At 34.7% G+C, this 72089-nt stretch overlaps 3 protein-coding genes across 5 annotated transcripts; 2 read left to right on the top strand and 1 right to left on the bottom strand.

The window, feature by feature from the left end:
* The first annotated feature begins 19955 nt into the window (after window positions 1-19955).
* LOC109193886 (uncharacterized mitochondrial protein AtMg00810-like) lies at window positions 19956-20696 on the top strand. The gene has a single exon (XM_019344713.1). The coding sequence runs from the start codon at window positions 19956-19958 to the stop codon at window positions 20694-20696; it is 741 nt and encodes a 246-aa protein (XP_019200258.1).
* A 22884-nt stretch (window positions 20697-43580) lies between these two features.
* On the top strand, window positions 43581-47478 carry LOC109193971 (cytokinin hydroxylase). The gene is made up of 3 exons (XM_019344807.1): window positions 43581-44015; window positions 44620-45464; window positions 46667-47478. Exons 1-3 carry the CDS (start codon window positions 43679-43681, stop codon window positions 47096-47098), a joined length of 1614 nt encoding a protein of 537 aa, XP_019200352.1. The 5' UTR covers window positions 43581-43678; the 3' UTR covers window positions 47099-47478.
* A 14131-nt stretch (window positions 47479-61609) lies between these two features.
* LOC109146488 (tripeptidyl-peptidase 2) lies at window positions 61610-71498 on the bottom strand. Of its 3 annotated transcripts, XM_019294134.1 has the most exons (33): window positions 71356-71497; window positions 71020-71271; window positions 70766-70844; window positions 70579-70652; window positions 70372-70481; window positions 70203-70283; window positions 69623-69709; window positions 69247-69540; window positions 69022-69144; window positions 68769-68852; window positions 68485-68672; window positions 68126-68300; window positions 67925-68046; window positions 67750-67838; window positions 67426-67484; window positions 67138-67292; window positions 66774-66952; window positions 66173-66285; window positions 65907-66077; window positions 65176-65304; window positions 64990-65090; window positions 64773-64890; window positions 64399-64478; window positions 64227-64299; window positions 63885-63970; window positions 63741-63792; window positions 63524-63643; window positions 63339-63407; window positions 63039-63131; window positions 62853-62948; window positions 62592-62690; window positions 62199-62450; window positions 61610-62010 (listed from the first exon to the last, which is right to left on the bottom strand). In XM_019294134.1, the coding sequence occupies exons 2-33, from the start codon at window positions 71192-71194 to the stop codon at window positions 61852-61854; spliced, it is 3885 nt and encodes a 1294-aa protein (XP_019149679.1). In that variant the 5' UTR covers window positions 71195-71271; window positions 71356-71497; the 3' UTR covers window positions 61610-61851. The 3 variants fall into 3 exon arrangements, with proteins under 3 accessions (XP_019149679.1, XP_019149677.1, XP_019149678.1); XM_019294132.1 differs by having other exon boundaries at window positions 71020-71498; XM_019294133.1 differs by having other exon boundaries at window positions 67759-67838; window positions 71020-71496.
* Between the last annotated feature and the right edge of the window lie 591 nt (window positions 71499-72089).

Below are 72089 nucleotides of genomic sequence, written 5' to 3'. Positions count from 1 at the left end.
GTTAGAGTGACGTACCTTAAGAGTTAAAATGGTGAACCTTTAAGTCTTAACATCGCGCACCTTCAGCTTTTAAAAATGGTGCACCTTAAGTGTTACAAAAACGCACATTAAGTAGTAAAATTACGCACCAAATTGCTCCCTCATATGGGAGGTTGAGGGTTCGAGTCTCAGTGGAGGCGATATTGACTCTTTGTACTTCAATAGGTTGAGAAAGTAGTTATGAACAAATACCACATTGTAATAGAGTCAGTAGTATTAAAAAAAAGTAATAAAATCACGCACCTTAAATGTATAACTGACGCACCTTAAGTGTTAAAAAGACACACCTTAAGATTTAGAATAACGCACCTTAAGATCTCAACTGAAGAACTAACGCAGCTTAAGCACAAAAACTAGACACCTTAAGAAGGAAAACGATACACCTTAAGCACAAAAACTACGCACCTTAAGTTTGATCAATACGCAAAAAGACCAAATTGCCACCGCATTTTTTTTTTTAAAAATCCGTGTTCATCATGGACGTTGACTTTGACAATATCAATATCTCTCATCCCACCGCATGTTTCACCTGCACACAACCTCCGCATTTGATCTCAAACGTATATATATATATATATATATATATATATATATATATATATATATATATATATATATATATATATATATATATATATATATATATATATATATATATATATATATATATATAGAATCGCACTCAGGTGCGAATGCTTCGCCCAGGCGCGAAATAGGAATGGATTCTGTCCGTCCACGTGTCCAGATCTAATGGATGAGAAACACTGATTTTTTAAAAAAGTGCGGTGGCATTTTCGTAAATAATTGAACGTCGAAGTGCAAGTAAAATGTATTACAACTGCATGTAAAATGTATTGTAGGTGCAAGTAAAAATTTACTCTGAGCATCAATACTAAGTGCACCTATAGTTATAAGTAGTTGCACCTATAGTTCTAAGTAGTTGCACACATAGTTATAAGTAGTTGCACCTAGGTGCATGAATGTTCGCGGGTGGTTTTCAAGGGTATTACTACCCGCTGAACTCAGATCAATGAATGTTAACAAGGCAAAATTACATGCACTTATAGGTGAAAGTAGGTGCACCTATAGTTATAAGTAGTTGCACCTATAGTTATAAATAGTTGCAGCTATAGTTATAAGCACACCCAGGTGCATGAATGTTTGCGGGAAGTGAATGCTAACAAGACAAAATTATATGCACTTATAGGTGAAAGTAGGTGCACTTGTAAGTGATTTTACTTGCACTTCCATGTTCAATTATTTACGAAAATGTCACCGCATTTTTTTAAGTTATTAAATCTGGACACGTGTCGCGCGCTGATTCGTTCGCATATTCCTTCCTGGGCACTTATTCGCACCTGAGTACATCCCTATATATATATATATATATATATATATATATATATATATATATATATGTTGAAATAACGATTCAAAAGATTATATATTATATATACAAAATTTGCACCCACATATCATGTTTTGATTTGTATTCAAATTTGTAATATCTTGCATTAAAAATGTGTTTGTGTATATATATATTTTTATATATAACGAAATTGCAAATAGGCTTACGTCCACATGCAATAGTCAAGAAAGGGAAAAAATGGGATATAAAATTATAAAAATGACGGGAGGCCAAAATATAAATATTTAAATAGGCACATAAAGATCTATTTGTGATATATTGTACATTGTACATCCCTAATTTTTACATGTAGGTAAGGAACCATTACTACTGCTGCCGCAAAAGTGGAATCAAAGGGGTTGCTATATATATAAATTATAGATGCATAAAAAAACAAAAATCACTTATTAGCAGATCGATCGATTATTAGTTAATTGATTTTTCTTTTAAAAGAAAACTTTTATATGGTTAAACATTATATAAAATGAGAATGTATCACACTAATTATTATATCAATAAGTAGCGAGTATTGTATGGCTCTAGACGAATTAAAAAAAAAGAATGTGTCTAACTAATAAGGAGGCTATCCGATTTTACCTTTAGAAAAATAAAGAGACTATCCAGTCAACGCAATTATTAACTTATCTAAAAATACTATTCATCATACATATTCAATCGTAGCCCTTGAACTCCCGAATAGCCTCTAACAAATGAAAATGTGTTAAGAATGTTTTCTTTCAAAAAAAAAATGTTTTTCTCAATGTAATGATAGATTTATGAATTGATTGCATGTCATTTTCAAATCATGAGGCTCAAGCCCAATAGAGATTGCCAAATATAGAAACTTATTCTAATTTTATTAGTGAAAGAAAAAGAAATATATACAAATTGAAATTCACTTTTTTTTTCTCTAAATAAAAAAAAAAAGTCACCTTAATAAAATTAAGTAATGAGAATACAATATATATATATATATATATATATATATATATATATATATATATATATATATATATATATATATATATATAGGAAAAAGTTCAAATTGGGCGAGGTCCTCCCGTGCGGTCGTGCGGCGATTTTCAAAATACACCAATAGTGTTAACAATATGCACCAATAGTGTAAGAGAAACACACAACAATGAAATGCAAAAATACACTAAAAAATACACAACACACACAAAAAAAACACCATATACCTCCCTACCACTAATGGTGTATTTCTGAACACTGTGTGGTACGTTTAGCTATACCTAATTGTGTGTTGTTGGTGTTGCGTACCTAATTTGTGTGTGTTTTTGTGGTACATTTCCTAACGTTGATGGTGTATATCTTGCTTAACTATTGGTGTATTCTGAAAATCGCCGCACGAGAAGGGGTCGGCCCACCTTATATATATATATATATATATATATATATATATATATATATATATATATATATATATATATATATATATATATATATATATATATATAGGGGTAGAATCAATTGAGAACAGAGTCCTCTATTAAAAAGTGAGGATTGGAGGATTGATTCATCAATAGTTGAGAGTTTTAGTAAAAAAAAAAACACATGGTAAAATTTATAATTATTAAAAAATTTTAAGAGTGGAGCTCATTTTATAATTAATACAAGGGAAAATCGCACTTTTGGTCCCTCAATTGTTGCCCGACCTGCAATGTGGTCCCCCACTGTCAATTTCATTCAATTAGGTCCCTCAAACCTTTAAATCGTAGTCGATTTAGTCCTTTGGTCAGATTTCTCTCAAACTATAGTTAATACCATGGATATTTTGGTAATTTTGCATTATCCTTAGTTGCCCATCAAACTACACTCTCCGCTCCATTCCATGAGCTCAACGAATCTCCCTCTGATGGCGGCGGCGGTTAACTGTCATAGCGGCGGTGGCGCACCCCTGGTTATGGTGGTGGAGTACTTGGAGGCCACCATGTCGAGAGATCTACTCTGCAAGTTTCCAGATAACTCCGCCTTCGACTTGGACTACTCTTAGAGCAAAATCTGGTCTCCCATGGTGGCCCGCCCCCTGATCCCCATCGCTGGTCGTGGCGATCGCGGCTCCGGTCTTCGGAGAAAGCTAACATACGCGAAAACCATGACCAATTTCAAGGAAGTGACAGCTAAATTGAAGAAGAAGAAGAAGAGGGATTTTGATTTCTCTCTGATCCCTTCTTCTTCTAAGCTCACAAATACTCCACCAAAGGTAACTACTGCGTGGTACTCTTAATTATTTTCTATTTTTTTAATTAAAGAGTTAATTATGTTTGAAGACATTGTCGTGGAATTGGCTCGTCGTCCTCTTCGCAGCAGTAGGATGAATGGGTACTGTAATGGCAGCTTAGGTTCAGAAATTGGGGTGAAATGTTGGGGAAATAATGCTATTGTGAAATTAGGTTTTGAATTTGGGGGTAAATGGCGTGGGAGGGGAATGGGGGCACCCTAATTTCAGAATGGCCGACTCCACCCAGCTCCTCCACCGATTTGGAATAGTCGAATGGAGGTGCCGTACGGAGGTACTGTAATGGCAGCTAAACCTAATTTCTGAACCTAAGCTGCCGAGTCGGAGGTACTATAATGGCAGATGAACCTAATTTCTGAACCTAAGCTGCCGAACGGAGGTACTGTAATGGCAGCTTAGGTTCAGAATTTGGGGCACCCGTTTTTAATCTCCTTATCAAACACCTCCCCCGTCAACTCGTCGCCGATGGCCGACTCCACCCAGGTCGTTGTCGCTCGCCTTGCCTTGTTGCGCAAACTTTTCCGAGAACTTTCCCGTAACGATTTCTAGAATCAGTATCCACAGTGCCCACACGTCCGTTTTCTTCGTGATTCTCCCGCCCTGCCGGAATTCCGGCGACTTATACGCGATCATGTGCTCTTGGGCTTGTTCCAGGTTCACCACCGACAGTAATCCGTAGTAGTTGAGCAGCGGCGCGTGCGATGATGTGAGGAGGACATTGGTGGACTTGAGGTGGCCGTGTGAAATTACCAATATATTCATGGTATTAACTATAGTTTGTGAGAAATTTGACCGGAGGACTATATCGACTACGGTTTAAAGGTTTGAGGGACCCAATTGAATGAAATTGACAATGGGGGACCACATTGCAGATCGAGCAACAATCAAGGGACCAAAAGTGCGATTTTCCCTTAATACAAACTTGGATGTTTAGTAATATAATGGTAATATCTTAGCCTTTGATTTCTTAAGATGGAAGGTGTGGATGTGTCCACTCTTACAGGGGAGGTGTTCTCACATGAATTATATATATATATATATATATATATATATATATATATATATATATATATATATATATATATAGGGTAGGGTTCTAGTGAGAACATGTGCTTAGGTTGGATTAATGTGCCTGAGTATTGTGTTTAATGTGCGTGAGATTTATGCTTAATGTGTGTGAGTATTTCAGAATTACGAGCTCAGAAGGAAGCAGAACAGAAACTCACGCACATTAACGCCCAAGCTTCTTGTTACTTCTTCCTTCAATTTGGCCATGAATTCTGGATTATCAGTTACCTTCAGTGCAGTTGAATGTTTATATAAATGACGCACGCACAGTAAAATTTGCACAGCAGCTAAGTGTGGATTTCTGTTGTATTATTCCCATAATTCTTAACCACCATAGCCCACCTCCGCATCATCATCATCAGGGAGGGGCAAACGGCTACTGGGGATGGGGAAGAAGCTTAAATCAATATTTTCTGCTGCATTTTACACATTCACGCACATTAAGTACAAATCTCAGGCACATTAATCCACCGCACATCCGCATGGGAAGCATTCAGCCCGGGAACCTTTCACTATATATATATATATATATATATATATATATATATATATATATATATATCAAATTATCCCTACAATCTTAAGTGATAACTTACGAACTACTACATGAATGCACACAATCTACTCTATAGATGCACAAAATTTAATACTCCAAGTGTACAATGCAAACAATCTACCCCTGGAGCATATTGTGTGTATTCGTGTAGTAAATTTTGTACATTCATGGAGGGCTTTGGAAGCTGATTAGTGGTAATTCCCTTACTTCGGTGGACCTAAAGTGTTTGCTTAATGGATAATAAAAATTGTTACAAACCAGCTCCCACACATGGGAGGTAAATCACACTAAAAAAATTCTATGTAATGAGCTCGATTAAGAACATTAGAATTGACCCTGTTATAAACACTAGAGAGTGTACATGGTGTTCACCAGCAGAATTGAGGATCAATTGTTAACATTAGAGTATACGTATGAGGTTCACTTATAAATTTAGTTTTATTGTGACCACTAAAATGTGGGACCTTATTATGAGTGATAGAGTGGGTAGGGTAGTTCACCGGAAGATTGAATGTACGTAAACAATTAAAATATCATACACTCCATGTGATGAATCCATGGATGAAAATCACCAAAATTATGAAGCATGTTAAGAAGCTACTTTGAAGTAAATCCAAAAGGTGTTTTTGATTTGGCTGCTACGTTTCAGGCTAAGCTCTCTTTAAGGCCAAACACATACAGTGTACCATCTATAATAATGGCCATTTCATACTACACTGCCAAAATTATGAACTGGATTCTATGTATACTATTATTAGAAACTGTTGAAAGCCACGTTTTAGTGCATGCACATACAACACACTATTGTATATATCATACTCAACTTCAACTCTTCATGTGATGGTGACATCCACTTCTACTCTATCTTTAGCCACGATTTGGACGACAAAATCCCCCACTCAATCTTCTCTTGCCCCATTTTGGGAACTCGTCTTTAGTTTTCTTGAAAACCAATTCAATTTTCATTGTTGTTCCGTAAAGTTTGAATCCCCAATGACACGGGCCCCACAACCTACGGGTCCGATAGAAAATCTGTGAGGATGTAAATCATGGTAACTGATCAGCTGAACACAGAGGCTATACCATTGGTTACTGCGCACCTCTCAAAGTGAGGGGGGTTCCTTATTGAGATATGGATGAAATTAAGAGATAAATGTAACATCACTAGTTTATTTATTATAAGTCTCTCCTTTTTTTTTTTCTTTTTTTTTTTAAAAATAATTTATTTAGGGTAGTGATTTAAATGAGGCTTGAAATAGATTGTGGCATTTATCATGTGAAGAACTATTGTTCTATGCTTTTTCTACCTATGATCTAAAGTAGCTTTAAGTTGGTTTAGTTTGGTATTGTATTGTGCTTTTTCTATTATGTACGCTTCCAACAATAATTAACATCAAGAAGTTGAGCATCCTAAAAAAAAGTTTGCTATTGATAAGGATAGTAGCACATGGTATGCTTGTTTATAAGTCAGTCAATCAATGAGAGATCACTATATACATGATCAATAGAAGATAAATATATATATGATAAACAAAGAATCAAATGAGTAGACTAATCTAAATCTTACTAACAACCTTTCATTCTCCATCCGTTCTCTTTTCTCTTCTCTCATCCACCTCACCTAGAAATTTAAAAAATAAAATAAAATTTGTCCCCACGGAATTATTAACTTGTTGATTTAGTATGCAGTATTAGAAGAAAAAAACTAAGTTCGGATCAAACATCGATAGCTACAGTGTAGGGATTATGCCTAAAATGGTGTCTGCTGAGCTATTGAATCACATTGATTTACATTCTTCAAATACTTTGTCAGATCAAGATTCAACCTTTCCCCGTCCAAAAAATTTAAAAAAAAAAAAAAAAAAACGATGTCAAGCTGTCAAAATCAGATAAGCACGTTTTATTTATGTGCATGCAGATACATTATACTCCGTAGAACACTGTACATCACACTTCAACTTCAGGTGAAGATACTAGGACTATGTGGTCTAATGGTATCCGGGTTGGACTTTCATTTGGAAGGTTGTGAGTTCGTGCCTCAGTGGAAGTGTTATTGGTTTTTGGGAAAATGACACTTTTTCCCCCTGAGTTACATACTTATAGCACTTTTGACCCCTCAATTATTTAGGTAAGCACATTAGTCCCCTCAATTATTCTAAAAGTGGTGGTTTTTCCCCCTGATATATTAAATTGACATTTCTACCCTTAAAGTAAATATTTTATTTATTTTACTTCTCCAACAAATTATTGCATATACGTAGGGATGACCACGGTTTGGTTCGAACTGAACCGGACACTAAAGCAATCGAATTAAAAATTTTCGGTTATGATTCAGATCTATAACCCAACATTTGGATTTCAATTTATTAAAATTATGAATCAAACAAATTGGATCCTGAACGGCTGAACCGTGAACCGGGGGTTCTAGATCCGGTTTGCGATTTTGAACCGTCTTTATTTTAAATTTTTATTTTTTATTTTAAAATAGCCTAAATTCAACAATAAATGTATTTTATTTTTTAGTTCGGAACATGAACCGTCCGTTCTGGTTCGCGATTTTAATAAACTTTAAATATCGGGTTTCGATTCTAAATTGTAATTGGAATATTTCGGTTTGGTTGCTATAGTGTTTGTTTGGTTTGAATCAAATTATGGTCATAATTTGTTGGAGAAGAAAAATAAATAAAATATTTATTTTAAGAGTAAATATGTCCATTTAACATTTCAGGGGGAAAAACAGCCACTTCAATAATTGAGGGGGGAAAAGTGCTATAGGTATATAATTCAGGGGGAAAAAGTGCCATTTTCCCTTGGTTCTTTGTGTTTCAGTAGGTTGAGAAAGTATATGAACAGATACTACAATGTAATAGAGCCAGTAACATTCAAAAAAAGAAAAAACTTCAGGTGAAGATGAGGCCACGGTTTGTACGATAAAACAACCTCCCCCCACTCACTCTTCTTCCAATCATTAAAATCATATATTCACTACACAAATAATACACTTTTAATATATTAAAAATGTCTATTATATTTAAGTAAAATATATTATTTAAGTATTGAAAGTATATTATTTTATATAATGTATATTCAACACAGAAATAATATACTTTTTACTTTTTGTTATGATCCACACAATAAATTGTCCCCGTTTTCCCATTTGGAAACACGTCTTTTAGTTATCTATTTTCTTTCTTCGGAAAAAAACAATTCACTTTTCGTCTGGTATTACCAATTAAAATTAGTTATATATTTCACAAGATCGATTTTTATCCTCTGATATTGGATGTGTTTACTAATGATTTGAAGAAAAAGACAAAGGATTTGAAATTTTGGAGATAAGAAACGCATTTTTTTTTTAAATTAGAAAACAAGAAAAATAGAATGAAAATGGAGAAGTGGAAACTATATATAAAAAGGAAAATAGAGAATTGAACTGATTGCAAATAGTTCATGTGGAAGGGGTTAACGTAATGTAAATAGTTTAAATTTTAAATTTGATTATTCGTAGGAACTACTTATTAACTTTTTTGATTTTAGTTAGTCGGCTATGACCTTTGAGTCACATAGGTTAGTTAACCTTTTTGTAGTAATTTTTCAGTTAAAGTTATATCAGGCTAACTTCACTTAGAATGTACATTCAAATAATAATTGTAATTTTTTTTTTTTTTTGTTGTAAATCAAAGAGTTTAAATTTGTATGTACACAACCATAATTTGTTGGTCAAAATTAGAATGTGAATGGTAAAAGAAATGGCGTCAGGGTTTGGTAAAAATAGACGCAAAGTCAGAAAAAGTAGTTTTACCACAAGAAAAACAAATTACGGAGTATTAGTAAAAGGTACTTTTAGTTGTGCTTCTTGGACTTGGTTTACAGGCCGGTTTGAATATTGGGGTAAATAGGTTTTTTTTTTTTTTTTTTTTTTTTTTTTTTTTTTTTTAATTATTTTTTTAATTTTTATTTTAAATAACAATTTGTCATAAAGTTAGTCACTAATTTAGGTTTGTCATTACTAGACACGTTAGTAGGCCGGTTTGAATATATTGGGGTAATAGCTCATGCCTCGTTAAAATCTTTGGTTCTTAGAAAATACTACTCTTGCGTATGTTTGAAAAGCATGAAAATAATTTTAAAAAAAATTTTTTGGAAATGAATCAATTTTTCAAAAAATATTTTCTTTTCTGAGTTTGGTTGCATTCTGGAAAACTGTCTTGGTATATTTGGTTCATTTTCTGAAAAAATGAGTAGAATTGTGTAATTAAACATTTTAATTATTTTATTTAGAATATAAAAATATTTATAATAATATTAAATTTATTTTATTTATTAAAAATTATATATAAAAAAATATCACTGGTTTACGACGGGAAATGACTTACGGCAAATTTTGGGGGAAGTCATTTTCCACCAAAATGACCTTATTTTCTTCCGTCAACGGAAAATGTTTTCCGTTGACTGGAATTTCCATGTACATCCAAACACTGAAAACCCGAAAAATGATGAACTTTTACTCTCTCCCACCAAATTTTTATGTAGACATTTTCATTGGAACTACAAGATGAAAATAACTAATCATCAATTGTCACATTATGGAGTAAAAATGAGGGAGTAGAAATAGAGAGTACATGCATGTAGTAAAACTCTTACGGGGCGTTTGGTTGGAGCGAATTATATTTCCATTCCACCTAATTTCGAAGGCAAGCAAATTCCTTCGTTTAGTTTGATGGAATTAGAATCCCACGTCCCCCTCTCCCCCTCCCTTGGTATTTCAATTTCATGGATTTTAGGAAGAAAAATGATAACTTTGAGACAAAATTACCCACCTTTTAAAAAAAAAAAAAAACTTAAAATTGATGTTTGACCTCTCCCTTTCGGTTATAGTGTGTCTTCTTCTCCTATTCTCTACACAGAACATCAATCAGTTGGCTAGCCTCAATCAAATATGTTTTCTCAAAACTCCCTTATCTATTTTATTGCTTTCGTTATGTAATTTTAGAGTTAATTTACAGTGTGTTACATCAATTTTCAAAAGCAAATTAAAATATGAATTTAGTCATTGAGAATTAATAATAATAATAATAATAATAATAATAATAATAATAATAAGTATGAGTATTTTAGACTTTATACTAATTTCATTTCAATTTTCATGTATACCAAATATTAGAATTGAAATTCGCAGTAATTCTATTCCTGCAAACCAAACACTGAAATTTAAATTACCACTTTATTCTACATTATTCATCTCCTATGAAATTACAATTCCTTTCTCACGTAATTCCCTCCATCAAACCAAACGCTCCGTAAATTCTTAGTATGGTTAGGAGTTTGGGAAAACGTAACTTTCCTTCTTCATGTATTATATATTTGATTCTTTTATTGTAATATTGCCCTTTTTTCCTTTTAAAAAAAGTTAATCATTTAATAAGTAGCTTAGTATCTTATATCTACTTTTAATTATAGTCGTGTTAATTTCATTCCTAGATTGCAGAATTATTTAGCACATAGTTTGGCTTTTACAGTTTTTCAGTATGATACAACTATGTATCGGGATACTATCCCACCTGATGCTATTGCAATTTATCTATAAATACAATCCATTGGTTGACCTTCAAAAAAAAAGAAAAAAAGTTTAGTAAATAAGTTATATTTATCATTTTATTCCGTGTTCCGCGAATCAATTGTCCCATATTATTGTTAGGGACTCTGGCTCTAAACCTGTCCACACATTTGGGGGCATTATCCCCCCTCTTCATAATCAACCAATAATTGATCGATAATCGAATAATGAATAGCTATTTTTTAATCTTCATAACCAACCAATAATATAGATATAACTAATCAAAAATTAAAATGTTCGCTTTCGTTATGTCAATTACCAAAAAATTGAATGTTATAACCAATCTAAAGTATTTTACTTTTTTTTTTTTTGAAAACATGTAAAGTATTTTACTTGATTGGGCAAGACATTGGGCTTTTATATATATATATATATATATATATATATATATATATATATATATATAAATCCAGTTATTTGGTGACCGCAATTTTCCAATGTCCATAACCGACTAATACCCAAATAAGCGAATATTTAAAAAAAAAAAAAACTAGTAATCGATAATCGACCGAAAACTAAAATTTTCGATTAGTTCGGCTATCGATTATCGGTTTCATCAATTTTTCAATAATTATGCTCACTCGTAGCCTCGTAGGTGGGCGTAAATTTATAACGTAAGGCCAGTGTGTAAGTTTATAACTGTAGGTGTCTAAGTTTAAAGCTTAAAATGCTTAAGTCTAAAACTTAATGTGCGTAGTTTTATAGTTTAAAGTGTGTATATTTAAAGCTTAAGGTGCGTCATTTTCTAGTTTAAGGTATATCAGTTTAAAACTTAAGTGTGTATGTTTAAAGTTTAAGGTGCATTATTTTCCAACTTAAGGTGCATAAGTTTATAGCTTTAGGTGCCAAGTTTAAAGTTTAAGGTGCTTAAGTTTTAAGGTTAATGTACGTAGTTTTATAGCCTAAAGTGCGTAGTTTTATAGTTTAAGGTGCGTATGTTTAAAGTTTAAGGTGCGTCACTTTTCTAGTTTAAGGTGCATCAGTTTAAAATTGATGAGTAGTTTTATAGTTTAAGGTGCGTAGTTTTATAACTTAAGGTGCGTAGTTTAATATCTTAAGGTGCATCAGTTTGGGACAGTTGATCATTTGCATGAATGTTGGCAGGAAGCGCATTTAAAAAAAAAAAAAAAATTCTTCAGTTTGAGCCATTGATATAGATTAGATCAACGACTCAAATCTTATTCCATTTTTCACCTAGGAGAGTCTTTACACGTGAACTAGTATAACCCCTTGGGGTAGGGAGCCCTTGGCCCTCCCACCCCACCCCCCATTTTTAGTAAATATATATGTATATATTATTATAATATGGATAAATTACACTTTTGGCCTCCCTCCTAATTTTTTTTTTTAAAAAATAATCTATTATGTATATATTAATTGAACTCGAAAATTACACTTTTCGTCCCTAAGTTTGGAATAATTGTAGAATTCGTCCATAATTGTTGGTCGTGTTCACTTTTCATCCCTAAGGTATAATTGACGTTGTAAATTTCGTTCTTTTAATAAAAGGTTGTGGTCACTCTTCCTTTCTAAGCCATCCTTCGTTCCTAATGTTTGTTAGTAAAGGGACCAAATTTGCAACATCAATTACGGAGTATATTTTAGGGACGAAAAGTAAGCACGACTAATAATTATGAATTCTTCAATTACCCTATAACTTAGTGATTAAAAGTGTAATTTTTCCTATTTTTTACTATTGTATAATTTTCGTGTTATGTAAAAAATTCAAAAGTAATGTTTGACAATCTTAATGATCGTACTCATATAATTATATATTTCATATATTATTGCACATAGTATAACTAAAAATAATTATCAATAATAATTGGCACAATCATATATGATATATATATATAATAATATAATATTGTGTAGTTGGTACTAATATCGACTAAAATAATAAATTTGGCCGGTTGGCCCCCCAATCCCGACTTTCTGGCTCCGCATCTGGGTATATATATATATATATATAAAAGATTGTGTTCAAATGAGAACCTCCTTTAGTGAGAACCTGCAGACTATTGCATAAATATACACAATCTAATACTCCGGTGCACAATGCACACAATTTACTCTTGAAGGAGGTTGTGTGCACTCATCCCGGTTCTCACCTAAGGCATGGTTCTCATTTGATCTCTCCCTCCCCCTCCCTCCCCTCTCTCTCTCTCTCTCTCTCTCTCTATATATATATATATATATATATATATATATATATATATATATATATATATATATATATATATATATATATATATATATATATATAGACTTGCTCCATGAATTATTACCATACATAAATTCCCCGACTTGCTCCATGAATTATTACCATACATAAATTCCCCATTTATTTTTTGAAAATCAAAACACACGACTTCATTAAAACAAATCCGAAATACAAGGAGGAGGGACAGTGTCCCAAGCACCGATGACAGACAAAGAACCAGTCACCCTTGCTAACACATGGGTTACATGATTCGCTTAACTTAAGATATGACGGATATTAACATTCGTGATATCCCTGGCAATTTCCAATCATTGCCTAATAACCACCCCAACACAGGACCAATCTTGATGCAACGAATTGAAATTATTACAGAAATTCAAACAGTCTGATTTAACGATAATTCTAGAGATTCCACGAGTCTTGATCTAAGTTAAAGCCTCCTTACCAGGACTATGTGGTCTAATGGTACCCGGGTTGGACTTCCATTTGGAAGGTTGTGAGTTTGAGCCTCAGTGGAGGCGTTATTAGCTCTTTGTGTTTCAATAGGTGATACTACAATGTAATAGAGCTAGTAGCATTCAAAAAAAAGTTAAGCCTCCTTGATAGCTAACGACTCAGGCATGTAAGGATCACACCCGCAAGATAAACGAGTTGCAAAAGCATCCACAAAATTACCTTGATGATTTCGAATAACCATACCAATACCTCTGAAGTCTTCATTAACAGCAGCATCCCCATTTAATTATGTGTAAAGTGTAAATTTTAATCCACCACCAATAAATTATGTTAATATTAATATTAATAATGCATTTCAAAATTCCAAATTATTGAGGGTCATTTTATTTATATCATTTTGTATTAAATAATTAACTAATCGTTGAGTTTAACAGACACTTTTTTTTTTTTTTTTTGCCAATAGAGTGTAGCTAAAAGTTCTAAATTGTTTTCGTATCTAAATTTACCATACCCAAAAAAATCCGGCCATCACATCTCATAATTCATTTTCGAACACTTTGTGGTTCATTTATGCGTACGTAATGGTTTGTGATCACATAGTCGCACGAGAACCTGACTCTATGTATATATAATTAAGTTGATTAAAATGAAATGCAAGCTAAGGCCATGGATGCATATTTAGAACGTGAAAGATTGTAAATGATGATAATGGAAGACCCTCAGCTCGTCTTAATTGACGACTTTGTTTGGTTGAGGAGCATGCAGTACACAATATATAAGTTAATTAGCTTCAAAGAAGGGTGGAAGAAGAAGACTTGGGTTTGAATGAATTGAAATGCATGTTGGTATGCATGTCTATCTGTATGTATGTGGTCATAAACAGTGGGGGTGAATAATAAGAGAAAAATCGTGAAAGGTTTGCATGCCAAACTTATATTAGAATCCAACCCAGAAAAGCAAGTATTAGTGTGCCGCAATCAAAGTCAAGCACTCACGCCTCTCTCTCTCCTTTGACTCACATCTTTTAACCAATTGGGATACTTGCCCACCAACACTCGAGGAGAGGAGCTAGAAAGGGTCTTGCAATTCGTGTGGTATGCAACCGTGTTTTATAGATTAGGCTTGTTGATTGCGGAAAGGAAAATATACTTTCCAAATCTTCAATTCACCGCCGACTTCTCATAAATTAGTATAGATTTTTTATTTATTTTATTTTTTTAATTTACGAAAAAGTCTGTAATCGTTGTCTAAATTACATTGAGTTAATACCCAAAATTGTTCTCGACTATAGTGGTTTTTCTCAATTTCGTCCTAAACGACTTTGGTGACCTAATATCGTCCCAGACTTTTGTGTTTCGCTCAATTTAGTCCTCCATTTGTTATTCCATCAAATTGGTGTTAAATAAAGGGACAATTCAGTAACGTCAATATTGATCTCTCTTTACTTTCAACTTGTGAAGTGCGAAATTCCTTTTTCTTGTACGAATTACACCTAGAATTACTCCCGGACCTACAAATCAAATTTTATATTTGCAGTTTTAGGAGTAATTCGTAAAAAAAAAAAAGAGATTTTGCAGTTCACATGTCTATGAGTAAAGAGATGTCAATATTAAAATTACTGAATTGTCTATTTATTTAACACCTAATGGACAGAATAACAAATGAGGGACTAAATTGAGCAAAAACACTAAAGTCTGGGACTAAATTGAGCGAAACACAAAAGTTTGGGTCGATATTAGGTCACCAAAGTCGTCTAGGACGAAATTGAGAAAAACCACTATAGTCGATGACGATTTTGGGTATTAACTCAAATTACATTTTAGGTAAAGTCTGAATAGCAAAGTTAACTGTTAAAGGATCACAAAGAGGTGAAGTCTATCTAGCCTTATCTATAACTGATTGAATCAACCAAAAAAGGCCAATATACAACTTACAATAGAGAATTGATCAAACTTGGAACCTTGCAGTTGTTAAGTCAATTGTCCAACCAATTCGGTTGGGTTTCCCCAATATAGATTCCTTCTACTTATTAATCAAATACAAGAAGAACTAATCAAGTAATGCCAAGTCAAAAGATGAACATGCAGCGCTCTAAGTTCCCCGACTTTCACCTATTCGACCATCCCTGAACTCATACATAGATCCTAAAAGGTGAATTCAGATGAGGAGTGTCGCATTACTTTTTTTTTTTTTTTTTTTAATAGAATGATAGTTATTTACAAAAATGTGGCCCTTTATATATATATATATATATATATATATATATATATATATATATATATATATATATATATATAATATATGTACTAAATTCCCACCATTATTGTAGAATTTTTCATGATTATTTTTAAATTTTGCTTATTAATAAAGTAGAATTAAATTTTTATTTTCTATCTATTTTAGTATTTCTATAGTTTTTTTTTTTTTTTTTTCAAAAATGCTAGAAAAAATTATACTGAAATTAAAATTAAATACGTGTGTGTAATTTTTAGTCAATTTTATAGTCATAGTCAATTGTGAGGGTTTCAAGGTAAGGAAAGGTTTCGAAGTGATAACATAATTCCTGTTGCAACTTTGGTGTGTTGCATGCTAGCTAGATTCATTCATCTCCGTTTATTTAGGAATTACCATTGTTTTTGTCGTACTTCTTTCGTCATACAATTTTTAAGAGAATATTGTATTTGTATGCTTGAATAATTATTGTAAATTGGAAATAAATCTTAATCGTGACCTATATTAAACATTAAAATTTGTTCACATATTTAGTCTGTTGATTGAGTCTAGATGGTTAGATTATATCTCATGTAGAAATGGTCTAAGCTGTTGCTAGCATTGCTTCTATTTATACCTTCTCTCTTACATTTATCAATAGAGTTAATTCCAGTAATGGTCCTCCGACTATATTGATTTTTCAAAATTAGTCCCCGACTTTTATTTTGGACACTTTACATCCCTTGACTTTAAATTTTTTTCAATTGAGGTCCTTTCTATTAGACTATGACATTATTATTATATTATCTTCTGTATATTATGTAACATAGAATAATGTCCTAGTCTTTAGCCTATTAGTTAGCTCTCTCTCCTGAGGGTATTATTGTATTCCTGATTCTGTTACTGAATGATCGATTGCTTCCACTCTCATCTGGTATCAGTTAGCCAGTAACAATCCTCCCATCCCTTCTCTCTCTCCCTTGCCGTCGACAATGTCGCACAGCTCCGAGCGCAACCTCACCACTCCACCATCTCCTCCCCAAACACCGGTTACAACACCCTTACGAGTGCACACCATTTTGTGTCACTCAAACTCACGCATCGCAACTATTTGTATTGGCGTACGCAGGTCATCCCCTTCCTACGAGGCCAAGGACTGCTCGGCTTCGTCGATGGCTCGCGTCCATGTCCGTCGCCGCTCCTGGAACTTCCCGCCGGCGAGAATACGGACGACGCCTCCTCCTCCACAGAAAACCCGGCGTATGGCGTGTGTGTGCAGCAAGACGCCTCCATCCTCTCACTACTGATTTCCCCCCTCTCGGAGGAGGTCATGTATCTCGCTCTCGGACAGACAACCTCGCGTGGCATGTGGATGGCGGCAGAGAAGGCTCTCGACTCGTCGATACAAGTCCGATGTCTCAATCTGCTGAGGTAGATTCAGACGCTTCGTCAAGGTGATAGCTCCACCGCGGAATACTTAGGCTGTGCGTAACACCTGGTCGAGGACCTCACGCTGGCCGGAAGGAGCTTGACGCCGATGGAGCAGAATCTCTACGTTTTCCGGGGGTTGCGGCAGGAGTTCCGGGCCATGGCTTCCTCCTTGGCGATCACCGGCACACCGGTGTCCATACCCCAACTGGCCGACTACCTCCAGGCGCAGAAGTTCATCCACACTGATGATTTCCCGACCTACCAACCGACGACGGCGAGCAGTGTCCCCTCAGCGTTGTACGCGGTTCGAGGCAGATGCCAACACGGAGACGGTGGCCGGTAGTCTCGTGGTGGAGGAGGACGGGGCGGCAATCAACGCGGCGGCCGAGGTGGACGTGGCCGGAACGGTGGATTGCGCTGCCAAATATGCCGTTCTTAAGGCCACTTTGCCGCATTTTGTTACCGGAGGTACTCGGAGCCGCCGCCGTCGCAGGCTCACGTAGCCATCACGGGTGATGGATCGACACCGGCGCCGTCGACGATCACATCGTGGCTACTGGAAACTAGTGCGTCCACACATGCTACTCCGGACTCTAGTGTAATCACGCATTCCGAGGACTACCACGGTGATGACGTCCTACGAGTGGGTAATGACACAGGTTTGGCGATCTCGCATGTGTGTCATGCAGTAATTCCTTCGGTCAATAAGTCTTTAAAAATATCCAATATTTTACATGTTCCTGAGTTATCAGTGTCATTACTCTCTGTTAATCGATTCACTCGGGATAATAATTGTTATTTTGAATTTCACCCCTTTTTTTTTTTTTTTTTTTTTTTTGTGAAGGACTGAAACACTCAGGCAGTAATTCTTAAAGGTACAAGCTCGGGGGGTCTTTATTCGCTGTCAATTCCCAATAATCACTATGCGTTCGTCTCGGCTCGTGCCTCTTCCGTGGTCTGGCATCAGCATCTCGGTCACCCACATGGTCAAGCCCTCCACCGTGTCTTATGAGATTACCCGGTTGAGTCCAATAATATTGTAATTCCTAAATTATGTTCCCCGTGTCAACTTGGAAAATCGGCACGTTTTCCTTTAGATAGGGTAGCTACGTCAAGTCATAATGTACTCGATCTTATTTTTACTGATATATGGGGCCCCGCACCAGTCATTTCGGCGGATAGATCCCGGTATTTTGTACTCTTCGTGGATGATAATACCCGCTTCTGTTGGTATTACCCTCTACGATTAAAAACGGACAAATATAAAATATTCGATCTTTATCGGGCGACGGTATAACGTACGTTTTCGCGTTCTATCAAGTCCATTTAGTCTGATTTGGGAAGAGAATACCAAAAATTACATAAACTATCTTCCACATTAGGGATCGTGCACCGACAGTCATGTGTCTACACACACGAGCAAAATGGCTGTGTAGAACGCCAGAATCGGCATATTGTTGAAACTAGCTTGGCATTAATGGCCCAAGCGTTTGTCCCGCAACGTTATTGGGATCATGCTTTTGAAACAACCACTTATCTCATAAACGGTCTTCCGTCAGCCTCACTCCAGTTTGATACTCCATTTTATCGCATATATAAGACGCCGCTTACATACACGTACCTACGTGTGTTCGGGTGTCTCTGTTTTCCCTACCTACGCCCATATAACCGTCACAAAATCGAGTACCGGTCAAGCCGTGTGTCTTCTTAGGTTACCCACCATCCTTTAGGGGTTACCGCTGCATGTGCCTAAACATCAGGAAAACCTATGTCTGTCGCCATGTCCGCTTTGATGAATCTAACTTTCCTTTGTATCATTCCCACAGCACCCCCCCCCCCCCCCCCCCCCCGTCATTCCTCGTGCACTCAAGAAGCGAGGGCCGAGGGCCCAGCCCCGTGAACGGGCTCATGTCATGCGGCTGCGGCGTATGACACAAGGCACCGGGGAACAATTTCACGCTCTCACTACATCTACTGACGACCCTACCTGCTACTCACAAGCAGTTGGGCATCCGCAATGGCGGGACGCTATGGACCAAGAGTTCAATGCCTTACTGCATAATAATACTTGGCAGCTGGTTCTTACTACACCGAACATGAATGTCGTGGGTGTAAATGGGTCTTTCGCACTAAGCGCAAAGCCAATGGTACAGTCGAGCGCTACAAGAACAGGTTAGTGGCCAAGGGCTTCAACCAGTTTGCTGATGAGGACTTCTTCGAGACGTTCAGTCCGATGGTCAAGCCGACTACAGTTCGGATATTGATCTCTTTTGCCGTATCATGCGGGTGGACACTCCGGGATATGAGGATCTCTATCATCCTGATCATGTCTGCCACTTGCAGCGTTCGTTGTATGGGCTGAAGCAGGCGCCTCGGGCCTGGTTCAACCGTTTGCATGATTTTTTACTTGTAACAGGATTTGTCGCTTCCAAAACAGATGTGTCCCTGTTCCACTATTAAGCTGGGGATTCACGAGTTTTCTTACTCGTCTATGTGGACGACATCATCATGCTAGGTAACGAAACTGCCTCGGTTGATTCTCTACTTCAGCGACTATCAACGGCGTTCAAAATTCGAGATCTTGGCAAACCCTCATTCTTCCTTGGCATAGAGACTCTTGCCGTCCTGGAAAGCATGATTCTTACACAACGGCGTTTCATGCGTGACATTTTGCAGTGAGCAGGCATGACCGACTGCAACCCTCTAGCTACACCGGCCGCTGTCATTCAACCGGTGAGTCAGTCCACCGATCCGTTTCACAACCCCACGCACTATCGTCGTCTAGCCGGGGCTCTACAGTATCTCACCATCACGCGTCCGGATCTGTCCTATGCTGTCAATCGTCTTTGTCAGTTTATGCACACTCCTACAGAGGAGCACTGGGGGCTACTTAAGCGTGTTCTTCGCTACATAAAAGGGACTCTTGACTACGGCCTCCGCATCTCTCCATCCAGGTCATCTGACATCCATGCTTATTCAGATTCTAACTGGGCCGGCTGTTCGGTCTACCGGAAGTCCACCAGTGGCTATGCCGTGTTCTTGGGGTCCAACCTTGTCTTGTGGGTCTCTCGGAAGCAACGAACGGTGGCACGCTCATCGACAGAAACCGAATACAAAGGCCTCGCAGATGTGTGCGCGGAGGTCACCTGGGAGTTGCGCTTGAGTGCTTCTACACCACCCACACTATGGTGTGACAACCTTGGTGCCACGTACCTCTGTGCAAACCCAGTTTTCCATGCTCGCACCAAACACGTAGAAGTTGACTATCACTTTGTACAGGATAAAGTCTCCTCCGGTGAGTTTCAGGTTCATTTTGTGTCAACCAAAGATCAACTCACCGACATCTTTACCAAATCGCTTCCAGCCGCGCATTTTGGAATTCTTCGTGACAAGTTCAATGTGGTGTGCCACCAGCCTTGTGCTTGAGGGGGAGTATTAGGCTATGGTATTATTATTATATTATCTTGTGTATATTATGTAACATAGAATAATGTCCTAGTCTTTAGCCTATTACTTAGCTCTCTCTCCTGAGAGTATTATTGTATTCCTGATTCTGTTACTGAATGATCGATTGCTTCCAATCTCATCCTTTCGTCAGATTACGGTAAAATGAACTTTAAGTGAAAGAGTAAAGTAGTCATTTCATCTGCCTAATGTATAATTCTTCGTATTTCTTCCTTGTATACGCGACTTCAGGCATCAGATTCACTTAATTGCTTAATCCCTAATGAAATTTTGTTCTTCGAGTGGATTTAGGGATTAAGCAATTAAGTGAATCTGATGTTCGAAGTCGCGCATACAAGGTAGAAATACGAAGAATTATACATTAGGCAGATGAAATGACTACTTTACCCTTTCATTTAAAGTCCAATTTATCATAATCTAACGAAAGGACCTCAATTGGAAAGAAATTGAAAGTCAAGGGACGTATAGTGTCGAAATTAAAAGTCAAGGACTAATTTTGAAAAATCAATATAATCGGAGGACCATTTCTGGAATTAACTCTTGATCAATATGTTGAATATACACTTTTTTTTTTTCATTCTCACATGGTATCAGAGCCTAACTCTCACAAAATTTATTATTATTTTTTCTTCCAATTCATTCTTATGGCAATTACTTCCGCTACTGTTATTGTCCAAATATCCGCCTCGACCAACTTCCCAATCCTAGAAGGCGGTAATTGTCCAGTCAAAATTTGAAAAATGAGTTGGAATATGAGAATGAGTGAGAGAATAGTCGAATATTTTATGAATTGAATATAGCTCATCGTGACCTGAAAGGCGGTAATTGTCCAGTCAAAATTTGAAAAATAAGTTGGAATATGATAATGAGTTAGTAGAGAACAGTCGAATATTTTATGAATTGAGTCTAGTCCATCACTTAAAAGGCATATGATAAAAATATTAGAGTACGGACGGTTTAAAAAGAGTAAAAGACATTTTTGGTCCTAGACTTATAGTGGCACGGACAATTTCAGTCTTCCATAAAAAAATTTGCCATTTTATGGACAGACTTATTGTGACGAGGACATTTTTGGTCCTCCGTCTGTAATTCCGTTAAATGGCCATCTAAGAGGAGGGCAATTACGTCAATTCAGCTTATCTCCTACAATGGCTGCCTATTTTTCCTCCCTCCCGGGGATGATGATACCTTTCTTCAATTCTACAATAATAAGACAAAGATTTAGTATCATTGAGTTCTTCTTTTCGCTTATATTTGAAAGATTTGAATCAACCATAATATTTTCACATACTGATTCAGTGCTTCTAGATTTCATCATTGGGCAATTAATAACTCTGCTGAAAATATGTTGTAGGAGCAACCAGAACTCATACTTACTCTTAACAACGATCATAACCAAACAGTGCCTGAACCAAATTCAGAATGTGTAAAAATACCTACTGATGGAACTGATGATTGGGAAATTGATTCGCAGCTTTTGAAATTTGAAAACAAAATTGCATCTGGAATATTTGGAGATCTGTAAGTTGCATATGATCCTTATCCTGAGTTTCAGTTGTGGTTGCACTCATTGTCGGTCATATCATAAATCTTTTCAGGTATAAAGGCACATATTGTAGCCAAGAGGTGGCTATAAAAGTCTTAAAGCCAGAAAACTTGAATGCGGATATGTTGAAAGAGTTCACTCAGGAAGTCTATATCATGAGGTCTGCTAACTCACCGAGGCCATGCCGCTAATTAAATCTAGTCAGATTCCATCCGGTCAACCGTCAGTTCCACCTCCAATCTACGCTCCCCTTCCGTCGATGCCACCACCGCTTTGGTAACGGCCACAAGCAAAGGCTAGTTATGAGATCGGGCAGTAAGATTCCCCACGGGGATGATATGATTCTCTCCTCCCTAGAAACTAAAAACCTTCGTGACGTCACGATCCACAACGACGTGTGCCAAGTTTTGCTAGAGTGGATCCCGTTCCTTCACCACCACGGCCACTATCATCACCACGGCGACGGTGAAGAGATGCTCGCAAAGTATGCCTCAAAATACTCATCGCTTCGATCGCGAGAAAATGGAGAAAATTACAATTCTGAAATCAAGAACAAAACAGGCAAGGATGAAATATAGAGAAGGAAATAACACGAAATGGACGGACGACAAAAAATGTCCGCGTCACAATAAGTCTGTTCATAAAATGGCAAAATTTTTTATGAAGGGCCAAAATTGTCCGTGACACTATAAGTCTAGGACCAAAAATGTCTTTTACTCGTTTAAAAATGTCGTGGAGCAAAAATTACCGTTATGTGATACTTGAGAGTAACTCAAAAGTGACCATTGAGAAGATTATTAATCGGATAAATGCTAGAAACCCCTTGTTTCATATTGTGTCTACTATACAAGAACTTGTTAACAAAGATTATTGGAGGCGTTGCATGACAAATATTCATAGAGAACCAACATTTTTTTGTAGATTGGTTGGTAGTGCACATTGATTTTGGATTACTTGGCTTAATTATTCTTGATACACACATTTTGGTGGTGTTCAACATATCCTAAGAGCAACAATATCAGTGGGTTTTTTTTTTTTTGTGTGTGTGGGAGGTGGAGGGTTGCTAACAACAAAATCTGGGGATGAAATTTTAATGAGTTAATTCCTTTTTTGGTCATAGACTTATGGTGGCAAAGACAATTTTAGACCTTTATAAAAAATTTAAACAATTTATGGACACACTTATTGTGACGAGGACAATTTTGGTCATCCGTCAGCATTTCCGTTAGAGGCCGTTTGAGAGAGGGGTATTTGCGTCATTTCATAATATCTCCTTCTTGCAGCCTTCTAGGGTTTCGTTCTCGGTAGATTTCGACACTCCGGTGTAGATACTCGCATTCCAATTCGCCAAAAACCTAACGGAGAGGATAGAGAAGGAAACAGGAAGGTTAGAGGGGTGAGCTAGGAACGGTTAGCCAAGTGTCAAGAGAGTATGGCATTGACTTGCAGTCCCGGAATCTTAGCTAGCTACCAAGGATTTCCCTTCAGTCAAGTGATCCAATTTGCTGGAATCCAGGCCATCATCGAGTGTGTGCATAATGCAAGGAAGATCCACTTGGTTGATATCAATATCCGGAGTGGAATTCAGTGGATGATTTTGATCCAAGCTTTGGAAGAGCACTCGGCAGTTCCCCAATCGAGCGTATTAGGTTAACCGCAATTGGAGTGGCAGAGAGGGAGAAGATGGAAGAGTGCGGCAAGAGATTGCAGAGCTTCGAAAACTCCTTGAATCTGTCGTTTTGTTTCGGTAAAGTTTTCCTGTCAAATTTGAAAGATTTTAGGGGAGATTTGGTCCAGGTAGAAGATGAGGAAGTTGTGGCGGTGCTAGCAAACATCGTGCTGAGAACAATGATCGCACGGGCGACCGATTGCCTCGACAGACTAATGAGCGGAATCCGAGGGCTTAGGCCGGTAGTGATGGTGGTGGCAAAAGTGGAAGGGAACCATAACTCGCCGTCATTCATTAACTGATTTGTGGAGGCACTTTTCTTCTTCGGCGCATACTTCGATTGCTTGGAAGATTTCCTTGATCGCGACGACCCGTGCAAAAGGACCATTGAAGGGCTCCATTTTGGGGAAGGGATTCGAAACATGGTGTGCAAGAAGGACACTCTAGAAGGTTGCAAGAAGGAGATATCATGAAATGATGCAAATACCCTCCTTTCAAACGATCATCTAACGGGAATGCTGATTGAGGACTAAAATTATCCCCGTCACAATATGTGTGTCCATAAATTGTCCAAATTTTTTATGAAAGATTAAAATTGTCTTTGCCACCATAAGTTTAGGACCAAAAAAGGAATTAACTCAAATTTTAATGGTTGGAGAAATGAAATTTTGGATGGTTTTTTTTTTTTTTTCCTGGGTGAGAGAGAGGGAGAGAGAGAGAGAGAGAGAGAGAGAGAGAGAGAGAGAGAGAGAGAGAATGTGTGTGTGTGTTTCAATAACGCGCTCGTTTGGTGCTTCAGAGTGGTTGCTAAGGTCTATGTTTTTTTTCTTTAATGAGCGTGAAAAATTTAACGGCTAATTTTTGTTTTTTTTTTTTACACTCTTTGTTATTTAATTTAGTTAGTTTTTTTTTTAAAAAATTTATGCAATGTAATATATAATTTGAATAACATAATATTATTTGAATTGAAATTTTATAACTATCAATTAAATTAAAATTTGACATGTTTATTTTAAACATAATAAGTACGGAGTAATAATTATAATTTTGAATTATAATGTTTAGAAGGATAATAAATAAAAATAATAATTATAATATGATTTGTTGTTTTTTTTTTTTTGGTTGTAAATTAGTGGGTCCAAAAAACAAATTCAAACTCTTGGGGAAGGGGTTTTTGAGATTAAGTAGGATAGTAAATATTGAGGTGGATGTCAGTTTGACGATCTCAGTGAGAGCGCTACTTATCAGTTCGCTTACAGGATTATGTTTTGGTTCATGATAATGACCTGTCCGATGAAGAGATTGTTCAATTTGCTCTTTTGAATTAGTGGGTCCAAAAAAACAAATTCAAACTCTTGGGGAAGGGGTTTTTGAGATTATATAGGATAGTAAATATTGAGGTGGATGTCGGGCTCACAAAGAAATGGGAGGTTAAGAGTGTTGGCAATCATTATTGTGTGGACCATGGTCCATACAAGTTGTGTGGACCATATTTTGTATACTATAAAATAATGTACATTTAATACAAAAATAATGTATATTCAGCACAAAAATAATGTACATTGTATTCAGGGGATGTACATTATTTTTATACTGAGTGTACATTATATTGTATAATGTACATTCAGTACAAAAATAATATACATTTAATATATTAAAAATGTACTTTATATTATGGTCCACATAACACATTGTGTATGGTTCACACAATAATTTGCCGAGTGTTGGGGTTGCTCTAACAATTGAGTGAGTTGGGATAATGTGGTCATGTTACTAGTAGTTTTTTGCTTGGGTGTTTTCCACGTGTAAAATAAATAAAAATAAAATTGGTACTTTTTTTTTCTTTTTTTTTTTTTTAAGGAGGACCTAAGGCAAGACATAATAATTAGTCACACATTAAAATATAGGCCGGAGATATATAACTCGTAGGTTTTTATTTATTTTTTTACTTTTAACTCGTAGGTTAATAGACAACGTGAATGATTATGGCTTAGTTAGACTTAGAGGGGTAGTATTCAATCATCACTTTTGTAGAGTTTTAAAAATTTTTAAAATGATAGATTTTAATTCTTTGATTGACTTTCATAGAGTCGTTCAAAACTTTTTAAAATTTTATAAGACTATAAAAATCTATATAAAAAACATTTTAGACTTTTATCAACTTTATTTTTTTTAAAGTCTAAAAAAGTCATTGAAATTCTAAATTGAATACATCCTTACAAACTTCCAATGATTTTGATTCTTATCATTTACAATTTTCTTACAAAACATTTATAATATATCATAAACTCTTCTTATTATATAGTTCTTCACCCACATCAACATTCTCAACATTATTATTTTTATCCATAGTATGCTGAGACATATATGCTAATTACTTATATATATTATTAATAAACATCAACAAAAAAAAAAAACTATTTCATTAGAAATTCATAACAATATTGAACAATAAAATTTATAATAAAAGACTTGATCAAATAAAATATTTAAAAATATAATTACAAGTTGCATAAAATAAAAAAAAATAAAAATTTAATATTAATAATATATATAAAATTATACTTTATATATTGCTAGGCATCACGCACAGAACTATTATTTGCAATAGCAATTTGAGACTGCAAACAACAACAAGGTGCTATTGTTTGCAACCCCAAATTGTTTTTGCAAACAGTAATTTGCTATTCGTAGTAACCTGTTGTTAAAAAAAAAAGGAAAAATATATATTACGAATATAAACATAAAATGAATAAAAATAAAAATATATAAGTATTTATATGAATATATGAAACATATACTAAAATTTGACAATAAAAAATTTGCTTTGTTCATGTATTTAGGGAGAATTAGAGAAAGTTAGGGATAAAAAATTCATAGAAAAAAAAATAAAAATCAATATAAACAAGCAATAGTGAAGTAAAAATAATATTATTTCGAATTTTGAGATGAAGATTCTAAAGTTTAGGAGAGAGAGAAAAATTGGTAGAGTTTAGGTATGAGGAAAATATAGGATAATGAAGAAAAAATAATTTTATTGAATTTAGATAGATTTATATAGCTTAAATAAGGAGAAAAATAGAGTTTAAATAGTGAAAGAAAACATTCAAAGTTGTTAGAAAGAAAATATGAAATCTTGATATTGATGATTGGATTTCAAATATTTATATTTGAGAAGGAAAAATCCACAAAAGTCTTAAAATTAAAAAGTCTACAAAAGTTCATAACTTTTTGAATACCACATGACTTTCAAAGACTCTTTAAAATTCTTAATCGAATACCACATGACTTTTAAAAACTCTTTAAAAATCTTGATTGAATATTACCTGACTTTTAAAGACTCTTTAAAAGTTTGAATTGAATACCTCCAAACTTTTAAAGTTCATAAAAGTCTTTAAAACTCTATGAAAATCATGATTGAATAAACCCACTTAGACCAAAAAACTTGGCAATTCTTAAAAATAATTAATAACATTTTTAAAAAGTTTACAATAATTAAATTAGTTTTATTACTAAAAATCACAAAAGATATAAACATATGTCCACCAAGGTTAAACTAAAATTAACTGGTTTTAATTATTAAGAGAACAATATATGATGTATTGGAATTTATAGGGAATCACAAAATTAAAGATAAGAATAAAGTTCAAATTGGGCACTAAACGTAATCTGAAAATGCAATTTGGCCACTGAATCAAAAAAAAAAAAAAAAAAAATGCAATTAGGCCATTGAACGAAAAAAAAAAAAAAAAAAAAAAAAAAAGTGCAATTAGGCCACTGAACGAAAAAAAAAAAGTACAATTAGGTCACTGAATACTCCAAAAACGTGCAATTAGGCCACTGAACACTCCAAATGTATGCAATTTCACCGGATATAGCAGGTTACCATCAATTTTAGCAAGTTACCTGCTTACGTGGCAGTTGAGTTGGCATTTTAAATAATTTTTATTAAATTTTAATAATAAATCTTAAAAAAAAAAAAACGACAGGGTGGCCGTCGGCCACCCCCTTCCACCCTCCCCCTCCAGGAAGGGCGTGGCTGGCGGCCACCCTGTCGTTTTTTTTTTTTTTATATATAGTTTTTTTTTTATTATTATTAAAATTTATTAAAAATGTCAACTCGGCTGCCACGTAAGGAGGTGACCTGTTAAAATTGATGGTAAACTGCTATCAGGTGAAATTGCATACATTTGGAGTGTTCAGTGGCCTAATTGCACTTTTTTTTTTTTTTTCGTTCAATGACCTAATTGTATTTTAAGATTACGTTCAGTGACCAATTTGAATCTTATTCCTTAAAGATATAAACATCACAAAAGATATAAACATAAGTTCACCAAAAGTTCCATTTCCACGCATTTAATGCGATATTTATAGGAAATGGTAGGGGACACATGTCGGGCTCTCGACAGTTGATGGACTCGGGGTGGTGCTCAGCCGGTCACGTGGGCTTAGAGCATCCACAATGGTTGAGTTTTTTTTTTTTTTGATAGTTTTTGAAGAGTTTTTGTAAGTGTGATTAGGAAAGAGAATATGAGAGGGAGAGAAAAAAGAAAAATAATAATAAAATTGTTTATGAAAAAATAATAATAATAAACAACAAACTGTCTGCGCGCGTGCAGTGCGTGTTGGCATTTGTTGTGCTCCAAACACACACAACCTTCAATTTTTTTTCTTCAGCTTGGCCCTCCAAATTACTGTTCCAAGAACTCAAACCAGATGAATCAATTTCTTCTCTCTCTTACCTTCTCTCTCCAATTTGTCAGTTAGTACTATTCCAAAATCCTCTAAAGCTTCACTGATAAGGGTGCTCTTAGATCTCTAACCACCCACTAAGGCGGGGCAAATCTATGCAAAGTTCTGTGCTGAGCAATCTACGAGAAGATCCTCCCGACCTGATATATATGATCGGGATCTCCTATGGGGAGCGAAGCGGTATCACAACTGTTAATTAGTTTAGTTATTGAGTTATTGTATCTTAGGTCGGTAGGGTCAAGTTCATGGTTGGTCCAGATCGGAAATGATCTCACTAGGTGACATGACGGATACTGATCAAGCGTACGGTATGAGAGGGATTGTATACTCTAGGAGTCTAGGGTAATTCCCTGTCATTTTCTTTTTGCAAACTAGCACTATTTAAAATTGGGTATTAAAACAATCGTTCAATGCGCGTGTAAAAACTAATAAAAATAAGAGCGAAAATCGGCAAAGCTTGTGAAGAGCAAATGTTGTGAAATTTTTACAAAAAATCCAAAAAAAAAAAAAAAAAAACAAAAACAAAACAAAAAACAAAAGCAAATATAGTGAAACTAATTAGGGAGATCATTGTAATAGAGTCAATAGCATTCAAAAAAAAAAATTAAGGAAATCATTGTAGATACGTGGAGCCTTTAGCATCAATCATTATTGCGTGGACATGTGTGGATCACAGTATAAAAAATACATAAAGTAAATTATTCTAATTCATAAAATATACATAATATTATTTTAACACAAAATATATTATTCTAATTCATTATTGTAACACGGGTGCGAAACAAGAATTTTTTTAACATTAAAACGTTGTTTTGAACCGTGGTCCACAGAACTGTGTGGAATACATTCCATACAATAATTTGTCCTTTAGCATTGATTATGACAAGATTTGGTCAGGATATATTTGCAAGAATTTGAGCCACCAATTTATTCCCTCAATAGTAATCCTACCACCAATCACATACTAAAAAAGTGCTTTTCCTTTTTTTCTTCTTTACTTAGAGATCTCAGTGCCATCCATAATTAAAGGGTGTTAATTAATTTTGTTGTTAATTAATTAATTAATTATTAATAATAATATTATTAATTATTATTATTATTATTATTATTATTATTATTATTATTATTATTATTATTATTATTATTATTATTATTATTATTATTATTATTATTATTATTATTATTATTATTATTATTATTATTATTATTATTATTTTAAAAAGGCAGTAAGTCGAGATCCATGAGAGGTCTGATCTGTTTATAGTTTCATACTCCGTAGTACTCACCAACTTTTTATTCTTGTGGTTTCTGTCCTTCCCAGTAGATATGGCATTGGCCAGTGCCTATTGTCGCAAGATATTTTGTATACACAACTTTAATGTAGTCGTCTTAAAGAACATGACCACAAATCCACAATCTCTATCTTGCGACGTGATATTTCACTATAAGAAAAATGTAAATAGATAATGGTTAAAAATCATTATCCTTTAAGATAGAATTTATGTTATTGAAATCAATGTTGTTGTAAGTTCTGTGCAAAGTCAACGGTTTTAACCGTTGTATTTTCTAGAAAAGACAACTGTTAAAAACCGTTGTCTATTGAGTGTTGTTGAAAGTCACGTGCATAGACAACGGGTTTTAACCGTTGTCTTTTCTATATAAGACAAGGGTTAAAAATCGTTGTCTGTTGTGTGTTGTTGAAACCATATTGTTGAATGTCACTGCACGCAGATAGACAATGGTTTTTAACCGTTGTCGTTTCTATATAAGACAACGGTTAAAAATGATTGTCTATGTTGTTGAAGATTACATGCAAAGACAACAGTTAAAAACCTTTGTTCTCATATTTATAAACAACGGTTTTAAACGTTGTTTTTAACCTGTTTTGATTTTAAGCATAATATAATAATAACACTAATTTATCCAAACACTATAAATACAAAAGCATCAATTCATTAGTACAATCATGTTATACAAGTGTAAAGTATTTCAAAATACATGACAATTCATCATCTACCTCAAAATACAATGAACAATTTCAATCACCAAGTCTAAATATTGTTCACAAAGTTTTAATCAATAAATGTATTCCTACTCTATATAACTTGATACGCAATCTGCTCATTTGAAACGCACTAGATCAATATCAATTTTGTCATAATGCAATGTTGGAATTACATATCAAAAATATATGATTAGTGAATATATACAAAGATATGAAAAATAAAAAGGAGCCAATTGAACATTTTTAGCACATTATTTTTCAGAATAAATTAAAGGTCCTGCAGCTTTCTTGCAGTTCCTTCTGCGGTAGCCAATTAAATCCCAAAATATGAGTAATGCTCCCTATGCACACCCAATATACCTAAGGAAAAGACTTGTAGACTCAAACACTATTAGCAACGAACATGCAAAATATGTCCATTGTTACATGAAGGTGGTTTGACAAAACAACCCATGTTGTACATCCAGAACTTGAAAATCGTTTTAAAAACGTACCTACAAGTTAAGACCACAACCCAAATATGTTAATTACGTTCCCACACTTTATGAAGATGGACCGTGGACGTATGTACGTGGCGTGATTCTCACACACCCACACAACAAAATTCATTCAATACGCAAAGACGGCCGGCCGGGACGGTGCACACGTATCTCATAATCCATGGGATTATAGGATAATATTGTACAAGTAGCTTAGTTGGTTTTTTTTTTTTTTTTTTTTTTTTTAATAATAGATTGTATATGAGGACACATATTCGAAACTTGAAAGTTGCAGTTTAGGAGTTACACATAATATGGTGAATTCTTTATGGGCACTAGACGCTAGTCCTCCTATCTAATGGGTTGATGAGTTACAATAATATTCTACTGGTAGCTCAAGCGGTTCTTGAGTAGTAGATTGTAGACAATAACACAAATTAAAGTTGAACATTGGCTGTTGTAGTGTGAAAGTTACATTTAATGTGGTGGGCTCCTTGTGAGCACTAGACACTAATCCTCGAACTTAATGGGCTGTTGAGTTACAACAGTGTCAGTTTGTTCCATGGTTGCAGTAGGCGCCCGGGCAGCGCCTAGCGCCTAAGCGGAATCTATGCGGGCGCCAAAAAAATAGTGATAGACTTTCAATTTGACAATTCTAATAAGGTTGTTTTGAACCTTCAATCAAATAACACATCCAAATAAATGAAATAATATAATGATAATTCCTAAGTCATAACATCAAAACAATATTAAAAAATAAAAATACTCAAATACTTCAATTATCCAAAGATTCAAAGTATCAAACTAGTCTACGGATGGCTGGACCAAACGACATCAGACGAAATCGGTCAAAATCGGACGAAATCGACTGACTCGGCCGAGTTGGCCGACTAGGCCGATTTTTGGACGCCTAACAGTGAAAGCGGAACGGCCTAGGGGCGCCTAGATGCTGCCAGATCGATTTTTACAACACTGGTTTATTCTTGGGTAGTAGATTATATATAATGACTACACAAAATCAAACATTGACATTTGTAGTGCGAAAGTTACATTTAATGTTGTGGGCATTAGACACTGATTTTCTCACCTAATGGCTTACGTTGTTGAGTTACAACTGTGTCGTACGGTAGCTCAGTTGATTCTTAATTGGATAGTAGATTAATGTAAAGAATGATACAAAATTGAACATTTGCAATTGCAGTGTGAACATTGCATTTAATGTGGTAGGTTAATTTATGAGCACCAAATTAAACACCGATCCTCCTACCTAATGAGCGGTTGATTCACTATTGTTTATCCATCTATTATCTTATCAGATCCTCTGTGGGCAAAAAATTTTTTGGCTATTGTGAACAAGATTTATACGACAGTCTAACAAACATAAACATCTGGCGTTATCGCACTCCCTCATGCCACACCGCCACTGTACTGCAGTTTGAACTTTCTGTGGTTTGTTAACAGCGACAGGACAGAAGACAGATGCCGCCCAAGGAACCATGCATGCACGTCAACAATTCTCCACTTCTGGCACACAATCCTACATTTTTGGCCTTTCGGTCCGACAGACCAATTACAAGGACTACTCGAAACCTTATTTTCAGACAATATAATAGAAACTTGAATTGCCGCTTAAACCATATATAAAACCGCTGAGCGCGTCCATATTGTAACATGATGTAAGTTTGACGACCTCAGTTATGTATAGTTATTTTCAACCCACGTACAAACCATTAGGTACTATTATTCAAATATTATATTCAACTGAATACGTTGTGTAACCCGTGTTTACTGTTTACCTTAATTAATGTATAATATGTGAAGTCAAATTATAAAATTTGAAGTCAGATGTCAATGCAGTACGTGAACCGTAGCGAAAGTCAGTGTAGAAAGCAGAGTGTGGGCTAAACCAAAACCCAGCCGCTAGCTGGAGGCAAATTATTGTGTCCACCGTGGTTCACACATCTGTGTAGACCACGGTTCAAAACGACGTCGTTGAACTTTATGAGTTAGAATAATGTACATTATGAATTCGAATAATGTACATTGTGAGTTAGAATAATGTACGTTATGTGTTAGAATAATGTATTTTATGTATTAAAATAATGTACATTATGTGTTAGAATAATAAAACTTCTGGGGTAAGATAATGTACTTTATGAGTTAGAATAATGTATATTATGCTTTAGAATAATGTACATTATGAGTAATAAAAATGTATGTTGCAGTGGGGTCGCGTGAAAAAAAATATGCGTGAAACGACGTCATTTTTGGACCGTAGTCCACGCAATAACTATTGCTAGCTATAATATTGTCTCTGATCTGCTCCCAAAAAAGGGGCAAATTATTGTGTGGACCAGTTGTGTGCACCACGGTCCAAAACGGATGTCGTTGAATTTTACGAGTTAGAATAATGTGCATTGTGTGTTATAATAATATACTTTGTGTTAGAATCATATATATTATGTATGAGAATAATGAAACTTCTTATGTAAGATAATGTACTTTATGTGTTAAAATAATGAACATTATGCTTTAGAATAATGTAAATTATGAATTATAAAGAGTTAATTCCATTTTTGGTCCTAAATTTATAGGTGACATTCCATTTTTAGTCATTTTTTATTAGAATATCCACATTTGGTCCTAGTATTATTGTGGCATGACCATTTTTAGTCCCCCGTTAACAAAATCGTTAAAATGTCGTTAAATATAAACACATTTTGATCATTTTTATGCAAAATGAGATGACCTATTAACCCTGCTATATTTTTATGTTTATTTTAAAAAAATATATATAATTGAAGACCAAAATGCCATTGTATTTTACAGTTTTAAAATTTTTTTGTTGATTGAGGACCAAAAATAGTCATGCTACAATAATACTAGGACTAAATATGGTTGTTCTAATAAAAAAAAAAAGGACTAAAAGTGGATTGTCACCTATAAATTTAGAACCAAAAATGGAATTAACTTTTATAAAAATGTATATTGCAGTGAGTCGCGTAAAAAAAAAAAAAAAAAAAAAAGATTATGCGAAACGACGTCGTTTTTAGAACGTGGTTCACACAACTCCATGCAAATAACTATTGCAAAAAAGGATGGCTAATACACGAGGCAATTTGTTTGTTTTATGCTAGGTTTAATGGTGAGTGGTGACAAAATTTTAAAATTTTGTTCTATTGAAACACAAAGAACTAATAACACTTCTACTGAAGCTCAAACTCACAACCTCCCATATAAGAGTTTAACTCAGGTGCCATTAAGCCACAAGGTCTTGGCGTATTAATTCTCAATTAATATTGTGAACTTCAAATTTAATTTAAAATATTTAATAATAACTTTTAAAAAATTAAAATCTCCATATTTTTCTGATTTTTTTCGTGCGCTTGATTTGTCCGTATCATCTTGCCGGTGTTGGAATCTTTCTCTCTGTGAAGACATTTAAAATATAAAATTTATTGTAGTGTTTGTATTTTGTCTTTTTTTTTTTACAAAAAAAATAAATATAAAAATATTAAACATGTGGCGTTCCCATTTTATGTTGATGAAGAACATGGTCAATACTCAATACTCGTACGGTTTGTATATTCTGATGGGAGCCATACTACCTTCACCTTTTAAAATGTATTATAATTATATTGAGTTCTTTTGTTTTTGTTTTTTGTTTTGTTTTTTTTTTTTTAGTACATATTGAGTGTCTAAATACAAAATACAAAAACTACAATAAACTTAAATTTAAACAAAGTATTAATCAGTATTAGTATGAACACATCATATGGTCCGCATTATTCAAAAAAATTTGAGTGTAGCTCAGAGTTTCTACCGTCGAACAGAGTGATTAATTCTCTCGTCAAATTGTAGGTACCTCTATTGAGTATTTGAGTGGGACAACTGGCCTAAAGATTTAAGGTTGATCAACATTCAAAATTGAAACAAATTATTTATGCAGATTATTATAAGGTCGGTTACGTTCCTTATACTGCACATTTAGCAGCAATTACATGATTAATTAAATTAAATGGCCGAAAGAAAATAATATTATTATTATTAAACAGAAAGTCAACTTGTATTTTGATGTCCCCTCGACCGTAGCGGTTGGGGTCTACATGTACTTGATGTCCTTTAGCGGATTTTTGTCTTTAATGCAGTATATGAAGTGTAGGATTACACGTAGAAAGTTTTGATTGATATTAGGCAGAAGAGTGGAATGGCAAGAAATGCATAGAAGAAAGAAGGCAAAGTAAAATCCGAAATTGGAATTGAATCGTGCATAGATATTTATATTTTGATTACACCTGTCATCTCATCTGATGATAAGCTTGAAGAACAATTCCAAAAGTTGAACTGTAACTTTTCCCCCAAGGAATAATGAATATATAATATAATATAATATAATACAACTATACATATAGGAAAATATAAAAAACAATAGGCACTTCATAATGCATTAATGTATATACAAATAATTAATAGTGCACCTAAATTAGCTCATCATTATATATAAATTTTGAGTATATATATTGTTAGTTATCCACGAATATACTATCAAGTGTTTTCAAATTTATCATTGTAATCACATAAATAATAACATTTTTTTTCTTAATTAATCTTGCAGTCCTTGATCATATTACGAATCATCTAATTAGATGAACAAATGAGACTGGGCCTCACATTCTCATGAGACTACTAGTAACATCAAATCTTAATTATTTATATATTTGTTTCTATATAGTTTAGTCCTCAAATTTGAAAATTAAACATTCAATATCTATACTTAAGATTTGATTTTTGACTAACTGCACGAGATTGAGCAAAGTCACCAGTACAAGAATGGTATAAAAATGTGTACTGTGATTTTGGACCATTCACCTGAGGACATTATTACTCTATTGAATAAAGATATTAGAAGAGTAGCTACGAGAATGATCTATTAATCTTGCCTCAAGCGTACCAAGAAAAAAAGAGAGAGAGAGCTATAATCTTAGAACTAATTAATTAATTTAATTTTTTCAAAATTATAAAATGTGTAGTGCATTTTTTTCCAAATCTTGTCAAGTCAAATTTTAGCAAAGTAACAAGTTGGCACATAAAGAATTTTCATGTATGAAACAAATTTGAATATTTATATTTTAGTGTCGTCATATCTAGAAAGAGAATCTGAAGACTAATTTTGAAAAGAAAAAAAAATATTTTTTATCGCTTTTTTGTTTCTTTTTTTCTTTGAAAGGAGCTCCTTGTATGCCGTAAGTAAAAGTTTAGCCTTTGTACTCAACTGAGTTACCATGATTTTCATCCTCCCAAATGCTCTGTCGAGCCGATATATATATATATATATATATATATATATATATATATATATATATATATATATATATATATATATATATATATATATATATATATTTATTTATTTATTTATTTATTTATTTATTTATATTTATATTTATATTTATACAAGAAACTCAATTTGTTATTTACGTCCGATAAGATCCTATATCATAATTAATTTGTGAAAATTGAACGACATTTATGAAAAGTCGTAGTCAATATTTACCAAGAACTTGTCCACAGAATTTGGCAACATAATGTGTTGTGTGAGTAGAATTAAAACTGAAATTTTCTGCTTTCAAAAAAAAAAAAAAAAAAAAAAACTGAAATTTTCTTGTTATTCATTTATTTATGTTTCACTGTATACATTGTCACAGCTTTTTAACATTAATGATTGAAAAGTAAAAAAAAACCAACAACAACAAATATATTTAAATTAAAAAATAATACTAATAACGGAAAAAAAAAAACAAATATATTTAAATTTAAAAAATAATAATAACGGTGGTCTAGGCCAATCCTTGCCATGGTGGCTGAGGCCAATCCTAGGCCACCATGGCCAAGGCCAATCCTCAGCCACCACGGCCGAGACCAATCCCCAGCCACCAGTGGCCTCGGCCATGGGGTGGCCGAGGAGTTTCGTCTCTCGGTCGATCGGTCCGACTCTGGTTCGGCAAAAAAATAAATAATTAAAAAATTAATAATAATCAACATATAAAATATAAATATAAAAATATAAAAGTAAAAAATATAATAATAATAATAATAATAATTTTTATTATTATTACAGAGTATTATTATTATTATTATTATTATTATTATTATTATTATTATTATTATTATATATACAAAAGAGAAAATTATGATTACTCCCTAGCTACTTCTCTATGCTAATAGTTCAAGAATAGGAGGCTGGTGATAGATAATTGGAAAAGGTGCTAGACACGACCTAGTGTACTCTTGGTGTAACTCGTCAAAATAGTGAAAGAAATCCATAAAGAAACAATCCAATTCATCAAGATACAAAATGAGGGTCATATCCATACGATTTTTCTCTCGTAAAATCTCATATGTTTTGTTATTCAAAGTGGTTATTCTATTAGGGGGGCGTTTGGTTCATGGAATCTTGGATTACCCTAGGTAATAGGATTACCTGCATGAAGGTAATGTGAGATTATGGGAATGTAAGATTACCTTATGTGTTTGGTTTGGATTGTGTAATATAATATTACCTTGTTTGGTTAAGGGTTATATTTTAGGTTATATGAATCTATATATATATATATATATATATATATATATATATATATATATATATATATATATATATATATATATATATATATATATATATATATATATATATATATATATATATATATATAGACTTGCACTCGGGTGCGAACGGCTCGCCCAGGCGCGAAATAAGAATGGATTCTGTTCGTCCACGTGTCCAGATCTAATGGATGAGAAACACTGATTTTTAAAAAAAACGCGGTGGCATTTTCGTAAATAATTGAACATCGAGGTGCAAGTAAAATGTATTACAAGTGCATGTAAATGTATCATAGGTGCAAGTAAAAATTTACACTGAGCATCAATACTTAGTTGCACTTATAATTCTAAGTAGTTGCACCAATAGTTCTAAGTAGTTGCACACATAGGTATAAGTAGTTGCATCTAGGTGTATGAATGTTTGCGAGTGATTTTCAGGAGTATTACTACCCGCGAACTCAGATCAATGAATGTTAACAAGGCAAAATTACATGCACTTATAGGTGAAAGTAGGTGCACATATAGTTATAAGTAGTTGCACCTATAGTTATAAATAGTTGCACATATAGTTATAAGCACACCCAGGTGCATGAATGGTTGCGGAAAGTGAATGCTAACAAGGCAAAAGTACATGCACTAATAGGTGAAAATAGGTGCACTTATAAGAGATTTTACTTGCACTTCGATGTTCAATTATTTACGAAAATGCCACCGCGTTTTTTTTTAAAGTTTATCTGGACACGTGTCGCGCGCTGATTCGTTCGCATTTCCTTCCTGGGCACTTATTCGCACCTGAGTGCGTCCCTATATATATATATATATATATATATATATATATATATATATATATATATATATATATATATATATATATATATATATATATATATATTATTTATATGTGTGTATTTATTTATTTATTTATTTATATGTATGTATGAATGTATATCAATGCTAAATATTAAAAAAAAACTAAATATATAAATATACACCTGTATATTTTATTATATAAACATATATTTATTTCATTATTATTATTATTATTATTATTATTATTATTATTATTATTTAAAGATTAGTTAACAAGGGCAAAGTTGGAATATTTTAAGGTAATCTAAGATTACCTAACAAAACGGGGGTAATCACATTACCTTTAAACATTACCGCCACATCAGCTTTCAGGTAATATAACATTACCAGGTAATCTCATAACTTGAACCAAACAAGGTAATATAACATTACCAAACTCAGATTACCTAGGTAATCTGAGGTGGCTTGAACCAAACGCCCCCTAATGGTAATGAAAACCTTGTTATTCTTAACTATTCGTCTCGAAAATTCCTAAATAACCTAAGCAACACAGTCAAAGTCTTTTCCATTCTTTTATTTACTGATTTATGTATTGGATGGATTCCATTCACCACTTGGTTGGGAATTAATGATGAGCTTTAATTATCTATCAAGATTTTGAATTTTGTTATACTATAATGATCAAATTCTAACCGTTAAATAGTAATGGTCAATATCAAAGAGAGTAGATGGAACAGTTGCAAGAGCTCATGCACTTATTAAGAGCACAACCTCATCAAATAAAAGGAGGTATGGAGGGTCAACACACTTATGGAAGAGAGTGTCTCAGTCACTAAGGAATCTGCAGGACACTTATTGAGATGAACCTTTGTAGTTATTAGGAGGCTATGACTTGTAACTGTTAGCTATTGTCCATTATAAAACATGAGCCTCTGTGACAGTAGGGGGACACGCTCTAAAACTTGTACTAAGACTTTGAAGCAATACAACTCTGTTTACTTACAAACATACACGGTAACGTTGTTATTGCTGTAAGATATAGTAACTACAAAATTTCAAGTTTGATTCGCTATGAACGTTGTCTATTGGACTTCTCGATTTGAATCTGTTAGCTATGGACAACTTAGACTAGCTGCCTATTGAGCTTTTTTATTTGAACCGATTACCAATGTACAGCCTAGATTGGCTGCCTATTGAGTTTCTCCTTTTAAATTAATTAGCTATGAACTATTACGCTTCTTTGCCTCTTTGTGATCGACACACTTTCATATAGCAACTGTAATTTTCTCATATATCAATGAATCAAAACCTATGGAACGCATCTCTTTTCAATCAAAAAGTTTCCAATGATAATTGAGCAATATCCTTTATATAATAAAGCTATATGGTTTGGGAACTAATTAATGTTACAATTAATGCCACAACATCCTTTATTAAAAAAAAAAAAAAAAAAAAAAAAACACAACATTTAAAAAATAAAATAGCTATATAATTATATAATCATATAAAAAATATACTTTTGAAAAATAAAATAGCTATATATTATATAATCATATAAAAAATGTGTTCAATTAGAGTTTAAATTTACACATACAAAATTTGAAATTTGCTTTCCAAATGTAATTATCTTAGTTATTATTCGTATTGTGAAAATTATAATATAAATGAAATACAATTAAGAATAAATCAATGTAATTATGTAAATTCTCTCTATAAGTTTATTTGAATATGCACATAATTAGAGATTATATTAACCATATAAAATTTTAATTTTAATTTTAATTTTAATTTTATTTTTAATTGTAAATGTAATTTTGTATTCTATAAAAATAATAAATACTTGACCAATGGAAACTCAAAAATATTATTATATTAAATAATTTAAAATATTTTAGTTTTTTAATTTTTTATTTATATTTATAATAACATAATTTGTTCCCGTGCATCGCGCGGGTGAATTACTAATTAAGAAAAATATAGTTACACTAATAATAATAATAATAATAATAATAATAATAATAATAATTATTATTATTATTATTATTATTATTATTATTGGAATCACAATTCATGAATAATAAGTCAATTTGCATGTGAACGACAACAATCCTTGGAATATTAATTAAGATAACGGCCAATGATTCAATAAATACAAAACTATACTTATGTCAACTTTTTTAACGCGATATGATCAATAATCACAAATTTTAATGAGTAATGCAACTTATCTCTGATCTCTTAAATTTCTACTCATAATATCCACCTCTTGATGCTATATACTATTTGATTGACTTTTTTCTTTTGACTATTAAGTATGTGTGTGTGTGTCTATATATATATATATATATATATATATATATATATATATATATATATATATATATATATATATATATATTTATTTATTTATTTATTTATTTATTTATTTATTTATTTTTGTAGTGATTATAAAAATTCACGATCAATTTATTTATTTTTGTAGTGATTATAAAAATTCACGATCACTATCTGAGAGTGTAAATCTCGTTTCTGAATAATCGATTGTAAATCAGATAAGAGAAGTAAATCGCATTAGAAAGAAATTATGTGACGGACTGGATCAAGAGAATATTAATAAGAATCAAACTCGCGATATTCACTAATTCAATAGCACCCAATGAAATTAAAGAGTTTTATTGTCACGTCAAAAGGTCAATGTTATAAAAATAAATAACATTAGTCAGTTTTAATTCATATAGAACTCTAAACAGTAAGCTGAGGACGGAAAAAGTGTAAACTCATTTTGCAGCCGCAGAATCGAATCTTGAAACGGTGCTACTTTGACAATGGTTAGTAGGAGTATGAACTGATGATAAAGATGATAGTATGAAATAATATTCTACTCCGTAATAAAATTAATTTCTGTTATAGTGTTGCAAATATATATATATATATATATTATACTTGATAGATTTTTTTTTTTTACTTATTAATGAAAAGGTCCAAGTTATTAAGTTGTGACTAATATATTTAAATATTTAAATATTTATAATTAAATGCTAAATTTGTATATGTTATAATGTAGACACTTATATCTAGTTACAATATCTTATTTTAAAAAAAATGGCATAACTCAACTTTGTTGAGTTGACTATTAATTCGTATGCAAATTATTTTAAAAAAAATTATACACCAGCATCAGTTCTAAATAAAGTATACGAAAATGTCTACTTCACATAATTAAAAATATTGACTTAAAATCTCCATATTCACATATTTAAAAATCATATTCAAATGTAACATTGTTCTTCACCAACTAATAGCCAAATCAAAATAGTTGAGTTCGATTCTTGCTAACACTCACCCCTTAATTGAACCAGTGGCATAGGTCAGGTCTGATTTTTCTAGTGCGTTTTATCTATCCTAGCTAGCTATGTGATTTGCGAGCTACTACATAAGAGTGTGATTTACTCAATGCACACATTTGGGTAATGACTGTGAGTTTTTATTATCACCTAAAAAAAATGGTTGAGTTTGTTTGTTTTTTTTTTATTGGATATTACAATTAGATATAATTGTTAGTGATATAAAACCTTGATATTAAATTGTCAAAATTTGAAAGTTTAGACATAATTATTTGTGGTTTTATTTGCTCAAACCAAACAAAAGTCGAGTAAAAATTACTGTAAAAGTGTGAATGTAAATGAATAACTCAAGCAATTTTTACATGAAAATCAAATCTAAAATAGCACGGACTTTTCTATTTTACCGGCGAAGACAAACTATTTTCTATATATTTACGTTTTTACATGTAGATGAGGTGTATAAATAAACTATATATAAAATACACATAGTATTACTTTTTGTAGTATTTGTTGTCATATAATTGAAGGACGAAGAGAAAATATACGATACGAGATATGTGCAGTTGAACTCTTTTATGTAGAGTGAAGTCTGATTTTATACGAAATTGGAAGGAGTTGGTTGTGAACAATACTATCTTACTCATCAATTACCACAAACTATCACAAAGTACAAAAATTTCTTAATTCACTATTTGAATATCCTACTTCTATGTAATAACTTGAAGTGCGACGGGCTTGATAGAGAATCATACTTCAGTTACTTGGCCACCATACTCATTTTTCAACAATTAGAGCAACTACATCAGTGGTTTTTAGAAGGTTTTTGTGGAATCCTAACTTATGCATGTGGATGAAAAAGAAGAAAAGAGAGAAAATATAGTTGCTCCTCAAAATGCAAGTTTTTTGTGGGGTCCGCACCATTCGCACCCAAAGGATGCATGCAATGCAAGCACCTTCGCGCATGAATATCTTTTTTTCTGATCTCTTGACAATCTTTTTTTTTCTCTCTCTCTCTCTCTCCTTCATCTCTCCTAGTGCTATGAAAAACCCAAGAAAAAATTAAAGTTGTTGAGGATGCTCTTGCAAATTTGGTATAGAAATTTAATAAAGAGTAAGTCTACATATACTACTCCCATTTTATAATCGCATTTCCTACTCTCTATGATGTGACATGCTTTGATTGCTTAATATAAAGACCATGGGTTATAATTGTTGTCCATTCTTTCTTTTCTTCTTCCAATAAAATTTGAACATAACTAAAAGTAAAAGTTAGGAGTAGATTTTTAGAGTCCAATTAATATTTTTATTTAATTAATAAATAAATTCATGAACTCCATCTGTTATTTTTGTTTCACGTGGCATGCGCCGTACGCATGGTAGAAATTCTAACTTTTTTTCTTTTCAAAAAAAAAAAAAACAGTCATTCAAAACGAGAGTGTTTATTTATTAAAAAATCGAAATTAAAATGAAAACGAAAGAATGAAAGAACAAAATCTATTCAAATAATAGTCAGTCAAAACTCAAAACCGGGTGAAGGCATTTCTCGGTCAACTGTCAACCTTTGACCTCCGACCCCGCCCTTCTTCTCTATAAATAGCCTCAATCCTCTCTGTCTAACACCATCCATCAGCCATTAACGCAGCTTAATTAGCTTCAGAGTTCATACATATATATATAACCTCAACTTCTTCCCTGATCGATACACAGATCAACTCAACTCACCCCCAGAAAGAAAATGGAGATTCTTAGAGTTTTGCAGGCTTTCAGTTTAGGCTCGGCCGCCATTTTCATCTTCCTGTTATGGAAAATCCTGCATTCCTGCTGCATTCTCCCTTCCTTGAGATACCGGAAACTTAGACAAAACGGGTTCTCCGGCCCGGCGCCCAGTTTTCCGTTTGGAAACCTCGACGAAATGAGGAAGGCGGGGAATAATGGTCATAATAATGATGACATTAAAACTCTTTCTTCATCTTCGTCTTCGTCTTCCTCTTCCTCGTCTTCTTCTTTAGGCATTAGCAATGACATCCACTCCACCGCGTTCCCTTACTTCGCTCGCTGGCAAAAACTGCATGGTAATTGTCCCCACTATTCTCTTTTACTACATTCTGCTGGCCTTCTTAGTTTGAGTCGATCAGTTACTAGTAACTCAGGCTAGTTTACCTTGATATTTTGCCAGTTAGAGTTACAAGGCGAGACTCATTGTCGTGTAGTTGCTCAATTTCTGTAACTACTAAAAGAAAAAGATTTATCCCACTATTATCTTTTACTACCTTTCTTTGGAAGTTTGACTCTCGCTCATATTAGCCTTCTTAGTTTAAGCCTGTCAATTACTGGTAACCTAAGCTGATTTGCTTCGCCCATTAAAATCACCAGGCTAGACCCATTGCACACTTTCGTGTAGTGGCTACTTCAGAAAAAAGATAATAAAAAAAATAATAATAATAAACTCCAATTTTATACATAAATCTATTGGTAAATTTGATTTGTGAATAGCCAGCCAGCATGCACGTTACACTAAGTATGTGTGTGAATGCGTGCATGTAGATATATGTGTGTATACAATATATATATACGCACATTATATATATATATATATATATATATATATATATATATATATATATATATATATGAATGAAAATATATAATTATTTACTTGGATGGTTGTTGTTGCAGGGAAAGTGTTCATATACTGGTTGGGCACAGAGCCGTTTCTTTACATCGCAGATCCAGAGTTTGTGAAGAAAATGTCGGCGGGAGTGCTGGGGAAAACATGGGGAAAGCCGACGGTGTTCAAGAATGACAGAGAACCCATGTTCGGAGAAGGTCTGGTTATGGTGGAAGGAGATGACTGGGTTCGCCAGAGACACGTCATCACCCCGGCGTTTACCCCATCCAACTTGAAGGGCATGGCGGGGCTGATGGTGGAGTCGGCGAAGAACATGGTGGAGAGATGGGCGGCGATGATGACGAGCTCCGGCAGCCGCGAAATCGACGTGGAGAGGGAGATCACGAGCACGACGGCGGAGATCATAGCGAAAACCAGCTTCGGAATAAGCTACGAGAAGGGACAGAAGGTGTTCGACAAATTGCGAGCCATGCAAATGACGCTTTTCAAGTCGGCGCGCTTCGTGGGGGTACCATTCGGGAAGTACATGTGCCCAAACAAAACCCTGGAGGCGAAGAACCTGGGGAAGGAGATCGACGCTCTGGTTTTAGCCATCATCGAGGAGCGGAAGCGATCCAACGGCTCAGGACACCCCCACAACGACCTGCTCAGCCTGTTGCTGGCGGAGAACCAGACGAAAGGGCGGTCGGGAAAATCGCTGTCCACCCGGGAGCTTGTTGACGAGTGCAAAACGTTCTTCTTTGGCGGACACGAAACGACGGCGTTGGCGCTCACGTGGACTTTGCTCCTTTTGGCCATGCATCCAGAATGGCAAACTATTCTCAGAGAAGAGATCCAGAACGTGATTGGAGACGATGAAGTTGATGCCAGTAAGCTTGCCGGACTAAAGAAGGTAAAAACCCTATCCTTCTTTCCTACTTATCCACTTCTTTTCTAACAACTTTCATGTCAAATCCATCTCATCAACTGAAACAAAATTGAAAAATACCTACTCTATAAATATATGAGTACTATTTAATTACTGTGTTACAATAATATCTGTCTGTACCACTTTCTCGACCTACTGAACCTGTGACCTCTCATTTTGGAGAGCACAGTTATGCCGCTCGGCCACAAGGTCTTTGACTACTCTATATATAATTATAGTACAGAAAAAAAAAAATTAATGGTAACAAAGATGCAATCACGCTACATAATAGTTAGCATAATATAGAAAATAAACATAAATATTTATTGATTTCAATTTTTCAGTCGATAATGCTTTACATGCATATATATATATATATATATATATATATATATATATATACATAATAACTCTTGAATTTTATTTTGTGATATTTACTCAAGAAGCCTAATACTGTAACTAATACAGAATTGTTCACACGTATAATTCAATTTTTTATTTTTGTGAATTTGGGAGGGATTTATATTTGTAAATAGGTCTGAATGATATAAGATTAGTTAATTTTTTGTTTTAGGGGGACAAGAGAACTTTGTTTCTTTAAAATTTTTGTCATTTGATACTTTATGGTCGGAGGTTTGGAGTTCAAAATGGAGTAAGCAATTAAACGGATGAATGCAAAAAGAATGGTAGTTAATTAGCTAGGTGTGATGTAGCTAAACCATATATAAAATTTCCCAGGGGATGGGAGGTGGTGGGTCCTACGTGACATAATGCCACGTGTATCGTGATTATCGTTGATCGCACACGTGGCGAACCCCGTACCTCAGAGCATATGTGTATATATATATGCACGGACACTCGTTTGGTTGACCATATATGTTAAGGGAGAATTGTATATTATGTACGTAATACGAGTAGAAAGACCACTTTTTCATGTTGGTTGACCAAACACAAAATGAAAGAAAAATAGGAATTGTTATTGGCGGGTAAAAAGCGGTTCGAGTCCACCGCCGGCCAATCATTTTCCGACGCTTTTGGCCCCACATAGTATTAAATAAATGTAAAAAGTGCATCCGTGTCGGAATTGGATGGGACTAGATTAATTAAACTCCAAACATTATAATATGTTTCAATTTTGATTTTGTTTTTTTGGAATTTGGTGAATAATAATTGTGTTCCGATTGCAGATGGGGTGGGTGATGAATGAAGCACTCCGACTATACTCGCCGGCACCAAACGTACAACGGCAAGCCAGGGAAGATATCAAGGTGGATGAGCTCGTGATCCCGAGCGGGACGAACATGTGGATTGACGTGGTGTCGATGCATCACGATAAGAAATACTGGGGAGAGGATGTGAACGAGTTTAAACCGGAGAGGTTCAAGGATGACATCAACGGAGGGTGCAAACATAAGAGCGGGTTTTTGCCGTTCGGGTTCGGAGGGAGGATGTGCATCGGCCGGAACTTGACTAATATGGAGTATAAGATTGTGCTTGCTCAAATTCTCACCAGATTTTCCTTCTCCGTCTCCCCGACCTACAAACATTCTCCTTCTATAATGCTCTCCCTTAGGCCATCTCATGGATTGCCTCTTATATTCAAACCTCTGCAGAACTAACACTTGTTGAGTTGCTTGTTGAAAAATAGGACAAAATGAATAACAGAATTAGAAGGTAAACTTCACAATTTGTGCGTAAAATCATTTTTAGTAAAAATGTAATATTTTTCTATTAGATTATAGAGAAGTATTATATTTTTACTATAAAAGATTTTACATTTTATATGTGACATTGTTACGATCAAATAGCTAAACTTTAGTTGTAAGTAATTATATAGATTAAATAACCATCCATGTTTTTCTCCTACAATAAATTCCTCCCTAATTAATATCAGGGAGAAGAGAGCTAGCTAGGTAGCCTAGTTCTAGAAAGAAAGCTAGGATAGCTCAATTTGTATGATTACTTCATGTACTCTTCAAAAAGTTTTAGTTATTATTAATATATATATATATATATATATATATATATATATATATATATATATTGCGTTTCTATCCTAACTGGACATTTTGGATATTGCATCCTTTGCATTGGTTGAAAATGATCTTGTGCCTAAGAATCAGAATTTTAAATTCAACGAGAATCTGTCAATATTTCAGCAAGTGCATATATATATATATATATATATATATATATATATATATATATATATATATATATATATATATACATATATATGCGTCACATTTGTGTGATATCGTTTCACGGATCCTTATTCACAAGACCGTCTTGCATATCCTTATTCGTGAGACATGTCGAGTCATGTCGAATCAATAGGCAAATGTCATACTTATATGCGCAAATATCATATTTATATGTTCAGATGTAATACTAATCAAGAATAAAATATTTGTTACTTATAAGGGAAAATTAATACTTTTGAGGAAAAATGTAATACTTTTACATTTTGATGTAAAAGTATTAAATTTTCCATCAAAAGATTACATTTTCAGTAATAAGTAATGTTGGCAAGTATTTGCAAATATAATATTTTTGAGGAAAAATATAATATTTTTAAATCAAAATGCAAAAAATAAATACTTTATTCATAATTAGTATTACATTTGTGCATACAAGTATTATATTTTCATCTTGACCCGACTTGTCTTACCGTAAGACGGTCTCATACAAGTTTTTGTCTATATATATAGATATAGAAGTTGTTTGTTAAATTAAAAAAAAAAAAAAAAAAAAAAAAAAAAAAAAAAAAAAAAACTCCAAACTAAAAAATATTTATATATATTAAAAAAAAAAAAAACTCGATAAAAAAGACTTACTTTCCAACGACTTTCTAAAAGAAACGTTGGAAATCAGTTGGAACTGTGAAGTACATTTGTGTTTTTATAACATTGTTGTGACACGAAGGTCACATATTCAAGTCTCATCCCAATAAAAAATGTTGACATATCGTATTGTTAACTATATACTACGAATAAATTACATTGTAGGATTTGTAGTCATCAAGAAAGGTTGGAATTTGGAAATTAAAAAACATAGAAAAAGCCTAATTCCAAAAGGACAACTTTTCCGGTTGGAAATTGAAAAACATAGAAAAAGCCTAATTCCAAAAGGACAACTACTTTTCCAACTTTCTAATAGAAAGTGTTTAGCAAATGAAAAATGATCTATTTTTCTAGAGTAAAAAATAAAATTCAAAATTTTAAAATATTTACCAAACAAAAATATAAAAAATATTCTCCAATAGAAATGTATTTTGTCTCTTTTCTATTTTTTATGATTTTTAAAGACGAGTGGTAAAAGTGAAAACAAAGAAATAGAAACCTAACATTCTTTGAGCACTTTTTTTATACATGCATATTTTTAGTGAGATTCGAACCCCTACACTACTGTCTCCTGTCATAACTTTTAAGTTAAAAGGCGACGAACCAACTATCCCAAGTTCGAGTGGTTTTTTTTTTTTTTTTTTAAATTTTATTTTGACAGGAAGGAGGTTGCATTTAAACTAGTAGCCCAACCCCACTACCATACTTCAAGTATTAAAACATAAATTTCAAAAACTCTAATTTTAAAAATAATGACATTTGTGATTTTTTTTTTTTTTTTTTTTTTTTGTGACAGAAAGGAAGTTGCATCTAAATTAGTAATTTAACCATCAAGAAAAATGTTATATGTAACTTTTATTTTCATACATAAAATCTTGATGTAAACACTTATAATGAGATTTGATGGTTACTCGATATTTGGGCTCAGTTTGACCGCTTAGCCCCGATTGACCCACCTAAACCCAGTCAAACTACCTACTAAAATTCGAATTGACTAGCCGTTATTCTTACATTATCATTCATGAAACCTATTTATTACCCTATTATTACCCCACTCATTACCACTAGTTAATTGCCTAATTATTATTATTATTATTATCTATAACCCCCCAAAGTAAATATCCTATTAACTACCTACTAATGGCCCCCAACGGCCATAATCTTAAACTTGCTGCTATAAAAGGAGGAAAGGAGCTAGAAGCAAAGGGGGATCCATTCCTACACACTAGAAGACCACTTACAATTCTTTCATCCCCAAGAAGACTCCACCACTCTCTCAAAGGGGAAGAACTCTCTCATACACTAAGGAGATTCTACTACCAAGCATTCTTCCCACACTCTCTCACTCTCACAACAAGAAGACTATCAAGAAGACTCCATTTCACCACCAAGAAGCATACTCCATCTTTCGGTACCAAAGATAGCTTTATTCTTACATTACTCATGTACAAAATAGCTCTACAATATGTACAAAAACACCTACAAAATACATAGTGAGTTTAGGTTTGGCACCGCTCAAAAAGGCCCGTGGTTTTCACCTTTCGGTTTCCACGTAAAAAATCATCGAGCCCATATTTTTAGCAGTTTTAATTGAAAGGTGAATCCACCAACCACGGTTGTGTTTGACCTCCCTGAGCCCAAAAACCCTTAAACCAACAAGGTTCACATGGAAAGTAGCTTATCAAAGTCTGCCATATATGATTAAAATTAAGAGAGTAAGATTTAGAAATACATGTAGTAGAACTCTAACCATACATAATAGCATTCTTCAAGTTTCAAGAAGTAAATTTCAAAAACTTAAGAAAGAACTCAAAAGCTTTGTAAGGAACTTGGATTACTTGAACTCAATGATACTTTGGATTCCTTACAAAGCTTTTGAGTTCTTTCTTAAGCTTCTTTGTGTGATTCTTGCCTTACTTATTTTCTTAGCCATCTCATTGAGGGTCAAGTGAGGCTAACTTAGCTATTGTAAGGGAAAGAATAGCTAAGGCCGCACATGGCGTCGTTAGTGGAACAAGTCCGTGACAGCTGGATGTAGCGCTCGGACAGTATTCCTACAAGATTCCAAGGTTTGCTACGTCATTCTAGAGTTTTCTAGAGCTTGTACATATCATCCCTTAGCTAGTAGAATAGTTTAGAAGCATGTACATAATACTAGAAGATGTAGGGATGCGTTAGAATATTATATTCTAGAACCTTACGGAATCCTCTTGGTTGTATAGAAAATTATGGAGGATTCTAGAGAACAAATCTTAGTCATTGGATCAAATAGATCTCCACCGTCCATTGAGGAGGTGGAATGGTATAATTACCCTAAGGGGGCCTCATTTGTAAACAACCAAGCAACTTCAAGTGCTCAAATAATCTAAGTTCCCTTCAAAGCTTTCAAGTGCTTTTGTGACATTCTTGCCTTACTTGTTTTCCTAGCCATCCCAACGTTTACTTAACATACTTTCGAGGGTCGAACGAGAGGCTAACTTATTTGGAGGGGAAAAATAGCTAGAACGGCACCCGACGTCGTTAGGGGAACGAGTCCGTGACAGTTGGTATATATATATATACTAGTTTTTTACGCGCATTGCGCGATTGGGATAATGCCCAATGTTTTTTTTTTAAATAAGTACTTTAAAGTATATTAAGGCAAGATTATATTGAAATTGTTCGTGCATAGATAATTGAAGGTTGAATTTGCGTATTTAAATAGGTAATTCTTCTCCAAAAGGTTGAGTCCCCTACCCCAAGGGCCCCCACACTCTGACCCGACAGAGGATTGTAGGAAGTTGTAAATCACGGTGACTCAATGGTTCAGCAGACAGGACCAAATGCCGGTGCGAACAAGGAATCTGCCCACTTTGGACATAATTCCCGCACTGCCACCGCCGAGGTTCAAACCTTGGTCTCTTCTCCCAAATACTGCCCACTAAACCATTGAGCTAAGCCCGTGCGGGTTAAATAGGTAATTCTAAGTTTACAAATGCAAGATAATATAGTCAAGATTGATTATAATTGTCAATAAAATAATTGTATATGTATGGTTGAAACCAAATACGGGACATAAGGGAGAACAAATAAAAATTAGGGCATAAAATATTAAATATATACTAATATTGTTTGAGGAGATTTCGACATTAGGATTTGTGGTTAAATTCTATTAAGACTTTAATATTAGAATTAGATTAATGGTGTAATTATAATTCTATATTAGACGTTAATATTAGAATTAGACTAACGGTGAATTAACGGTATTTAACGGAAAAGTTAAATGGATAATCATATAATTAAGGATAAATTAGAAAAATTTTAAAAAAAAATTAAAACCTGAACAATTTGAACCATTCATTTGATTTAATAATTTGGCGGTCATTTTTTCTACCCAATGTTAATAATTAAATAAATTCGTTGGTCAAATCCGCTAATATAATCCGCTAACTGCTGATTGTCAAACAAGGACATTGTAGGGTAGTTCTCACTTTAATTTGTTGTGTGATTTGAATACTCTCTTTGTCACAAAATCTCTCAAGTAGTTAATATGGTTGGCTTTATTAATTATATATTTTTTTTAATTTTTTCATGGTATTAATAAAATACTTGGTAAATAAATATATAGCATTATTTTGTATTATAACTTTGATATTTAATTAAAAAAATAGTGCACAAAAAAGATAATAGACAATGTAGTGAATATAATCAATTGATGAATTTGAATGTAAAAATTTTTACATTTGAAAAAAATAAAGACAATATAACTAATGAAAATATTTCTCTTAATTAATTTATTGATAATGAATAATTTTTTTCCACTGAATTAAGACATTGTAAGGACAATGTAGCGAATATAATCAATTAATAAATTTGAATATAAAGAATTTTTATATTGTAGAAAAATAAAGACAATATAACTAATACAATTATTTCTCTTATTTAATTTATTGATAATGAATAATTTTTTGAATAAAGGCATTGTGGACACATAATTCTAAATTAAAGAAATGCATATCTATAATTTTTTGTTGTAGCTACTAAATTATTATTTATATCTACTATATACTAATATATATACTAATAAGTGCCCAAGAGAGTTAGGCCTATAATGGGTAGAAAAAATGGCGGTCACAGATTTTAATCAAATGAATGGCTCAGATTGATTAAAAGATTGATAAGATTTAAATTTTACACTAAAATTTCCTAAAATACCCACACACCGTTACTAATTCCGTTAAAATTTTAAGAATTGCCGTTAGTTCACCGTTAACTTACTCATTGATTTCAATAAAAAAAAAAAGGTCTTAAGTTCGAACCCCATCCCAATCAAAGTTGGCATAATTAGTACTCTATTTTACTCTTATTAAATTATATAAATAATAATTTAGTAGCTACAACAAAAAATTATAGATATGCATTTCTTTAATTTAGAATTATGTGTCCACAATGCCTTTATTCAAAAAAAAAAATTATTCATTATCAATAAATTAAATAAGAAGAAATAATTGTATTAGTTATATTGTCTTTATTTTTCTACAATATAAAAATTCTTTATATTCAAATTTATTAATTGATTATATTCGCTACATTGTCCTTACAATGTCTTAATTCAGTGAAAAAAAATTATTCATTATCAATAAATTAATTAAGAGAAATATTTTCATTAGTTATATTGTCTTTATTTTTCTCAAATGTAAAAATTTTTACATTCAAATTCATCAATTGATTATATTCACTACATTGTCTATTATCTTTTTGTGCACTATTTTTCTAATTAAATATCAAAGTTATAATACAAAATAATGCTATATATTTATTTACCAAGTATTTTATTAATACCATGAAAAAATTTAAAAAAATATATAATTAATAAAGCCAACCATACTAACTACTTGAGAGATTTTGTGACAAAGAGAGTATTCAAATCACACAACAAATTGAAGTGAGAACTACCTTGCAATGTCCTTGTTTGACAATCAGCAGTTAGCGGATTTGACCAACGAATTTATTTAATTATTAACATTGGGTAGAAAAAATGACCGCCAAATTATTAAATCAAATGAATGGTTCAAATTGCTCAGGTTTTAATTTTTTTTAAAATTTTTCTAATATCCTTAATTATATGATTATCCATTTAACTTTTCCGTTAATTCACCGTTAGTCTAATTCTAATATTAACGTCTAATATAGAATTATAATTACACCATTAATCTAATTCTAATATTAAAGTCTTAATAGAACTTAACCACAAATCCTAATGTCGAAATCTCCTCAAACAATATTAGTATATATTTAATATTTTATGCCCTAATTTTTATTTGTTCTCCCTTATGTCCCGTATTTGGTTTCAACCATACCTATACAATTATTTTATTGACAATTATAATCAATCTTGACTATATTATCTTGCATTTGTAAACTTAGAATTACCTATTTAACCCGCACGGGCTTAGCTCAATGGTTTAGTGGGCAGTATTTGGGAGAAGAGACCAAGGTTTGAACCTCGGCGGCGGCAGTGCGGGAATTATGTCCAAAGTGGGCAGATTCCTTGTTCGCACCGGCATTTGGTCCTGTCTGCTGAATCATTGAGTCACTGTGATTTACAACTTCCTACAATGCTCTGTCAGGTTAGAGTGTGGGGGGCCCTTGGGGTAGGGGACTCAACCTTTGGGAGAAGAATTACCTATTTAAATACGCAAATTCAACCTTCAATTATCTATGCATGAACAATTTCAATATAATCTTGTCTTAATATACTTTAAACTACTTATTTAAAAAAAAAAAAAAAAACATTGGGCATTATCCCAATCGCGCAATGCGCGTAAAAAACTAGTAATTTAATAAGAGTAAAATAGAGTACTAATTATGCCAACTTTGATTGGGATGAGGTTCGAACCTAAGACCTTTTTTTTTTATTGAAATTAATGAGTAAGTTAACGGTGAACTAACGGCAATTCTTAAAATTTTAACGGAATTAGTAACGGTGTGTGGGTATTTTAGAAAATTTTAGTGTAAAATTTAAATCTTATCAATCTTTTAATCAATCTGAGTCATTCATTTGATTAAAATCTGTGACCGCCATTTTTTCTACCTATTATAGGCTTAACTCTCTTGGGCTCTTATTAGTATAGTAGATATATATATATATATATATATATATATATATATATATATATATATATATATATATATATAAAGTGTTTCCCATGCGGTTGTGCGGGTGATTAATGTGCGCGAGTTTTGTACTTAATGTGTGTGAGTCTTGTGCTTAATGTGCGTGAGATTTGTGCTTAATGTGCGTGAGTGTGTAATGTTTAATGAGCGTGAGTTTTGTACTTAATGTGCGTGAGTCTTGTGCGTAACGTGCGTGAGTTTTGTACGTAATGTGCGTGGGTGTGTATTTAATGTGAGTTGTGTGAGTTGTTGTTGAAACTTTAAAATACATGAGTTTTATGCTTAATGTGCGTGAGTGTTGTGCTTAATGTGCGTGAGTTTTGTGCTTAATGTGCGTGAGTCGTGTGCTTAAGGTGCGTGAGTTTTGTACTTAATGTGTGTGAGTGTGTACTTAATGTGAGTTGTTTTTAAAACTTAAGATGCGTGTGTTTTTGTGCTTAACATGCGTGAGGCTTGTGCTTAACATGCGTGAGGCTTGTGCTTAACATGCGTGAGGCTTGTGCTTAACATGCGTAAGACTTGTACTTAACATGCGTGAGGCTTGTGCTTAACATGCGTGAGATTGTGTTCTGAAGGTGTTTTGTTTGTGTGCTTAATGTGCGTATGTTGTGTACTTTAAGTGCGTTAGATTAATGCTTAACGTGCGTCCACCCGCACCGCATGGGAAGCCTAAAATGCACTTAATCCCTTCCCGAACAGGGTAAATAAAGACACACTAGAGGAGAACTTCTTTCACTAAAAGACCACTACTAGAACATACCCCTTGAAAGTAAAAGAAATTACATTTATCCCAAGAGAAACAAGAATGTTTTTGATAGAGCATCAATAGTTTGAGGCAATACGGTCAGTTTTGGTCTAGTGGAATAGGAAGTCATGAGACCAAGTCACCTTCCACTGGGAAGGCAAAGCTTTTAGCAGAAGGTGAAGAAAATGTAGCCACAGTTTCCCATTTGCTTGGCCTTTGCAAAGGAGAGAGCTGCATAATACAGGCACATCATAATTGGTACTTGCTACACAAAAATATCAAGACATAATTAAAAAGTATAAAGTGTTTTTTACCTTAACGGTGTCGATAAAACCTAATGATTTCATGGTAGGCTCAAGTAGCACCAACTGGTACCTCAATAAACCTCCGTTCAACATGACCTAAATAAAAATACATGTGAACCGAGCAAAAAAGTTAGAAAAGTAAATGCAGAAAATGGCGGTAACGTGTAGCTTTTTACCTCAAGGGATTTTTTAATTTTGTTAAATATTAGGAAACTCGCAAGTCCTAGTAGGAGTGACTAAGTTTCCTATTCTCTTTAAAACTAGGCTTAGTCTTCATGTTCCTATAAATATAGGATCATTACATAAATAGAAGTATAAAGTAGCGATAGAAAAAGCCTAATTCCAAAAGGACAACTTTTCCAGGTTGGAACTTGGAAATTGGAAAATATAGAAAATGCCTAATTCCAAAAGGACAACTTTTCCAACTTTTCAATAGAATGTGTTTAGCAAATGAAAAATGATCTATTTTTCTAAAGTAAAAAAATTAAAATTCAAAATTTTAAAATATTTATCAAACAAACTATAAAAAATATTCTCCAATAGAAATGTATTCTGTCTCTTTTCTATATTTTATGATTTTTAAAGATGAGTGATAAAAGTAAAAACAAAGAAATAGAAAATCATAAATTTTGAGAGTGATCATTGGTTACACTATGCAGACATTGTGAGTTTTTTTTTTTTTTTTTAAATATACTTAGCATTTGTTAGGGATCTCAGTTTTAGTAGAGTTATTGTAGTTTAGATAGTAAACCTATTAGGGTGCATTAGTTTAGATGGTAAACCTATTAAAATGCAATGTCTAATGGTCCATAGTTCAAACCTAACAATTGAAATTTTGGTTGGATATTTATTTTCAAGGCTTCTCTTTTTTCTTTTTTCTTTTTTTTTTTTCCTTTCATCTTTTAATATTAATAGTGAGATGAGTGAACTTTTGTTTTTGACATTTTTTAATATTAATAGTGAGAATTCTAATTGGACTTTTCATTTGTAACATTGTGACTTCTTTTTTTTTTTTTTTTTCAATATTAATAGTTAGATAAGTGATTTATAATGTGTTTTCCATCCAAGCTATTTTATCTAATTAATTATATTTTAGGTTTTAAACATTTTTTATCACATCGATTGTTACGTATCCTTGGATGTGGGGAGCCCAACATGGAGGTTTACGGGGTATTATGGATACCCCAAAAGGCAGCACAGGCGCAATGCGTGGCAGCTTATGAGGCAGTTGGCAGCGCAAAGTATGTTACCGTGGTTGGTGATGGGGGACTTCAACGACCTCCTCGATCAATCTGAGAAACAGGGTCGAGCCCCGCATCCACCGTGGTGCATCAGGGGCTTCCGGGAGGCGGTGCTGGATTGTGGCTTACAGGATCTGCCTTTCTCAGGCTATCAGTTTACATGGCATCGGTCGCGTGGAACTCCCAACATGGTTGAAGAAAAGCTGGATCGTGTTCTCTGCTCTGACAGTTGGTTAAGCTTGTTTGGCTCCGCCAATGCTAGCTCGATCCATTGCCCCTACAGCGATCATTTACCGCTGATCCTAAACCCGACTGCGGAGCAGCATGCAACAAGGCGGGCCCGGTTTTGCTTCGACAACATTTGGCTACGGGAGGACATGTGTCGAGAGATTGTGACGCACAGCTGGGAGAGAACAACGGGACTGGATACTTTAACAAGGATAGCGCGATGTGGCCAGGATGTTGGGCGGTGGGGCCGTAGTTACAACAGACAGTTCCAACGGCGAATCGATCAATGCAAGGCTCGCATGGAAACACTTCACTCGCGGCGTGATGCGCGGGGTTTTGTGGAGTATGCTGCTATTGAAAAGGAGTACCTTTTCTTGCTAGAACAACAACACGGGTATTGGAGGCAATGGGCAAAGGAATACTGGTATAAGGGAGGAGATGTTAACAGTAAATTCTTTCATAACTCCCTAAAGACGAGGCGTCGCAGAAACAAGATTCACCGGCTGAAGGCTGATGATGGGCGCTGGGTTACGGATGAGAATGAGCTGGGGGACCTTATGGTTGATTACTTCAGCAACTTATTTACTGCGAACCAAGGGGACGTGGAAGAGGTTATTGATTGCATTACTCCGAGTGTAACGCCACATGAAAATGACATGTTGCTCCAACCGTTAAGCAGGGACGAGATACGCGATGCTGTGAATCAGATGCATCCGGACAAGTCCCCGGGACCGGATGGGTTCGGGCCGGGTTTTTACCAGCACTTTTGGGACATTGTCGGGGGCGAGGTGACTGTGTTCTGTAGGGACTTCATGCGAACTGCGCAACTGCCGGCTAATGCCAGTGATACGCTAATTGTGCTGGTGCCGAAAAAAGACACCTGAATCGATGAAGGACTTGCGCCCTATTGCCTTATGTAACGTGATGTACATGATAGCTGCTAAGGTATGTGCTAACAGGCTGAAGCCCCTTCTGCATAAGTTGATCTCCAGTGCGCAAAGTGCATTTATACCAGGCCGCTTAATAACCGATAATGTTATGCTGGCTTATGAGGTGCACCATTTTCTGAAACGAAAGACACAGGGTAGTAAAGGGATGGTTGCGATGAAGGTCGATATGAGCAAGGCATATGACCTAGTGGAATGGGGGTTCTTAGAGGCTGTTATGGAGAATATGGGGTTCGCACGCCATTGGATTGATATAATTCTCGGGACAGTGACATCGGTGTCGTATCATGTGCTACATGCACAGCATCAGCTCGGTCCTATAACTCCTAGCAGAGGCATTCGACAGGGTGACCCACTGTCCCCATACCTCTTTCTACTAGTCACTGAAGGGTTGAGCGGGTTAATAGAAAAGCAAATGAGAACTAGGAGACTGCATGGGATATCCATTGCCAGGCAAGCACCACCAATCTCCCACTTACTGTTCGCGGATGATTGCTTCCTATTCTTAAGGGCAAATATCCCTGAGAGTCTGAACATGAGATATGTACTAGATACCTACGCTTTAGCTTTGGGACAACATGTGAATTACGACAAGTCCACAATATGCTTCAGTGCAAATGTTGGGCAGCAACACAGGGGAGAAATCATTAACGTGCTTGGGGTGACGGAGGGGGATCCTAGTGGGAAATATCTAGGCTTGCTCGCTGTGGTTGGCCGGAAGAAGAACCATATACTGGGGTTTGTGAAGGACCGTATTCTGGCAAGGATTAGAAGTTGGAATGCTAAACTCCTATCCCGGGCTGGCAGGGAAGTCTTGCTGAAGAATGTAGTTCAGTCGATGTCGGTGTACGCGATGATGGTCTTCCTATTGCCTGCAGGCCTGTGCAAGGAGATAGAGACGATTATGAACGAGTACTAGTGGACGGGTAGGCTGGGGAATGGGAAGGGGATGCGATGGCGATCCTGGGCAGGGCTATGTGCCCCGAACACCACCTACTTTGAAGCCGCTGAAGGTAGCAACCCCTCGTTCATCTGGCGAGGGATGCTGGCAGTCAGGGACATTATGAGGCAAGGATGTAGGCGGTATATAGGAGATGGGCGTGGCACCAGGATAGGTACTGAACCGTGGCTACCTGTAGGGGATGATCCATATATCCGCACTGGTCTGCCTACGGTTATTGCTGAAGCACCAGTCTCTTCCTTGATGAATGTACAGGGCATAGGGTAGGATATCGATTGTGTCCGGGATGTCTTTGATGCGCGGGATGCAGACTTAATTCTCAGAATCCCTATCAGCATGCGCAAGCCCCCGGACGGCTGGTATTGGTTTTGGGACTCGAAGGGAGCTTACACCGTGAAATCATGTTATAAACACCTTACTCTCGTGGATCACGATGCGCGCCCCTGGCTGAAGTTTTGGAACGCCCATGTTCCGCCAAAAGTGAAGTCTTTCTGTTGGCAGTTGGCTACGGGCTGCCTGCCGACCAGGGATGCGTTAAATGCGCGGAGGGTGAGTGTTGCGGTACAGTGCCACATGTGTATGAACGAGGAGGAATCGGCGACCCATATGTTCGCGCTTTGCCCAAGAGTGGCTGCGGCATGGAGTAATATGGGGCTACACACGCAGTCGCCCAGCAATGACGCCAGCTCGTGGTTCTTCGCTTGTGTACATGCGTTGAAGGACGAGCAGCTGGCCAAGTTCATGGTGGTCTGTTGGGGTATATGGCTCAGCAGGAATGAACATGTATGGAAGGGCGCTGCTTTAGACATGGATCACATGTTGCGTCGATCGTTGGTCTACCTGGAGAATTGGGGTGCAGCGAATCTGGAATCCTCAGCTACGGCGCCATGCATGCATGTAGACAAGTGGGTGCGGCCACGGAGAGGCATGATCAAGTTGAACACTGATGCAGCGTTCCGTGGTGATGAGGTGGGGTGTGGCTGGGTGCTACGTGATGATGACGGCAGGTTCCTGGCTGCGAAAAACATATGTTTGGCTGGGAGCTATTCTGTGAATGAGGGTGAGGCACTCAGCTGGCTGCTGGGTGTAGGGATGGGCAATCTAGAAGTAGAAGTAGATTCGCAAATTGTTTTTAATGTTGTGTGTTCTGTTCCTTTTAATTCTTCTTTTGGTTTATTAGTTGGTGACATTAAAGAGTTGGCAGCCACAGTTGGTGGTGTTGAATTCTCTTTTGTAAGACGGTCTGCGAATTGTGTCGCCCACGCTATTGCCCGGGAGGCCTTTTCTGAGCCAGGTCGTGGAGAGTGGTTTGATATACCACATCCTTTCCTTGTCAGCTGTCTGGATTATGATTTAATGAATTAGCATGTGTTTTTCTCCAAAAAAAAAAAAAAAAAAAAACATTTTTTATCTTGATGTATTTTGATTTTTTATTTCTATTCAACAATATTTATGACTTGGTCTCTAAGTGTTTCATTTTTTAAAAAAATATCTAGTTAGTTTTAATTTTTTGCCCCCACTGGAGAAGAATTCTAGATCCGCCACAGCCCCTAGAGCCCTTGACGGCGAGTTGTGAAATCAGCCCAGACCTTCTAGCATTCTTTGGGCCTTTTTTCTCATACATGCTTCCGGTGAGATTCAAACCCAACACGATCGCCTCTCGTCATGATCTTTAAGTCAGGTGATAAATTAACTATCCTAAGGGTGTGTTTGGAAATCCGGATCCTAAGTGTGTTTGGAAACCCAGAAAATGATTTCCAGAAATCATTTTCTAGGTTTTTAGTGTTTGGGAAGGAGGAAAATACTAAAGTCAATGGAAAATGAAGTTTAGTCAATGGAAAATTGAGTCATTTTTACGAAAAATGACTTCCCCTTTTTTTGAGGGGAAGTCATTTTCCGGCTTCATCTTCTTCGCGCATGAGACCGAGAACTCCTCCTTCGCACAAAACCAGTGAGACCATGAACGCCCCCTTCTTCGCACAGAGACTACAGAGACAACCAATGCGACATTCACAATCTTCTCAATCACCGAAAACCATTTCCGACTGTGGGTACGAAAACCCACAGCCGGAAACGTAATGGTTTCCGACTTGGAAACCCACAGATTTGGTTTTCCGACTTGGAAAATCAGAATCTATGATTTTCCAAGCCAGAAACCATATTGGTTTCCAGAAACCAATCTGGTTTCCTTGGAAACTGGTTTCCTTGGAAACCAATCTGGTTTCCTTGCCGGAAACCAAAATTAAACCAATGCTCTGCTTCTTTTGGTCCACTAATTTCTCCAAAAAAAATGCTTCTTTTTCTCTTAATTTTAGTTTTTTATGTAATTAGATGGTTTAATCAATCTTTTGAACACTTCTACAACCATTTTCGTAAATAGTTTCTAAGAAATAACTATGGAAACCTTATGTTTTATAGTTATGAAGTTATGGATGTACAGTTATGCAATTCTAGATGTATAGTTATAAAGTTATGGATGTGTAGTTATGCAATTTTGGATTTATAGTTATAAAATTATGGATGTGTAGTTATGCAATGCTAAATTATTATTATTATTTTTAAGTTAAATGTCAAAACAACGTTTTTGCATCCGTATGCATCATGCACGGATGCACAACATAACGATTGGGCCAGTGATGGGTCAAGCTCAATAGTCAATACAACACAGCAGATTCGTTCTCAGGAATACAAAGATGAGCAATTGTTCTCAGGAATAAGAACTAATCAAATTAATGGCAAACACTATTCTAAGACATAATTTAAAAACTTAGAGAGACTAATATAGAATATAGAAATATATTAAACATTTTCAAGATTCAAGAAGTAAATTTTAGAAACTTTAATACAAAAGTAATGACACTGATGTTTTTTTTTTTTTTTTTGACAAAGGTAAACTAGTAATTCAAGCACAACAGTATGTGGGCTTATATGTGCCGAATAAGAACCCTAAAAAAGGGGTAGGCTTGATGGGAAACGGACGAGCATCCATTCTTTCTCATATGCCACCAGATGACCCCAACCCATTTGCTTGAGCAATGAGAGCTTTAGTTCATAAAGCTTCCTCTTAGGAGGGTCCCCGTCTTCTTGAATCATGTCAATTAAAACCTGGTGCAAGAATTCAGTCAGTAAAACAACCTGCCCACTAGCTATATAATATATACAAGTGTTCAATGAGAAAATTAAAAAACCGGGGCATTTATATCTCAGTATAAAATCAGTTCTCAATAGTAAAACGCAATGCAAACACTAATCTATATGGCATAAGGAATAAAGTTGCAGAAATAGCAAATTACCTTCAATGCAGTTCCTAGTCTTCCAAGACGTCTCTCACGCAAAACAGAAAGTTTTCCATATCTAGATGAGTTGACATCTACCCACTTCTTTAGTTCTTTGAAGTTCTTTTCAAACAAGTCTGACTCAACATCAGACACCGTTACAGGTTGGCTATCTGCCTTCAATGATTCAATCTCTGCCAAAGCCAATCCTTTCTGGTAGAGTGCTTCTACCAACTGGTCGCGAGTTGTTTCCATTTTCTTCTTCATTTTCTATAACACCAAGTAAATTGCTTTTATGAGTAGACTGTGTTAAAGTGATAAACTCTTGTTCGAGTGTATTATTAAAATAAGATGTAAATATTTTTTTTTAATGGGAAAGTGAGAGAAAACAGCCAAAAATTCAATGCTCACTTCTGCAGCATCATCTTCGGCATCACGTTTGAGGGAAAAGTATTTGGCTAACTCTTCTCTATCAATGCTTACAACAACCTCATCTGCTGCATCAGTAACCTGCCACAAAACATGCTTTGTAAGAAAACCCAAATGCTACTGCTGATGATATAAAGCAGAAAAAAGAATATCGTAGTTCCAATATTTGCATCTCAATTGACATTAATATTGTTGGTTAGGAAACAATTGCGGTCAGCAGAAAATTGACTGAAGAAACGTTACCTCTTCATAGTGTTGGATCTTGTCTTCAACATTTTTTTGTGAAAGAAGACCTTCCAATATTTTAGCAAGCAAAGGGGTGTATTTTGGGTATTCCGACTGCAACAACAGAATTCAGAAAGAAATTGATATGTTTATAGAAGCCGCCACAGATTGACAATTTGACATGAGAAATAGAATTATAATTACCTTAAGTAAGATTGATAACTTTCTCCATTCTGACCGTTCCTCATCAGTGCCTTGGTTTAAGCCAGCAAGAACCTTTATTTTAGCATCACGGACCTGATTGAGAACATGAATGCAAATTTCTTTTAACTAAAATATTTAAATGACTAAAATCCATGGGTCCATGAGAATTTACACAAAACATAAATAAGGAAAATTTACATTCAACAAATTAACATATTTGTATAAAGATATAAAAATCGAATGCTAAAACGAGAACTGTCAATCTCTAAGATGAACAATATGAATAGAAATGGATACTACCTCTGCATCTAACTTTTCAGATATGGTCTGGTTGCTAGTTAAGGAACTTTTCTCCTTGTCATCATTAAGCTGCAACAGAGATAATACAACTCACTAAATTAAGAATAAGTGAAGACAAACTCGAGTCTGTAAAGGAATATAAATGTGTTCCATAGATGAGTTCCACGGATGACACAATTATCAACCTTGGTTGGAGGCACCATATATGATATTTGATACGATGCAGGGTTCTTTTGTGAATCTTTCCCCTCGTTAAGCTTTCCATAGGACACTGTCCCTAGCAATACTGATCCTTCAGAGCAGTTCTGCAAGTAAAAGCACATAAATATGAAAGAAACAGCCACTTTAACTACAACTGGAGCACAGTTGCAGCGGATAGACTACAGTTTCAGCAATATGAACCTTTGGGAGCTTGTCCTTCGAAGGAGGACCCAAATAAAACGCTTCCTTCACCCTTAAAATTCATATGAACAAAAGAACAACATATTTCACATGAGAACATCAATAAAGAATAATTTGAAGTTTTCCAATTTGATGATTCCGTACCCAGGAATCAGAACAGAAGATGAGAAGTTACTGTCACCCGTCACTGGACCATCAGGTTGAGCATAAAAGCTAAGTCGAATACTATCCTGCATTATGAATATACAAATTCAGCCACGTTAAGTCTGTAGAGCACTAAGGTGTCAGTAAATATCTCTATACACTAGACCATACAATATGGCATTATCCTAGAATATATGTGTATGTCGTATACATTAATGTTTTAGCATCTATGCCTAAAGATGTCTAAGACATAATTATATTTCACACTTGAAAAAAACCATAACCATTACAAAATGAAACATAGCAAAGCATCTCATATTAATAAATGTCGCAACAATCTACCTTGTCCTCCAAGGTTCTTTCAATGAACAACACCAACTGTTTCATTTTCTCTAAGTACTGCACATTATCATGCCTGCAAATAGGACAATCATTGTAATTAAGCAGAACGCTCTCCACTTAAATTCCAAAATAGTTTGGTGCTTGAAACCAAAATCCCAAACAACATTCTCACCTCAAATAAAGCTGCAAACTGTATTCACCCTTGGGAAGTTTTGAAGAACTCGGATAAACATCACCCATTGCATACACACGCTACATTATAAAGGTAAAGTATTTATATTTTTTTATAAAAAAAAAAAACGCGCCAGAATGAGTAAAAGAATGAAATTCAGTAAAGAGATGGGAATAGACTTGACAGAAAGATATGATGGCAACAGTTCCACACCGAAGAAATTTGTTTCCTTGTGTAAAGAAAGAGTGACATAATTTGTTGAACCATTAACATCTAAAGCCTGGTGCTTTGAGATGCAAACGTTAAAGCATACATAGGTAATAACAAATAAGATTTGGAAGATTTCCAAATCTGAAAAATGAGATAATCTGTACCTTGTTAGAATCTGATATCATATAAAACTGAGACTCGAATTTATTATCATAAATGCGATTGTTAAGTAATGGAATCTGAGGCTTGACTTCAGCACTATCTTCCAGTTTGAATTTGTAACTGCATCAACAACAAGCCAATGAAGAAGTTAGCACAAAATAAGAATTTGACAAAAGAAAAGAGTCATCCATCAGTAATTTGTGTTAAACCTAGACGTACGTTAGTATTAATGCAAGTATCTGCTTCCCTGATGGTAATTTGTCCCTATCTGCTGAGAGGGCATGAACTTTAGCATCAATTGGACGATATGGAGTTCGAACCTGAAAAATTAATTACAGAGGGAAAACTTGGTTTTGAATACTGTCATTAAGTCAGCCATGATGTGGGCAGAGAAAATAGTTTCACCTTGTTAAGCACCGCAGTAGGGGCAAGGGTCTCAGTTGATAGAGGAGCTTCAGCATCAATTCTTATAGGCGCTTCACTTCCATCAAGAACCACTTCCTCTTTGTTAGCGTCGATACCATGAAATCCAATCTGAGAATTTACACCAACCAAAAGACGTAATATCATCATAACAAATATGGTTCTAAACCCCATACCCCAAACCCCCTATATATAGGGGAGGGTTCATGTGAGAGCATGCTCCCACGTAAAAAATGAAGACTCATTTGATCCATCCATCTGGGTAAATCATCGGTTGAGGGTTGCTAAAATATAATTGAAAAAATTGAGGTTCTTTTTTATAAATATTGAAAACTTGAAAGTTTAAATTAACCCCGTGTTTTTTGTACTAAAACCTTCAACCATTGATGAACCTTGATTGACGGCTGACTTCCTCAATTTTTACGGGAATCATTTGATGCTACCCATATATATATATATATATATATATATATATATATATATATATGGCAAGGTAAATAGACACACCAGAGGAGAACTTCCTTCACTAAAAGACCACTACTAGAACATACCCCTTGAAAGTAAAAGAAATTACATTTACCCAAAAAGAAACAAGAATGCTTTGATAGAGCATCAATAGTTTGAGGCAACACGGTGCAATGACAAAAGTTATCAGATCATTAGGCAACAATCATATAGATTAAATGTTTGGTAATGGAATATGAAAATAATACCTCAAAATCAACAATGGTGGTCTCATGACTTCCTATTCCACTAGACCAAAACTGAGCTACTGCTAGTTCCATTGTGCAACCACCCTCCACTGGGAAGGCAAAGCTTTTAGCAGAAGGTGAAGAAAATGTAGCCACACTTTCCCATTTGCTTGGTCTTTGCAAAGGAAAGAGCTGCATAATACAGGCACATCATAGGCACATCATAATTGGTACTTGCTACACATAAAAATATAAGACACAATTGAAAAGTATAAAGTGTCTTTTACCTGAACGGTGTCGATGAAGAATCTTCTAGCTGTATCAAAACCTGATGCTCTCATAGTAGCCTCAACCCAAGTAGCACCAACTGGTACCTCAATAAACCTCCGTTCAACATGACCTAAATAAAAATACAAGTGAACGAGCAAAATGTTAGAAAAGTAAAAGGGATTTTTAAATTTGTCGAATATTAGGAAACTCCTAGGAGTCCAAGCAGGAGTGGCTTAGTTTCCTATTCCTATTAGACTTGATTTAGTCCCATGTTTCTATAAATATAGGATTTTATAGGATCCTTATATAGATAGAAGTATAGAGTACACAGGGAGACAATCAATTGTAATTGTAATTGTAATCTTTCATTATAATATATTCTTTCTATTCTCTTTTTCTTTGGTTTCTCACATATTTTGCTTCCGCCTAACTGGCGGGTGATTGTTATTCTCCGCCCGTCAAGCCTTTCAATCCCTCAATTTCAACAAATTTTAAAGAAAAGCCAAAAGCCTAATCATCTTGAGTTTACTGTAATATTAATTGACATAATGCAGAAAAAGTCTAAGTAATAATGTTATTGACAATTATGCATAGTAGCTCACAATATATGACAATCACCTGGCGAAAATGCCATCCCCTGAAATGAAATTAAAGGGGGGCGATTTTTCACAGCTTTTGGCTTTGTTATAGTAACTGGAATTCTGAAAAGAGGACCGCGCCATGGGGCCTTGCAGTCCACTCCATATACTTCATAATAATGCAAACCATCACCAAGACTGGTAGGGTCAACAACAACACTGGAAATTGACGGGGAAGAAGACTTATAATGAGAAATCAATATTGCAAGAGATGCATCATACTAAAATGGGAATTTGCTTTAAAACCTAACATTCTTGATCTAATAAAACTTCAGAAAAAAACAAAAAAAAAAAAGCACACTGGAGATGGATAAAATTTAAATAATTGAGATGCATAGACTAACTTGAAGCTACGCCCATTATGGGTGAGGAGGAGGTACTCTGGAGATCTAACGACTGTGTGTCCAGTGGAATGCAACTGAATACACTCTTCAAAAGGAACCAGTTCCTCTAAATTACTTGCATCTTCATGAAATTTCGGTTGAACTTCAACTGTCCACTGAGGAAAATATTAATTCAGCTTCCTCAAAGAAATGAACTTGTGAATGCACTAATTTTTTTTAATAGCAGATACGATATAAATATTACATTAACACACTAGATCAAAAAATTCAAATCCACTGCTATATCACCTCTGTTGATTGGTTACAAGAATTAATCTCCCTGAGGTAAATACCTCGTGATGTAGGGGCTGCATTCAAAGTTAAATTTGAGATTAAATCAGATTTAATAACTAGTTTGATCATTGTACAAAAAGAATTAACCATAATGGGAAAGATCTAGACGACTAGAATGCGACAACGAAGGCTTTACCCCAAGCCAAACTTCATATTTTGTCAGAGTATCTAAATGTAGGTACTCAAATATGCATTCATTGATAAAGAGGGAAAAAAGGGTACTCAAATGTGCATTCATTGATAAAGAGGGAAAAAAGGGAGCAAGTGAGTGTTGGTTACAAGGTTTACTTGATTTTCCAGCCTGATTGATATTGACTTGATACCGTACACAAGGGAAGTGTTGTGACTTCTGAACATATTCATAAGCCCTGCCATACCATCCAACTATTAAAGAAGAATCTAACAAATGGTCTTAACTAACAAACAATGGTGTGAAGAACGCAGTAAACGTAACTTGTCAACTTGCATAAGCCCTTCTCCAGCCGTTAATTTATCTTCTGGCAGCGTCCCCACAGGACTAGCTGTATTTTCTAGAGCCTTCCGCACAGTGTACGGGCTCACAGGAATTCCTTCAGCCTGTAAATAATTTACAGGCCTTTGTCAGAAAGTGAGAGGAAAAAAAAATAAAGGCAGAAGACAGTCGATTAGAATAAACCTTCATAGCACTTATAAGTAAAGCAACTCCACCACAAGCAGAAGGAGAGGACATGGATGTTCCATTCATCAACTTGCGTCTTTGAAGAGTCCATGTGGGAACAGGAGCCACAGCTCCCCCAGCAGCACTTATAGAGACACCAACATCTCCATCAGCAGTTGGTCCCCGACTAGACCTGCAGAAGTATATTTGGGGTTAAAATGTAAACTAAGAAATAACAGAAAAAAATGTGTATCTCAAGGTTATCATGTAGGGACTAGTTAGGCAAGCAGCCAAGGATCTAGTGGTCTGCTGATGTATTTAAATTTAGATAGGGAAACTTTTGCCCACCTACTAAAATGAAAGCACATAGCACATACCATGTGTACTCAAGGCCTTCAGAAGGTGGCTCAACCAACAAGTGAGTTGCAGCAGCCATAGCAGGAGATACATATGCACCAATTCCTATAATGCTTGATGTAGTACCACCAGGTGCACCCACGGTAGTCAACGCTGGCCCATTGTTGCCCGCACTGCTTACAAATATTATACGGTGCTTGTTGACCACCTTTATATTCAATTGGTACCATCAATTATAGTCATAAATTTTTTGCATACTCTAGTTCTCCCAGGAAATCCAAATATAGGGGTTTTAAGGTGTTACCTCATCAACAAGATCAACAAAGCGACCATAATCCGGGAGTAATGTGGCTTCCCCATAACTCATGTTGATGAGATCACACTTATGCTGCTCACAACATATAAAAGGTGTAATATGCATGCTTCAGAAACTGATAAATACAATGTACTAAAAGCATACGAACAATTTCTTTGTACATTATATCATTACCACATCTGAGAAAAATAAGGTATCAAACTAGTAAAACTGCTAAAGGAAGCTAACAGCAAAGACATACCTCCACAGCTGCAATCACAGCCCGAGTCAATCCTGTTCCAGTTTCCATTGAACCTAAGCGAGAATCACCAATTTTACATGATATCAACTGTGCTCCAGGTGCAATTCCATTTAGCAAAGGTTCCTTCAAATGCCAACATGTGTTGCACAAGCAATAAGTTTGCCGCCATCAGAATAAGCATTAGTTGAATAGTTGATTTATGCCGGTGTGATTTTAAAAACTTACCTTTGGATGGTAAGCTGCAGCAATACCAGCAACATGAGTAGCATGTGGAGAACTATCCGTTACGATACTGAGAATATTGCCTTCATTGTACACGTTTAAAACAAAAGTACAAGCATCCAATTTGCTAAATACTCCATGCTTCCGTTCAATTCTATAATTTGTTAGAGGAAGGAAATCAGCGAGCTTTCCACATTCAGGTTCATCCTGAAGACTCTGTGTGTCAAGAGCAGCCCTCCATACTTCTCCATCATGCCATACAACAGCATCAATAACAGGCCCCTTGTCATCATAGCTCTACAGTTTTTCAATTATTAGAGATGGAACTAGATGTATTTACATAAACCAGAAAAGTTATCACACAAAAAAATCTACTCACATCAGTTTGCTTGCGCAGAAGATCAACTTTGTTCTGGAGGTCCTCACGAACCCTTTTCAAATTGGCATCCTCACATTTTGCATGTTTCTACAGTATTGGTAAGTTCAAAAATACATAAATAACTAACCATAAATTAATAACTAACCCTAAACTATGGGCTACAAAAAGTAAAAAGAACAATATTCCTTGCAGGCTTGCACATATTTTCCATAACCATAAGAATGTTACTACACTCCGAACAAAGAACTTAAGGTTTCAAATTATGTCCAGATATTTAGAACTAGTCTTTGCTATTAATTTGATTACTTCCTATTCTTTATACTTTAGCATGTTAGTTCTCTTATTTCTGTTATGTAATAAGCCTATTTAAGACCATTGTTAACATATCAGATAATTTTTTTCTCCTTTCGTATTCTATTTTTCTTTAACCTTGTTTACATTCGGGATGCTCATCATTTGGGATCAGAGCTCATGAGTCATGAGTTGGAAGTTCTAATCACAAAAAATGTAATACAAAATGGAAAATTGAACTTAATTACTTTAACCATCAATAAAGTGATAAAGTAAATAGATGACGAACCTTATCAAACTCATCAAGTTGCTTTACAGCCTCCGTGATTGCTTCCTGATTTTTCTCATCCCACTTTTTTTTTCTTTCTTTCTGCAAAAATAAGAAAATACAAGAAATTCTAACAAATAGCATGCCTTAGGTAATAGATTACTCATATAGCAGCAATACTAAGATTCACCTTCACACGAGAAGTAAGATCATCAGTGAACAGCTCAAATACCAATTTGCAACCCACATGCCATTCACCGGATGGATTATTCCACGAAGAATTTACAATCAAAGAAGCTCCTAAAATACATGACGACCCATGCAAGCACGGTTAGAAACTAAAACTCTATGCAATTGCAATGAAAGACGATGTAGCAGTGTTTATAAAAAATTGTACCAGATGCTCCCTGAATGCAACCATCAGCATCAGCCTTCACTACAGTGGATGTATCAACATCTCCACTACCAGTACTGGAACAATGTAGTATAACTAGAGTTAATAATCATTTCTATTCGTATTACTACATTCAAATATACTTCTAACACAGTATGCAGCAATCTAAAGTTCGGAATCTCAATCTTACCAATCTAACACATCCAGAACTTTTGGTTTCCCATCCGATGTCACCTGTAAACCAGCTGCAGCTGGATCAACTCCAGAATCTAAAACACGATTAAAAGAATTGAAGAAATTAGCGGAATTAATACTTGGAATGAACACAAGTTCTGGAGACATGCAGCTGCTCAAACTTACAAAGGAGTGCGATACAAAGGAGTGCGATACAAAGTTTAATTGTAATTTGTACTGTTAAATGCCGGAAAAAAGATGAGAACTGACCGAAAATTGCGATGACGACGCCGCGGCCGTCGTAGTGAGGGTGAGCTTCGATGAAGCGATCGGCGGCGATTTCCTTCTTAGGCATTTGAGAAGCAAGGAAAGTGGACTCGTTCAGTCTGAAATTGCGCAGAGCTCCGTTGTCGTCGCCGGAAGTTACAATCGAGGAACAAGTCATGGCCCTACTTCTGCTCAGTCCCCTCTCTAGAGTTGAGCTACCGCTGCGCTTTTTGGGTGTAATAATGAGTCTTCGACCTGGGGGGGAAATAAAAAATGGTGACTGGGACAGAGGAGGAATAACAAATGCTTTATATTGTAAGAGGCTTTGCATTGTTTAACCGGGGGCGTTTTGGTAATTTCACACGCGATGGTTGATTTCGCCGGTGGCGTGCACGAAGGCGAGGCTTGCCAGCTGCCCACCCGCCGGGGAGTCAGAGAGGTTGTTTCTTAACAAATGGATAAGTGTCCATTGTCCAATGAGAACTGAGAAGACCCGTATCCTACTGCTAGTCTCATGAGGTGTGAATTTACAACTCTGCCCCTAAAGGCAAAAAGGTGACTCTTTATGAGTGCATCATTAATTAATTTTTTTTTTTAAACAAAGAGGACATACTATTCATTCATCCATCATAAGAGCAATAGAACATTATTAAAAAAAAAAAAAAAAAAAAAAAAAAAGAGGGTCATCAAATCATTCTATACAATAGGACCTAGAAAGATATGTTTGAGCAAGTAAAGTTAGGCATATAATGGGTTGTTGCATAATGGGTTCAGATTGTTCAGATTTTAATTTTTTTTGAAAATTTTCTAATTTATCATTAATTATATGATTATCTGATAACTTTTTCCTTAAATATTATATTTTGTTAATTCACCGTTAACATTACCTAAAAATCCTTATAAAATTCTAATATTAAAGTCATAACAAAACTCTAAACCCTCCAATCCTTATTATAGCATAATAATTGCACCATAGTCTAATTCTAATATTAAATTTTAATATAGAATTATAAATATACCATTAGTCTAATTAATAATATTAAAGTCTTAATAGATACGGGGGCATGCCAGAA

The sequence above is a fragment of the Ipomoea nil genome, unplaced genomic scaffold (genome assembly GCF_001879475.1).
Source record: "Ipomoea nil cultivar Tokyo-kokei standard unplaced genomic scaffold, Asagao_1.1 scaffold1932, whole genome shotgun sequence".
Classification (NCBI taxonomy): Eukaryota; Viridiplantae; Streptophyta; class Magnoliopsida; order Solanales; family Convolvulaceae; genus Ipomoea; species Ipomoea nil.
The sequence above is the reverse complement of the archived record's forward strand: the minus strand, read 5'-3'. Positions and strand labels throughout refer to the sequence as shown.

What these genes read in the sequence shown, in the direction of transcription:
- LOC109193886 (XM_019344713.1), top strand. Translation starts at nt 19,956, where the DNA reads ATGACCGACTGCAACCCTCTAGCTACACCGGCCGCTGTCATTCAACCG.
- LOC109193971 (XM_019344807.1), top strand. Translation starts at nt 43,679, where the DNA reads ATGGAGATTCTTAGAGTTTTGCAGGCTTTCAGTTTAGGCTCGGCCGCC. An exon ending in TCGCTGGCAAAAACTGCATG is followed by an intron (nt 44,016 to 44,619) that starts GTAATTGTCCCC and finishes TTGTTGTTGCAG; the next exon opens with GGAAAGTGTTCATATACTGG. An exon ending in AGCTTGCCGGACTAAAGAAG is followed by an intron (nt 45,465 to 46,666) that starts GTAAAAACCCTA and finishes TTCCGATTGCAG; the next exon opens with ATGGGGTGGGTGATGAATGA.
- LOC109146488 (XM_019294132.1), bottom strand. Translation starts at nt 71,347, where the DNA reads ATGCAAAGCCTCTTACAATATAAAGCATTTGTTATTCCTCCTCTGTCC. An exon ending in TACTTATAAGTGCTATGAAG is followed by an intron (nt 68,047 to 68,125) that starts GTTTATTCTAAT and finishes AATTATTTACAG; the next exon opens with GCTGAAGGAATTCCTGTGAG. An exon ending in TCTTCTGTTCTGATTCCTGG is followed by an intron (nt 63,793 to 63,884) that starts GTACGGAATCAT and finishes ATGAATTTTAAG; the next exon opens with GGTGAAGGAAGCGTTTTATT.